Genomic DNA, 72,089 nt, shown 5'->3' with positions numbered 1-72,089 from the left:
ACCTCATTCTTTTATGGAACAAACTCTTGAGGGGCTGGCTGATTTCAACTTCCAGCAACAACTTTCCTTTCCTCCTGACCTCTGAACAACTAGCCAGTTATGGTGTATCCTCCTCCAGATTCCTCATATTTGAGTTCTCAGTCCACATGTCTCCTCTTCCAACCCTGGGGGTATGTGTCAGGTTCTCAAAATGGTACTGTGGAAGTCAGTCTTACTAGCATTTAGGTGGGGTGGCAGACAGCCCCCCAGCCCTCCTCATTAGGGATGGGAATGGAAAACACAGCACTTTTCAAAGAGCAGAAATTCTCTTCATGAAATCCTCTTTCAACCTTCACTCTTGGGGGCCTTTTATATCCTCTTTGTGACTGAGAAAGTTTTAGTTTATAGAAACCATTCTTGATTTTCCTTTGAAAATTGGCACCTTGATCTGGTACCTCAATTTGACATTTCATATCTATTAAAACTAGGAGCCTCAGAAGAGATTTCCAATTTAACATCCTGTTACATAGCTAGAAAATAGTTACACAAAAGTAAAGAGCCTGCTTCTTTAGAAAACTGTCTACTGCCTGAGGGCAGAGACAATGTCTGATTCGTCTTATATCTCTCATAGAATCTAAAATCGAGCATGCTCTCTAACATGCAATACATAGCTATTGCTCCCTGGAATGGACACCTTGGTCTTGTATTTTGCTATAGCTACTAGCATTCAAGACCAATGAGGGCTCTATTTTCACACACCCTATTAATTAACCCAAACTCATAACTATTGATTATGTAACAGAGACTGCTCTGTGTTCATCAAATCCTATTTCCTTTTCCTCTTGCAGCCAGCAGGGCTACATTTCCAGCCTCCCTTGCAGTACGGGGGTGCTGTGTGATTGAGCTCCAGCCAACGGGATGAGGGCAGAAGTGACATACACCTCTTCCAGGTCTGGCCCCAGAAGTGGACTCCCCGGCAGTCCTCCATGATTTTCTCCCATTAGTGGGCTGAATGCAGAGAAGGGAGGGGCCCTAGAAATAGCAAAGCCACGCATTGTAAGTAGCTTGGTCCCCTGAATGAGAGCTTAGAGCAGAGCCTCATGCTATACAGTAGTCCCCCCTTATCCATGGGGGATACTTCTAAGAACTGAAACTGCTCATAGGACCCAACCCCATATATCTATGTTTTTTCCTATACATACATATCTATGAAAAGGTTAATTTATAAATTAGGCACAGTAAGAGATTAACAGCACTAGCTAGGAATAAAATAGAACTACCATAAGAATATACTATTCTGTAAAAAAGGTTATGTGAATGTGGCCTCTGTCTCCAAATATCTTCTTGCACTGTACTCACACTTCTTGTGAAATCAGTTCTTCTTGTGAAGGGATGGAGCAGATGGTGTGAGGTTTCATTATGCTACTCAGAACGATGTGCAATTTAAAGTTTATGAATTGCTTATTTCTGGAATTTTTCATTTAATATTTTCAGACCGCGGTTGACTGTGGGTCACTGAAAGCACAGAAAGTAAAACCACGGATAAGGGGGGACAACTGTTCACATCCTCACCTCATTGGACCACATTGTGAATACTAACCACATCTTTATAGTAAGAAACCACTGAGACGTGGAGGTTGTTTTTACGGTAATGCCCGCTGACACAGAGGGCTAGATTCTAATAATACATTTCTAAAGGCAATCTAGGGAGATTCTCCTAGGAACTTTCTTCTTAACTCCCTTGATAGAATGCCAAAAGTGTATTTCCTTAGGTTCCAGGTAACACGATCTATTCCTTTCTGTGACAGTTTACATGTTGTCACCTAAAATATGTCTCAATGCTTTTCTTAGCTTAAGTGATTTCATTTTTAGTTAAAAGAAATATAGAGCAATTCCTTCCTTCTTCCATCATTTTCTTACGCCTGTAGACTTAGAATTTATTTTTAATTAAAAAATTGTTATTGGGCATGAAGGTGTAGAGTGGGCATAATTATAGAATGCTAACTTAGGACTTGGCTTCTTTTCCAAAGAGCTGCAGTTCAGGATGTGGTAGACCGTATTTTTGGAGTAGGATAAAGACAAGTTCATTCAACCATGCAAATTAAATTATAAGACTTGGCATCATTATTTCCATGAAAATGTGTTCTCTATACTGTACAGGTTTGTTCTGACATTCTTCCAGATTTTTCCCGTAACAGTTCCATTTGGCCTTTAAATAACACAGGATCAGTAAATGTCTCTGGTAAAAGAGATATGCATGAAACTCCAAGGTTGAATTTGAATCTCTTTGCTTCAGTGTTCCAAAGTTAAAAATACCTCTGAAGAAACACTAAGTAATCAGAGGACTGGGGAGCTATTATTGATGAGAGTAAAATCCTGGGTCTATAGAGCTTAAAACAGTCTCCAAACTCACCTTGGATCTCAGTATGTTTATCCTATTTTTAATAAAATATAAGGAAGGCAATTCTGTATCTTCTGCTGTCATCTGTTTCAATATTCAATTACACTGAACTATAATAATTCTTTATGTTTTAACTAAGCCATTCCCATAGTAATCTAAAGATATGTATTCTTACACCAACGCGAGGAAGAGCTGTTATCACTGTCTCACTAGTTGTGACAATCTTTAACTTTTTATCTTTTAGGTATACAAAGGGAAATAGGGGCTTGTACCCTAGATTAAAGAACTTCAGTTTAAAGACTTATGCCTACCATTTGCTACATTGACTTATAATGGCCTTTGGAATCTTGAGGTAACCACAAAATAGCTAGAGATTTTATAGAGAAGTTGCTGGAAAAGTTGATGATGGTGATGAATCATATGCTATTGAAAACATATTCCAATTACAGTAAACTTTATTATTGAGAATTTTCTATATGCAATTACTAGGTACATAAAAAGGTAATTCTAGTAGGTATTGTTCTGATTTTTATGAGCAGCTAGATGATTTATCTGTTTGGGGTGGTTCCTGGATACTTATTTTTTTTATGATTCTCAGTTCCTAAAGTATAATATAGGAACTCCATGGTATTCTGCCAGCTCTGTGTTCCAGACATACATTTGCTAGAAGTTCATCTTACATAGGGAGTTGGATACCACCACCATTAACTGCTGTGATATAGATTATGCAAATTAAGGGTTTATAGAGTCATGCAAGATGCTGGACGACATGAGACCTGATAATTGCTTTAAAATGGTATGTGATCTGATTCTAGGAAAATAATGACACATAACCTTCCCAATGTATGCCAATTATATGTTTTTACACAGGAAATGAGTGCTGCTTAATAAGATAAGTTATATCTTATCTTTGAAGCTAGTAACACTTCAAATAACCCAATAGCCCCAATCTAGAAAGTTTTCACTAAAAGGTTGAGTTATAACTTATACACAATCTCTCTACTACACCATTTTCACAATGCAATACCCTTCCATCACTGTTGCCACCACCAAGGTCCTCACCAGATGTGTTCCTTGGACTTTGGACGTCCCAGCCTCAGAAACTGTAAGCAATAAAATTTCATTTTCTTATAAATTACCCATTCTGTGTATTTTGTCATAAGCAACAGAGACGGAGAAATACAGCAGGTAAAGTCAGAAAAAAATTCAAGCAATTTTATCAGTCAAATGGGGTAAAGACTAAAGTGAAATAAGTACTATTTTCGTCTGAGATCATGAGGTGGGGATTGTGAGGCAGTATGCTGAAATCTAAAACATCCTAAAATGACTAAAGAAACATATAATGCTCTTTGGTTTCCTCTAAGAAACCTGGCAAAAACCAAGGAAATTCTTGGAAATCTACCAGGTTAGGCTTTAGGAACTATTAGAAGGTAAATCTCTGAACTAATTGTGTATCAACTAGTTTGATGAAACCATGGAGGCTGTGTTTCCTATACTCGTAAAAAATAAAACAGAACAACAACAAAACCAAAAACTTATACAGTGAGGGAGGAAGGGAAGTGAACAGAAACATTTTTGTGTGAGAGATGAGAGACAGCAGGAGTGAATGGTCAACAAGTTTCCAGAATAGTCTGCAGAGGCTAGGCATACAGGTCTTATTAGAAAGGAGGAAGGACACAGGGGGAATCCAAAGTAATATGCGACAGGGTATATGCCAGAGACACATGAGGTCTGTGATCATGAATGTGGACCTTAATTATGAGAGGTGCACAAGGCCTGAGATTATGAATCTTGATCACAGCAACAATTAGCCAAGAGAATGCCACAAAAAGGGAAAGAAAAAAGAGCTCCATGAGAAACTGGGGACTGGATGACCAATCTGCACAAGAGGAGAGGAATTTCAAATCAAGTTTCCGGGATGCATAAAAGGAAGTTGTAAAGTAAATGACATAGATAAGTAGTTATGGAAGGATACAGATATGCATTACAAGAGATAGTATAGTCACATGGCAGAGAGATGGATGTTTAAAATCGAGATCAACAACGGGAGTGAAGGAGCCCTATAGATTATGAAATACAGTAGTTTTAGAATTAAAAATTAATGATTATGTACTTTAAAGACATTTGAAGTATTTTTATTAAATATGTATTCATACTCACTCATGCCATTTAGAAGTATGAAGTCTATTATACCAATGGCCAAATAAGACCTACAAATGTCCTTTCAAACATTAATGCTACTATCTTAAGGAATGAGCATAACCCCTCTCCTGACCCCAGCAACTTACAGATTTTAATGACCTTATTTATCTGCTGTCCTTGACTAAATGTAATCAGTAACAGGTAACGACTGTGAAATCTTCATGCTGAGTCTCCTCTAACCCACTTGTTCCTCTATTACACTGCAGCAAGGCACATCATTGAAAGCATAAATTAAAAAAACAAAAATCTTGGGGCAGAACCATCTGCATCAGCATGTTCTGGTCCTAGGAGGAGCTTAGCGCCTTTCTCACCAGCTTGATGTGGCGCACTTCCAGCACTGACTTCATTCCACATGACCTCAGGCAGAACAGGATTGCTACCGTGCACAAAGAGGGGGAAGATTGCTTTGTGTGGAGAAAGGTATTCAGATGAAACTTTGGCTAAAGTAGGGTTAATCTGGATTCTCTTGGAAAGAGGTATGTGGCCTTTAATGGCCAGGGTCAGTGAGGGCCTTGACTATGATAGCTTTATGTAATAACACTAAAAGTGTAGTATAATTTAGCTAAGAATTATTAATGCCAGTTTATGAAGGTAGAAAATGAAACTATTAGTTACTGTGTATCTCTTTGGCGCTGGCTTCTCCTGGTTCATGCTTGCTAAACTCTGAGCTTGGAGCTCATCTTAATGGTGGTGGAAGGCTGTGCTCCATTTCTCCTAGGACTTCATGCTCATTAGTCACAGACGCCAATGAAAAGCTTTGTTAGAGAACTAGAGGAATGTGCCTCGGCACATGTAGAGGCCCCAAAGCCCTTTCACGTCTAACATGGGTGAATGAGTCTCTATCACATGCCAAACCGCACATCAATAGGTCGTGTGCATCAGCAGAAGACATCAACAAAAGCTGCACAAAAATGTTGAAGTCAGCACTTTCTGGAGCCAGCCCTTTTCATTCCTACTGATAAGGATTTAAACATTTTCATTAGCCTTGCTGACCCCAGTCATTTAAAATGACAATCACATTACAATTATTTTTAAAGCAAGTTACATAATCTAGGATGCAGCCTATGCTTGATAATTTTCCAGAAATGATTACTGACCCTTGGATACCCCTCTTGCAACCATGAGAGGTCAAGTGGAGATTAATGTTCTGGCACACCACTTTGGATCTAGAGTAACAACTGTTTTGGGAGGGATCATTGCCATTGTAAACCATTGACGAGGGATGGAAACGGTAATTCTTAATTAAGAAAATAAAAAGCCTCAGCGTCTGTGCTCTTATACAGCTAACAACTGACTCCACCTCAATCCAAACACAGAAAAAAATTCAGCAAGGAGATGGATTTATTTTTGTAATAATTTGTTTTAGGTATGTCTATCGAAAATAATACGGTGAAGCTTCAGAAATAACTTTGGATATCGGGTATTGAAAGAATATTCGTTATATATTTTTTAATGAATCCTTTGTTTTTATTTCAACTGTGTCTTATTGCTGAATTATTGTTGCTTCCTAAGAGAATTTTAGGGCAAAAATATCTCAAAATTATAGCACGTTCAATGGAAGTAATAAAAGCTTCCAATAGTGTATATTGTGAAATATGCCATGTTTAGACAACATTCAATAATTAGTTCCCTTTTTTAATTAACTAATTACTAAGTTTGCTATTTACTAGGTTTACTCATTGACATGTCATAAAACTATATGGATAATCAAATCAGAGAAATATTAACAGCAGGAAAAAAGTGGAATAGAGTCCCCTTTGCATCAATGAACTTGGTGGGGCACTATGGTGAACGGTAGAAAGAACTGGAGTGTACATTCAGAAGACTGGGCAACTTTGATATCTAGGATGTACACAGGTTGTAAGATTTGTTGGAGAAATGTCTCAAGACAGTAGAAAAATCATTAGTGTGGGAAAGGGCCTTGGGGTTTTCATTATAACCTCGCAAAAATATGCCCCCCTATTCTCTCAATAAGGGAAAGCAAAAGGCATTTGTACTATTCCAGAAAATATTATTTGTTTCTCTACAGTATGCTTCCTGAACACTTTCTCAAGGAAGGATATAGCCCTTCTCCAACCACTACCCCATCTTTTCTCCACACACCAGGCTGTAGCTGAGTTTATTATAGAAGTTCCAAGGAATATAATTCCTCAGAGGTTATGTAGTAAAACAGGGTTACATATAGTCACATTAGTTTAATAATTTTCAAGCTGATTTTTAGAAAGTCTACCTTTCTATAGAACCTAGCAAGAAAACTTTGCCTGTGGAATATGATTTGTGAAATTCTTAGATTTTTTTTTATGTCAAAAAAGTCAAAGTAGAACTTCTGATTCTACATTTTTTTCTCAAGAAAACCTGAAAACTGTCCCACTACAAACACTTGGAAATAATAGATAAAAAAGATACTCTTTCCAATGCATTAGTGAACTTGTGAAAAGAGAGACCAAAACCAAGAATGGACAAGAGAGAGCGAGCCAGCCGTAAGATACAGAGATCTAAAAAAGCAGTGTGGTAAGGACACAAACAGATACTGATCTGCATTAAGGAGATTTATGGGCATGAGTAATCAAGAAGCTTATGTTTAAATTCCTATGTAGGAGCAGGGAATGGGTAAAAGTGTCCCAGAAAATGGACACAATAATGATGCCTATCTGTATCTATCAAATAGATGCCCAATAAAGGGAAAAGATGGTAGCTATTCAGAATTCATAACCAGGCCTATGTAGGTGGTCCAGGAATAACTGAATCAAGGAATTAGCTTAAGGATTTACCTAGAACACTAATCAAACACAAATGCAAAATGTCTCCGAAGGGCTGGCTATATCCACTCTGGCTACGTATTTTTATATAGTATTCCTCACTGAAGATGAACTCATAATCCACAGTTACAAATCACATGAAGAAACAATCTACCACAAGAAAAATAACATTACCAGACACAATAAATAGGAGAATCTAAATCCTAAGAACGTTAGATAAATGAACAAAATAACAGATTATTCAACATGTTTTAAATGACTAACAAAAAGAGAATACAAACTGTATGAAAACTACATTATTAAAATAATAGGTAGAAAGACCTTCTAGAAATGAAAACCATAACAATTGAATGAAAACTCAATGCACAGGTGAAACAGCTGTTTAGACGTAGTTGAAGACAACCAATGGTCCGAAAGACAGATTTAAGGAAACAACTCAGAAGGCAGAACAGTGAGATAAAGGTACAAATATACAGTTAAGAGACAGAAGAATAAAATGAACAAAAAAATTCAACATGTCTAATATGAATTTCAGAAAGAGAATTATAAAGTGGCAATATTCAAAGATACTTGCCTGTACATTTCCAGAGTTGATTAAACATATGATTCCTCTGAATTAAGAAGAAACAAAGATAAATAAAAGACAAATCCACAGTGAGCTACATTGTAACAAAACTGCAGAACAACAAAGACAAAAGAGATCTTAAAAGCAACCAGGAAGAAGAGACAAATTATCTACCAAAGGATAGCAATCACACAACAGTGCACTCCTCAACAGCAAAAATAAGTAACAAAAATGAGTGGAATATCTTAAAAGGGATGACAGAAAATAACTGCCAATCAAGAATAATATACTCAACTAAATTATTGTTTGACTATTGAGGGTATTTGCCATTCATTGACAGAGATATCCTAGAACACCAAGAACTTTCTTCAGGGGGGGAAAAAACCCTAATAGACAAAATTCTTGCAAGACTCATTTTAAAAAAGAGAGAGAAAGGGAAATCAGAAACAACTATTCATATTCATATGGAAAAACAGCAACATAATTTCAGAGAAGGTAGAAATTGTTTTTAAAAAAGAGTATCAGGAACAACTTTATGTCAATGCATTTGAAAACTTAGCCAAAATGATCAAGTCACTATGAATGTAACTTACAATTGCTCAAGAAGGAATAGAAAACCTGAATTGACCAATAATAATGAGTGAAAGTGAATCACTGAAGCCTATTTACACACAAACCCACCAGACTTCGGATTCTTTCAGACAAGTTACGCCAACTTTGAAAGTAAAAGTAATCCTAACCTTGTAAAAACTGTTCCATAGGACAGAATAAACTGATAATTGTTCCTAACTCATTTTATGAGGTAAGATAAACTTAATATAAAATAAGCAAGAAAAATTACAGGTAAGTTTTATTTATGAATATAAAAATTTTAAGCAAAATTCTAGCAAACCCAATTTAGAATGAATATTTTAAAAAATTGTGATCAAGCAGGGTTTATCCCAGAATAGAAGGATGATTTAACTTCAGAAAATTTATTAATATAGTTAACTAATCAACACATTAAAAGATAAAAACTATAAATTCACCTCAATAAATGCAGAAAGTATTTGATAAAATTCAAAACACTTTCTTGATAAAAACTTTAGGCAAACAAGGAATAAAAGGAAGCTTTCTGATAAGAGATAACACACACTAAAAACCCAAGAAGATACCATATTTATGGTGAAAAGTCAGAGGTATTTTGTATAAAATCTAGAACAAGACAGCATGCCTATTATAAATGCTTACATTCAACACTGGACAAGAGGTACTACTCATGATAGCAACAAGTGAAAAAGACATAATAAAAATATATGCATATTACAAAAGAATGAATAGAACAGTCATTATTTGCATATGTAATAATTGTTTATTTAGAAAATATAAAATGATAACAAGGTTTTAGAACTAATAAGGAGTTTAACATGGTTAGAAACAAGACAGACTAGTTAGTAAATTGTATGGGGGCAATTGCTTATTCATACAAAAAGAGATACAATTGGGTCAATACATCACACCATACACAAATATAAATTTTATATAGATTAAAGATCTAATTGGGAAAAAGTAAATGTAAAACATGTTAAGAAAGATGTAGAAAAATAACTTTATTAAATAATGTGGGAAAATATTATTAAGATTCCTTAAAGTACAAACCATAATGCAAAATTGACAGATTTAATTATATTAAGACTTAAACTTTTAGATGATAAAAGATGCCACAAATAAAGTAAAAAGATAAGTCACTGACTGAGGGTTGATATTTGCAAATCATATACCTCCCTCTTCAAAATCACCTTCCAGAATTTTTTTTTTTAAAAAGTGCCTACAAATCAACAGTAAAAGACAATAAAAGGAGGAAAAAATGCATAAAACAATACAATTCTTAATGGAAGGCATTGGAATGCTCAGTAACATTATAAAAATATACTTAGCTTCCCCAATAATCGGAAAGTCCTTACACCCAAGAAATTAGAAAAAAAAAAAAAAAGTCTGATAATACCAAGTATTGGAAAAGATATTGGGAAACAGAAATGCTAAATCAGTGGATCTTAATCCTACTTGTACATTACAATCACCTGCGGTGCTTTAACACAAATACCATCCTCTGGTTCCATCCCCAGATTTTGATTTACTTGTTCTGGAGGGGACTCAGGCATTGATAATTTGTAAAAGCTCCCAAGGTGATTCTCATCTGCAGCTAGAGTTTGGAACTACTGCTCAACAATGTTGGTAGTTGAGTAAACCAGTATGGTTGGTAGAGCAACTTAGCACCACTTACCTAGTAAAGGGAAGATGACCCAACAATTCAACTTCTAGGTGACTCCCCTGGAGAAAGTCTAGCACATGTGTAGAAAGATATGTACAAGGGTCACTGCAGTGTGGCTGTAATAGCAAAACTACAGGCACAACCCAAATTTTCCTCTGTAGGAAAATGGATAAATCAGCCTTAGATTAGGCAACAGGATACTATCCTGCATTTACAATAAATGGACTAGATATCTATGTATCAACATAGATACATTTATATCAACATGGATACATTTCCAAAACAATGTTGAATTGAAAAAAGTTAGAAAAGAATATGATAATGCTTTATATATTTTAAAATTTGAACACAGAACAATAGTATGAGGGTACTTCAAAAAGATTGTGGAAAGATTTGCATTCTCTTTCAATTCTATTTTTCCATGAACTTTTTGGAGTACCCTAGTATAACCACATATAGATATATCCATGTTTGTATCACACACACGTACGTGCACATGCAAGCATACACACAGAGTAAATATACCAAAATATACATGGGAATGACAACAGCAATTTCAGGATAATGACTATCTTGGGAAGGAGGGGGAAAAAAGGGTAGGGCTTTAGCTGTATTTGTAATGTGCTTCAACGTATTTTACAAATTATCTGAACTAAAGATGCTGAAATAACATATATATTCTTGGTGGTAGGTTTGCAGATAACTATTATATTATTTTTTGTATGCTTAAGATGTTTTACATGAAAATATTTAAAAGGCAAAAGAGCAATGCCATTGGTATGATCATGGGAACATATCTTTATTATTTTTTAATCACTGTAAAAAAGCAATAATATTTTAAAACATAAGAACTAAAAAGTAAACAAAAAAGACATTGGATTTGGGGACTAGCGACTAGAATTCTCATCCTAGTTCTGCAGCTAGTTAGTGATGTTGTGTAAATCATTGTACTACACTGGTCTCAGTTTCCTTGTACATTAGGTAAAGGAATTGGAGAAGATGGTCCAAAATCCATTCTAGTTTCAAATTTTTATGCATTTGTAGTTGTGAGAGGATAGTATTTCTGAGTTCAATTTTTCTCCCTCCTTAGAAATCATCTTGAAATTATATCTTCACTCACCCAGAGTATAAAATATATCCCTGAAATACTTTAAAAATTGAACACAAAGCAATAATAATACCCCTATAGATATATGCATGCCTGTATCTAACACAGACACAGACACACAGACACAGACACACACACACACACACACACACACACACACACACACACCACACAACACACAACACACACCTCTTAGTCATTCCTAAGAGATATTCAGTAAATAATCATTGAATCGATGATGTAATAAAGGTGGCAAATTAGCCTAAAAATGTTTTCAATAACCCAGATTAGGAACACTAAAAAACAAAGAAAAGTGTTACTAAATGCTCAAATCAAATTGACTGACTATTTTTTATTAATTTGTTCATTGATTATTTCATATGCCTTTTTGCCTAAAAGATTGTGTACAAACCAGCTAATCACTACTTGTCATATATTAAAATTATTTATAACGGTAGATGTAAATTTTACTTAAAATATGTTTTATGACAGCAAAAAATCTAATGTCCCCCCACCCCAACTCCTTTTTCGTAATTTGAAAAACTTTATTCCATCTTCGAAGTGTCCTATTTGCTCCCAATAAAAACCTGTCTCAACACAAACAACTAAAACACATTTGTGCACTAATGTGCTGTTTTCTCTCAAGAATTTTGACACTTTTAGCCAACAGGTTTAATTATCCCCATAACTGTAGAAACTAAAGCATAGAAAACCATGACGCGGGGTGAAGTCTCCCTTCGCACAGGTTAAAGCAAGCGGAGTGAACTGAAATCCATCTCCAATACATGTAACAAAAATTCACTGCCAAAGTCCCAATTTCTCATCCCACTCCATTCCCACTCCAGCCTGCTACTTATTGTAGCCTACCTATTTTCTGCCAGAAGTCCTGTCCATGAATTAAAGTAATTCAGAAAAGAGCCTGGACAATCCATAACCTTGATAGTTAGACAGTTGAACGAAAGAAACATCAGACAACAAACATGAAAAGAATACAGGATGGTAGTTGATGGGAACATTCTTGGCTCTTTTCTGTTCCTTATCCACTGAAATATGTGAATGAGGTTGCCCACATTACTTGCATTACAGGTGACGGAAGAAAGATTTAATGTGCTAAGTGTCACAGAATATTTAGTATCACACCAGGGAAAGAGTGGCAGTCAATACTTGTCAGGTGTCATCATAGTCTCCATCATCATCGTCTCCTAGTACCACAGGACATGACACTTTAGATTTGTCCAGAACACAGTTTTATAGAAGAGCTACTCAAAGCAAACAAAGGAAGGTTGCAGAGATGACCTGACATCTTTTGAAATTCAGCAATATAGTTTCCAGTGGGGGAAAAAGAAGTCATAAGGCTCACCCACTCTCCTTAGCAGGTAGATAGGGGGCCACTTAAGAAGGCAAAATCGACTAAGCATTTTCTTAACTGGTGAAGGAGTGTGACAAGTAGGAAGACTCACATTGTTCATGGCTCTCCTTAGTAAGGGTCAAGCACTGGGATCACCATAGCTGATGAGTAGCCAACATCCCTAGGGGGCTGCTGGGGGCAGCACCATGCCCCATAGGATGAAGCCCAAATCTTTCAGCACATCTAGATCAGAAAGCAAGTAATTCCTCTAAAAGCAACAACCATCCCGGATGTCAAAGACCAGACTCTTACTTCATTTCTCACAGCTCCCAGATCACCCTCCTTCCTCCCACAAGGGTGGGTTTGTGGCCATGCAAGATTATACCATTGCTGCTCATGCTTTCAAAAGTGGGACACAGACTCCCGTCATTCACAACAGGACTTTACTCTCAGACTACATCTAGCTAGTACACAATATATAGGGGAAATTTTAAAGGACACCTGTAGATCTGAAATAATACTCTCCCCTAAGTGAAGATAACAGATGGCCTGGTGGATAATGATCTTTAATTGAAGGGCTAAATAGTAACAAAGTCGGTTCTGGAAGCACTTGGCTATGGCAATGGATGATGAATAGGAATCATGTTTCTTAGAGGACAAGACAGACAGAGTGTCTGAAGACCAAGGGAGGTTGGAGGGAAGAACGCTACACCCTGCTTTCATGCAAGTGGGTTTCACCCATTATCTTTCTTCTGAATACACCCTTTAAGACCAGCTGGTCTGTAGCAAGCCATGGCACAGATGATGGCCTTGGTGTTGAAGTGGGGTATCTGGGATGTGGAAGAAGCAAACATCACTCCTGTGTTCATTTTTGCCCTAACATAAACCAGGCAGCACTTGGAGGCAGCCATCTCTTCCCCTAAATGACTGCTGGGAAAGGTAGCAGGAACTCTCCAATAGCAAACACTAAAGATGTTGCTACCGCATAAGGACAGTGGGTTTAGGAGTCTGGAGGGGAACAGGGCATTTTGGCCCCTTCTGGATTGCCTCTCTGATTGCCTGGGCACAGTTAGTCCACATCCAGCTACATCAGCCTCATAGCTCTAGATTTCTGGAGTCCTGATAAGGCTCCAACGCACACAGAGCTGCAGCTCAATTTCATAGTGCAACCAAAGGTAACAGAGGCTAAAATATGTTAATGTTCCGTGCCCTTTTGCTACAGAACTGTCTTCTTTCCTTTCCTTTTCTTTTTTTCTTTTTTTTTCACATTTGCAATATGATTTCATGGCATTTTCAAAAGCGGTTCACAGGAGTCACAGTTTTAGCTAGTTTTACTCTCTAGATTTACAGTTCCTTCAGCAAATCTACCTAAATATTCCAGAGAAGTTGACAAAGGTTAATTTGTTGCTAGGGCAACAATGCTCTTTTCAAAAGAGATTTTTATTTGTTTATCTTCCACTTTAAAATATAGTTTATATTACTGGAGGAAATGAGGCAAAAGATATTCACTTGAAATGTTAATGAAATTAAATGATTCTCAACAAAAAAACTTGAACATTGCTATAAATATTACCAGCTACCTGCTAAACAGTGTTAAGAGCAGAAAACTCATATCTCATCTTGTCATTAATTTATGGATCGGCAAATCTTGTTACTTATATTTATAATCCAACTGATAACTTCACTGAGATTACGATATGCAAAATAAATGCTCATTAGAGGATTAAGAAGGAAGAAAGAAAAACAAAGTACTTACTTGCAGCGATATTTAAAAAGTAATCCTGAATTTCAAATTAGGCTTTTTTGTTTCAAAGGAAAGAGTGATCAAGCTATAATCCTTTCGTCCTCAGGATATATTCCATTACTCCATGGGACAAATCTTTAAGAAATTTTCCTTTTATATTTATTTTATCAAATATCCAAGCTGTACTGGGAAGTAGTAAAAAACAAGACTGTTCTTTAAAAAAAAAAAAAAGGAAAGAAAGCAAATCCAGAATGTAAGCAACAAAGGAAAAATAAACCCTCTCCAAACTAGAATCGAATCCAGAAGTGTAACTGTCTTTGCTATCTCTGTTTGAAGGCGTCCTCTTCTATTCCTGGTGACATTTCTCAGCACTCAGCCCAATTCTGTTTTACAGCAGCGTGAGGATATTTGAAGAGAAATGAACTCATTCTCTGAAGTTCCTTGTAGTAAAGGAAAACAGATGGAGGATTTCCTGCCGAGGACTCCCTACCGAGGCACAAATTCGAGGGGGTGTGGAATTTACTTGTTAAGGCTCTCCGTTTTCTAGGCTCAGCAGAATCTGCTCAGCGCTGAGTCCACATGTGCTGCCTCTGTGCTAAAGAGAACTACGGCCTTCTGCAATAATTCCACCACCGCTGATGACTTGTAGGAAGCAGGTCAACAATATTTTAGTGCCCTTGATGTTATCATCCCTGTTTCAATCATTTCTTACCTCCAGGACCAGATAAATGTACATAGGAGATTTTGCTTGAATAAAGTCTTTTCCCCCCATTTCTTCCTTCTGGTTTCTTCACGTTCACCTCCTAGATTTCTCACATAAGCAGTTTCCAGGTACATGCATTTTGGGAGCAGATTTCTAAAGATTAAGTTAAAGTGCTATCAATGTTTTCTCCTCCCACACCTTCTGCATATGAAAGTATACTTTTTACTTCCTTTTTTTTTTTTTTTTTTAGGCAGCTGGCTGGTATGGGGATCTGAACCCTTAACCTCGGTGTTACAAGGCTGCACTCTAATTGACTGAACTAACCAGCCAGCCCTGAAAGTACACTTTATTAAAGGACAGCACGTTTCAAAATACATTATGAATATTCCTGAGCCTGGGAGGCTCAGGAACATTAAATTGCACGTATGAGGAAAACAGTCCTCTACATAAGCCACTCACAGCTACAGAGCCCTGCCCAGGTCAATACTCTTCAGTTTGAAAAACAAAAACAGACACAACGAACAGCCTGAAATTTACCTTTAAAAGCACTACTTGGGGCTGTTTCCTTCCCCATCATCAATCATGAAGATGCTACTGCCCATCAGAGGAGGTTTTCCTCTATTGATGGGATTCCATTAACAAAGCCTTAACCATGTATTAATTTCAATTATCCTAACAGTTCACTCTAACTCCATATCCTTCTTTCATATTATAAACTCGTATTAAACATCACTCTAGAAGTAAGTACCATGTGCTCTTCCTTCCCATGTTTTTGTGTTGGTGCAAGAATTTATTTTTGTGGGGCAAAGGTCTCCATAAATCCAATTCTTCTGAGTGACAGAATGAATGATTAAAAAAGGCAAAGATGTGTATTAGGAAGAGCATGTCTAAGTTGCACATGGAGCTATGGCCTATCCAGGGTGTGAGGACAAAGAAAACTTTTATGGGCTTTATAAAAAAAATTTCAAAATTATCTAGAAGGGTCTTCTAGAAGAATGTGGATCCAGAAGAGGTCCACAAATTACAGCCTGTGGGCCAAATTAGCACCACTGCCTATATTTGTAAATAAAGTTTTATTGGTACAGTCAGAACTATTTGTTGCCATTTTGTCTATAGCTGCTCTCATGCTAAAGAGCAGAGTTGAACAGTTATAACAGACTGTGTGGTCCACAAAGCCCAAAATATTGACTATCTGGCCCTTTACAGAAAAAGCTTGCAGACTCCTTTTCTATGTGACAGAGGTCACCAGCTAACTACTGAGTCCCTTGGCCTTTTCTTTCTGAGCTGTGTAATCAGAGGTGTATCTTCACAGCCATATTGAAGGACAATGCTGATCACTCAAATGTCCTGCCACTACTCCTGGGGGTAAATGTGGCAAGAGGGCTTCCTGAGGGTCTTGGGTGGGGGCAGAACCCCAAACTCCCAGGGGACAAGAAGGATCTGACCGTGTAGAGGTGTTGTAGGATGACCCAGTCAGAGAAGGAATCCAGATATCGTCCAAGAGGGAAGCCAGAGAAGCAGGGCTGAGCATGAGGATTGAGAAGCACAAAAAAGCCATAAATGGAGGAAAAAATAACTAATATGATTACCAGTTAGAATACGGGGTGTGAAATGGTCTGACGCAAGCTGGTAGGACTAGGACCTTGAACAAAAATAAGGATGGTGGGCACCTTCTTTCTGGTGGCCCAGTAGAAAGGTGGTTGCGTCATCCTGATTTGTCCCCTGGACTGTTCCAGTTCTAAAACTAAAGGCCCTGCATCTGGGAACCTCTTTAGTCTCCCCCAAATCAGGATGGCTGGTGGGGCCACGCAGGAAGTGTGGAAGTCAGGCTGGAAGGAAAAGCCTGGAGTACAACAGCTTTCCCAGTGCTCAGCGCCTTCTGTCCTTAGAGAGCTTAGACAAGAAGCAGGGAGCCACTCTGGTGCCACTGGGGGTCCTGGGGGACAAGGGAGAAAGACAGGGACCTGCTCTCAAGGAGCGAGTGATCTTGCTGTGAGATGCACACCGTGGGAACAGGAAGAGAACAGCCTCAGCACGACCCGTAAACAAGTGTGAGGTCATCTGTACACTGGACAGTTTCTGGCCTGGCCTTTTCACCCCAATGCCAGCCTGCATTTTTTCCAGAATAGCTGAGCTGCGTGACTTGATCTTTCTGCTTTAATGTCCCCAAATGCTGTACCCATATAATGCTCAGTTTCTAAGTTTAATTCCTTTTACCTAAAGAATGAATGCTGACCCCACCTTCTGGGCCCCATGAATGTAGCTACTTTTTCATTCACCAGTTGGTCAGCAAATCAGCTCATCAACAATTATTTCTTGAACTCCTACTATGTGCCAGACACTGTGCTGAGCCTGGGGTAAGGGATTGAGTCAGGTAGGCAGGGTCTCTGCTTCACGGACAGGGAAGAAAAACACACAAACACATAAACAGGATAATTTCAGATTGTGATAAGTGCTTGGGGGGAAATAAATGAAGTGATATAATGTAGAATAACTGGGCTGAGGTGGGGATTCTATCTCAGGTAGGGTGGTCAGAGAGAACCTTCCTGAGAACGTGACATTTTAGCCAAATTCTAGAAGCTGAGAAGGAGTGTGTTATGCCAGAGAGCTAACGTTTAAAGACAGAGGAAGGAAGGAACTGGCAGTTCCCAAAAAGCAGAAAAGACATTTTGGTGTGACAAAGCAGCCAAGCAAGAGAGGTTTAGAAATAGGCAGAGGCCAGATGGTGTGTGGTCTTGTCAGGGACGATGGTGAGGTTCGGATTTTTTCCAAGAGCAAGGCAAAACTATGGAAAGGATCCAAGCAGGGGAATGCATGTGATCTGAAAAGGCTTTCTCTAGCCCTGCGGTTGAGAGTGGATTGCGGGGAGGTAAGATTGGAAATGAGACAGTTGCGAGTTGGGTGTTGGTGGGGACTAAAACAGTGTTCAAGGAGACAATGGTTTTGAGATGTATTTTGGAGAAACAGCAACTCTGCCCCCAGAAATGGTAACCTGAAATGATCTCAATTAATTGTTCACTTTTTAATTTTTCATTTCTACCCATTTGAAGGAAATCCTGAAAGCAGGGAACTTGTCTTCCTTGGTCACCACCATATCCCGAGCACCCAGCACACGCCTGGTGCAGGGAAGGGACCCATGTGACTCTGCAGCTGTATGTTAGGTGCCGTGGATGGAAAGCTGTGCTGCAGGGGGCTGGTCTCTCAGTGAGAAGAGAACACAGTGCTCTGCAAAAGTTATCTTTGCTTTTGGAATTTGAACACTTGGGCAGATACAGCAGAGTGGCTCATTCAGCATCTTTTCTAGCTCCTTCTAGAATGCTTCTTTCATGGGAGAGCCTGGGCAGCTAAAAAGGCTCCTATGGCTCTGAAGCCAACAGTGGAGACCAGTTTCATGTGCTGTGTCCTGAGCAGTCACACAGGGCCCCATGCCTAAAAGGGCCCCCCACATGGTTTTGCTGCTGTCTTGAGTCTCAATAATTTTGAACGTGGGTCTGTATTTGCATTTTTCCCTGGGCCACACAAATTACATAGCTGGTCCTGCTGATGGTTTCGGTACCTGCTTCCTCCACCCTGCAGGGAGGTAGGTGATGTGTTCCTAACAGTCAGCAGGCATGGCATTGCCATCCCGTGGCGAGATCCAGGAGTCAACAGTTGGGACAGAGGCTTCCTGGTCCCAGTCCTCCTGGTCATGACAGGGGGTGTAGTCCCTCTGCAGGCCAGCTTTGCTCAGAAGTGTTGTTCAGGAGCCATTTTTGGAATCCTATCCTTGATCCTGATCTTTTACCCTTTCTGGGGGTAAAAGATTTTGTGAGTAAAGGTCCCATTCTGTTCAAAATAGAGTAGATGCTGTGATCGTCAATAATACTCATCCCTAATTAGGGACACTCTTGCAGGAACAAGCTTGCTTCCTTAAAAAGCTTTTCTATCTTGTCATCAGAGTTTGTGCTGTGGAGGTTTTAGAATTTAGTGGCACTTTTGAGATTTTGGATATGCACCTTAATTAGGGGGAACAACTGAGCTGTTGCTTGCTAGGGATGAACTTGGGCATGTTAGTTACACCTTTAAATTGTGAAGATGCATTTTTTTCTTTACTGATGTACTGTTGATTTCCCACTGGTGGACCTAGAAGCATTTGTTTGTCTACAGTCTCACCTGGATGCCCATGTGACAGGTGGAACTGATCAATCTGCCTGCCCAGGTATATTGGTTACCCCTGGCTATTGTAACAAGTTACCACAAACTGGGGGGCTTAAAACAATAGGAATTTATTGTCTCACAATTATGGAGGCCATAATTCTGAAATCAAGGTGTGGCAGGGTTCGTTCCTTCTGGAGGTTCCAATCTGAGAATCTGTGCCTGTCTCCTATCTTCTGGTGGTTACCAGCAGACCTTGGCATTTCTTGGCATTTGTCACTCCAATCTTTGCCTCCTCTGTCTTCATACAATGTTTGCCTGTGTCTTTGTGTGTCCTCTCCTCTTCTTATAAGGATACCAGTCATTGGATTTAGGGCCCACCCTAATTCAGTATGACCTCATCTTAACCTGATTACTGCAAAGAACCAATTTCCAAATAAGGTCACATTCTGAAGTTCTGGATGGACACAAATTTGGGGGATTCACTATTCAACCCATTATACCGGGATATAAATTTAAGCCTATGTAACAAAATAAAGCCATCTGGTCTACACAGAAGTCAAACATCTTGGCCTCTAACAGTTGAATCAACCAGCTACAGACATGAGAAGTTAGAGAGACTTAGAGGTAACCATACTGTTGGAAGAAAGTGAAGCCAGTGGTATTTTGTTTTACCTTCAAACATAACCTACCATTCACAATACCTCTATATATATAGTGACATTTTACCTCTTCAAATGCATTCATTCCCAGAAAATCTTAGTTACGAGGGAAAATGTCCATAATTAACTCAAACTAAACCATCTAAAAATACAAACCCCCTCCTCCAAAAGTTTTTCTCCATGAATATACCCCTCTGGTTTTGTTCTACTTACGGAAATTTCCATAGTAACATCAGCAAAGGACAAGTGTTCATACAGGGGAGAAAGAGGTCAGGCAAAGTCATTGAAACTAATGCGGCTTCACTTATCCACAAGGAGGACCTTTTACGTTTCACAAGTCCAAAAACAATTTAGGCTATTTTAGGTACTTTTTTTCTAGTTCAATGAGATCTAATTCCTTAAAGCTGAAGAAGCCAGTATTTTTTCCCCCAAAATGAATACCTGAAATGACATTATAAAATATAGCCTTCGCATGCAGATGTCTTTTTTTATGGGCACAGAAGAGAATATTGCATTATTCAACTAGACAAAAAGCCATTCCATCAGAATTCTGTTATCGTTTTTCACTGTGCATTATCTTGCCATGAGAGAATTACATTTATTAGGCAGTACTGAAGCTATTTATTCACTTTTTATTCCATTAATTAAAATATAACACAATCAGTTGGATTATCCATAGCCAATCTTTGGAAGATTAATACAGGATATTATTCTTTTGCTCATATTTGGCTTCTGCATGGTAATGAGACAGCAATAAAGTTTATGGTTCCCAGAACGTGTAAGAATTGTATTTTGCATCAAATAGGTAACATCAAAAATAACCACTGGTATAAACAAACCACGCAATGTGATCATTCTTGGCATACATTAATGTGTTGCTGTAAATATTAATACAATGCCCATTGTAGCTAAAATATGAATATTTAGATTATAAGAGTTCACAAAGAAAAAAATCCTAAAAATATCTCATGTCTGAAAAAATAATTTGAAAATAGATTTTGGTGGTTAGCTATCATATTACCTCATTTTTAATATGCACTTTGAGGAAACTAAAACCTGCTTTGCTCTAACCTAAGTGTTTGTCTCCATATAACTTAAAGCCCAAATTCACAATGCAGAAACATTACTGGTACTTAAAACCTACACCGTTTTGTCATTTGGCAACATTTAACATTTATTAATGAATTATTGCTCATAACACTTCTCAACAGAGGTTTATACCCTATTTGCGTTAGGTGGAGAAATTAAGACAAAAACATTTTGAGATTTTTTTTTCAGGCCCACAGAAGGAGTCAGAACCCCAGGAAGGCAAGAAAACAGGTATTGGTCAGGACTTTGCATAAATATGCCTCAATTTACATATATTTATTTCTCTAGCCACATAATTGAAAACATTTTTTTCCCCATTAAAGAGATGCCAAATACCTTAAGTTTGTGTGTTTCTATTGTTTGTTTGTTTGTTTGTTTCCTTTTGGTGGCTGGGCGGTACAGGGATCTGAAACCTTGACCTTGGTGTGATCAGCATCGCCAGCTGGACAAGGGTTCAGATCCCTGTACCACCCAGCCACCAAAACAAAACCTTAATCACAGCAATCATTAATAGTGCACACAGACTCCTTCAAAAAATCAATCTCCATATTTTTACTATTTTTTGGCTCCCCAAGGGCACTGAAAAAAATCACAGAATGTACTACTTAACAGTCCTCATATGGATAAGGGACATATCTGAACATCTGCGCTGATACTTCACTTTCCTAAGATTGACACAATCTAAAAATAGACAACTAGTCTATTTGTTAGAGATTAAGTGATTTACCAACACTGAAAAGGTGAACTAGGAGCCACAATTCTCTTATACAAACTCAAGTGAGTAAGACTGTCCCAAAGTCCGATTCTCAGCCATTCTGCACTTGGGTATGTAAAAATCGTGAATTAAAAAAAAAAAAAAAGCAAACAAACTGAATTATCAGCAACAATCAAATGGAACTTATATTTCTGTTTTCATCAATTCCAAATCGGTCTCAAACCAAACCCTTTTCAGTATTACTATCCTGGATCACTTTGACAGCTACTCAGTTCTTATATTTTTTCTACCCCCAAATATTTACTTATTATTTCTGGTTCTTTTTGTATTTATTCCTGTATTAATCTTTCCTTTCATTATTCTTCCTTTGACTTTCAAATCCTTTTTCCTCTTTTTCAACATTCCTCATTTCCCCCTAAATGTCCAGCTGGATTTTTGTTGATTTCAGATCCCCCTTCATTTACTTTCCAGCCCACCCTCCCATTCCCATCTCTCCACATTTCCCCTGGTTTTCTCCTGCACAGTCAATGCACATAGAGAATTACCGACAGAAGGCGGCAGCCACGCAAAGACTGTAAAGCTGTGGCTTGATGTAAATATTGCTCAGTAATACATCCAGCAAACTTAAGTATGTCAATAAAAAAAAAAAAAAAAAAAGAGGGACCGCAATTCAACTGAAAGTTAATAAACCCAACCAGCTATATAAAGCAAGGTAGTTATCACAATGGAAAGAAAGGACAACTGGGAAGACAAAAGAGTTAGTGTCTTTCCATCTGCAACACTAAATCATTGAAGCACATATCGAGGCATTTTTGGTTCATCTTGTTGTTAGTCGTGGTGTTGATTACATCTATCTGACCATCAGTAAAAGGCGCAACAAGGAAAGTAAAATTCAAGCCATAGCCAGTTTTGAGAGCATGTTGGTCAGGTCTGATGATTATTTAGCATCAGGTGTTGCCTAGATTTCCATTCACTTTCTAACGGAGGGGACATGTTTAAATCATGGCAAGTTCAAATCAACTCATCAAGTCCACTTCGGTGACATGTTTATAACAGCTTCCTGCAGGTTCAGTTATATCACATCAATGACACATTCCTTGTCCATTCATTTTATCACTCTATAAAAAAGTGATTGAGTTGGTAAAACATAGTTTCTGCTCCTCATTTTCCTAAACTTTAGTTGGCTTAAGGGTTTCTTTCCCTTTAATATTTATTCAACTATCTTACAAGGGATTTAAGCTAGATTTTTCTGGGCAGTAAATTCTAAGATGTATTTTGCCAACATCTTTTAAGCTGAAAGTTCTGCATTTTTCTTCTGGCTTTTATTTACAATCCAATCTACTATGTCTTTTTAATCTTAAGAACCCCCAGTCTTTGAATTCTAGTTAACAACATGAACATCAGGCCACCTTATCTGTTTTTGTCATCAAAATACTTTTGGCTGTGAGGTAATCCTAGCATTTCTGTCCCTGCCTCAATCAAAGTTAGTGTTTTTCTGAAGATCTGTGATTTCCTTCTGCTATAAATAATCCCTATAGTGACACAGTTGCTCATACCTAGTGGATAAAATAAAATAGCTTGCCTTAGGATGAGAGGTCAAATCTGACACGTTCAGGCTTCTAGAACCTTCCTGGTTGCTTCTTCCCTCTCCCCTGCCTTGACCTACGGTGCCAAGTGCTTATGGGCCTCCTTCCAGACAAACCCCCAGACCTGCCTTTGCTTGGGCAATCCCATGCCACCACCTAATATGTCGCGGCGTAACATGATCAAACCTTTAAGTTTTCATTCATCTTTTTCTCCTTCACTTTATAGTTGCACAACTAACTGAAAGCAACTTATAGATGTAACCCAGCCAGCATCTTGCTGGTACTCTTTCCCTTTGTAACACTAAGCAACACTCTTCATCCCTTGTGCGAGAGCATAAGGGACTTTTAAAAGGAAAAATGTTCTGATGCGTTGTCAACAATTGTTAGGAGATTTGATATGGCAGGACATTCACTTCCAAGACGTACTATTCAAGAATTGGTGATGAAAGAGCTGGTGGGTCCTTGCAAGGGCATTTCTTTCTATAGTCTACATTTAGGCAGAAAACATATGAAAACTGATAAGAGCAGGTTGAGATGTATCCTGTTGTTCATCTGGCATGGGGTACTTGATAACAGAAAAGTGACACAAGCTGGCATACTCAATGACACCTATTTCCTGGCATACCATTCAACCGTAGGTAACTGAGATTCCCCACTTCCATCATTGAAGCATAAACACACAAGGGTTTTATTCTTTTGTGTAAAAGAAATCAGCCCGTAGTCAGTTAGGACTTGAATGGAAGATTCACATAATCAGGATCCAAGTCTCTCTTTATCTTTACAATCTAGTAACTGAGAGCTGGCTTCCAGCCTCCAAGTCACCGCATGGTCCGAAGTAATTGCTGGAGTGCCATCCATTTAATTTGCATTCCAGGCAGGAGGAAGGAGAAAGAGAAGAAGATGTTCTTACCCCTCTTTTAAAAGACGTTTCCTTGAATCCTGTACAACTGACCAATTATATCTCATTGGTTAGTCTATAGTTACTGGAAAATGCAGTAACTGCATTTTCTACAGATGACATTGTGCCTAGCCAAGAATTGGGGTTCCGTTACCAAGAACACAAAATGTGGTGGTAGACAACTAATTGCCTCTAGAAGTGGTACATAGGGCATGCCACATAAACTGCCACCACCTGATGGGTGGCAGGGTATTGTTAGAATGGTTACACAAAGCTGCATCCCATCACCATATTCCCTGTGCCTAGAATAGATCTCCAACTCCCCAATAACTCCTACTCTTCCTTCAGGCCTCAGCCCCTCCTCACTTTCCTGGGAAAGCCTTTCCTCCTGGGATCAAGACCCTCCTTCCACACTGTATAGCCCAGGACCCTCTCCTTCCCCACAGCTCTGCCCTGAGAAAGTTTTCCACATGCCTCACAGACTGATGGCTGCAGTGGCTTCCATTCTGGGTGGAAAGTCCCATGAAAGCAGGGACCTGGTCTTTTCATTTGTTTGCTCACCATTACATACTATAACGGTGCCTGGGATGTAGTAGACATTCAATAAAATTTGCTGAGAAATGAATCAAACTATTCTGCACAGGGACAGTATAGTTCTGCTCAGAGGGAGACACGCAGAACTACAACCCCCGCAGGCATGGAGATCAGTGAGCCTGGAATAAAAAGAATCTCAGTTCTAGATGAGAACAGACACCATTGGTCTCTTGGGTAGAAGGATCTAGAAGCTCATCTATGTCTGGCCCAGCTCACTGCTCTTACAGGTTCCATCCTCACCTATGGGATGGGAGGAAAGAGGGGGCATTAAAAGCTGTCACCTTTGGTACATGAACGTCCCCCAGGGTATCTGGCTCCACCTGCCCTTCCCTCTCCTGAACCCAGTCCAGCTGGATGACCCCATGGCTGACCCTCTATATTTTTGACATCTACCAGACTAGTGCTTTTTGGGACTTCTTGCTTTGCATTACCCAGGCGTCTCCTGAGTCTGTTTTTCTGGGACTCTGTTTTGGGCTTTCTCTTACTCCCAACCTTTTTGCCTCTATGAACACCTAGAATTTCAATCTGGACCCAAACCCAGGACTTCACAGGTGTATTCTAGTTAGTTGGCCATGTACACCTATGCTTACATAACTACGAATTAAAATATGCACAATTATCAATCTGTGGTGGGAAGTTTAGTCATTTTTAACACTTTCTTTGTTGTCTTCACAAAATTCCAAGTAGAAAATTGTTCTGAGAACTTAAACAGGCACAGATGTGTCTGAGGGAACCTCCCAATTATTCTTATAATGAGATTCTACAGTGGGCAAGACCAGATAGACTGCAACCTAAACAAAATATTGCTTTGCAAATTTTTAAAAATCAAACTTGACCATTTTTCTGTCTGGGTAGAGATAAAATTTTAAAAATAGGCTTTATTTTTTAGAACAGTTGTAGGCTTACAGAAATATTAAGCAGAAAGTACAGACAGTTCTCACGTGTCCCTCCTCCGCCTCCATGCACGCACAATCCCTCCCACCATCAACGCCTGCATCACAGGGGTACATTTGTCACAATCAGTGACACGTCATTGTCACCCAAAGTCCATAGTTCACCTGGGGGCTCTCTGTTGGTGTTGTGCATTTTATGGGTTTTGACAAATGTGTAACATTACATGTACCCACCATTGTAGCATCATACAGAATAGTTTCACTGTCCTAACACTCCTCTGCGCTCTGCTATTCATCCCTCCTTCTTCCCTGCTCCTGGTAACTGCATTTTACCATCTCCATAGTTTTCAAGAATGTCACAAATACACACACACACATATGTGTCATATATCAGGAATCATACAGAATGTAACTTTTTCAAATTGGCTTCTTTCACTTAGTAGTATGCATTTAAGATTCTTCAATGTCTTTTCAGGGGTTAATAGCTCATTTCTCTTTAGCAGTGAATAATATTCCTTTACTTGGATGTACCACAGATAATTTATCCATTCACCAACTGAGAAACAACATGGTTGCTTCCAGGTTTTGGCAATTATAAACAAAGCTGCTATTAACATCTGCGTGCAGGTTTTTATGAGACCATACATTTTCAGCTCCTTGGGGAAAATAGCAAGAAGCGTGATTGCTGGATCATATAGCAAGAGGTTGCTTAGTTTTGCAAGAAACACCAAACTGTCTTCCAAAGTGGCTCTGCCATTTTGCATTCCCACCAGCAGTGAATGAGAGATCCTGCTGCTTCACATCCTTGCTAGCACTTGCTGTTGTCAGGGTTCTGATTTTGGCCATTCCAATAGGTGTATAGCAATATCTCATCACTGTTTCAATTTACAGTTCTCTAATGATACATGATGTGGATCAGCTTTGCATATGCTTACTTGCCATCTGTGTATCTTCTTTCAGGGAGGTGTCTGTTAAGGTCTTTGGCCCATTTTTTAATTGGGTTGCTTGTTTTCTTTCTGTTGAATTTTAATAGTTCTTTGTATATTTTGGATAATAGTTCTTTATCAGAGGTGTCCTTTGCAAATATTTTCTCCCAGTCTGCAGTTTGTCTTCTCATTCTCCTCACATTGTCTTTTGCAGAGCAGACATTTTTAATGAATCCAGTGTATCAATTACTTCTCTCATGGATTGTGGCTTTCATGCTGTGTCTATTTTTTTCCTTTCCTTTTTTCTCTTTTTATTCCTCTTTGAAACAGTCGAGCTGAGAATGAGCCCCACGTGGTTGGTGTACATGAAGACGCACTGCCTACTTAAGTAGAAGAGCTGACCAGTGATGCCCTGCACCACTACACTGGACTGTCCCAGGCTGTGGGGTAGCTTCTTGGTGGACTTTGCAGTGAGAAGCTGGGAAGGTAGAGGTGCTTGTGCACATGGCACTTTCTGCCCGAGACTGGGAACTTTTCACTAGGCAGAAAGGTAAGGGAACAAGTCCACCATCTGTAGCCTAGGAAACAGGACTTTAGCACAAGCTTTGTGCTGAATCTAATGTCATCACCATACCCAATGTCATTTAGGTTTTCTTCTATGTTATCTTCTAGGAGTTTTATAGTTTTGCATTTTACATTTATGTCTATGATCCATTTTGAGTTAATTTTTGTGAAGGGTGTAAGGTCTGTTCTAGATTCTTTTTTTATTTTTTGCATGTGTTGTCCAGTTGTTCCAGCACTGTTTTATAAAAGGACTATCTTCTCCATTGTATTGCCTTTGCTCCTTTATCAAAGATCAGTTGAGTATGTTTATTTTGGTTTATTGGGGGGCAAACCTCTATTCTTTGAACTGAACTATTTGTCTGTTCTTTTACCAATATCACACTGTCTTGATTACTGTAGCTTTAAAGTGAGTCTTGAAGTCACATAGTGTCTGTCCTCTGACTTTGTAATTCTCCTTCCATATTGTGTTGGCTATTTTGGATCTTTTGCTTTTCTGTACAAACTTTAAAATCAGTTTGCTGATATCCACAAAATAACTCACTGGGATTTTGATTAGGATTGCATTAAATCTGCAGATCAAGTTGGGAAGAACCTGACATCTTGAGTATTGAGTCCTCTTATCCATAAACGTGGAATAGCTCTTCATTTATTTCTTTGGTTTCTTTCATCAGAATTTTGTAGTTTTCCTGTTGTAGATCTTCTCCTATTTTGTTAGTTTATATCTAAGTATTCCAGTTTTTGTGGTGCTAATGCAAGTGGTATTGTAATTGCTAATTTCAAATTCCTATTGTTTGCTGCTGGTATATAGGAAAGCAACTGACTTTTGTATATTAACCTTATATCCTGCAACTTTGATATAATTGCTTCTTAGTTCCAGGACTTTTTTTGTAGGTTCTTTCAGATTTTCTAGAGACAACCATGTCATCTGTGAATAAAGACAGTTTTATTTCTTCCTTCCCAATCTCTATAACTTTTGATAATTTTTTACTGTGATATAATTCACATACCATAAATCTGACCTTTTAAAAATGTACAATTTAGTAGTTTTTAGAAGATTTGAAAAATTGTGCAACCATCACCACTACCTAACTCCAGACCATTTTCATTATCCTCTAAAAAAAATCCCATACCCCTCAGTTATCACTTCTTATTCCCTACTCCCTGGATGTGTTCCATTTTATACCAAGACTACAACATCTGAGATAAATAAACTACTGTTACAAAATTTAAAAGTACAAAAGGAAAAAGCAAACACAAAACACAATTAAAAGCATGATATGTCTGATTTCCAAGTGAAAATGCTGGGCTAACCATTATAAAATTATCATTTTTATAGGAAAAATTACCTAATTTTGGCAATTTCATATGGTTTCAATCTAACATTTGCATCAGTATGTTTGAATCACTGAATTTCTTCAGAAAATCTTGATGAGTAACTTATGATCAGCTCCCAAGTATAGTAAAAATAATGTGCAAACAAAATATGAATAAATGAAAATTGCAAACATTTAAAAAATCACATTCAAGTCATCAAATTAAGCATCCAGCAGTACTGACATATCTCCATAAGAATGGATGTCCTGGATGGTTTCTAAGCATGCACAGGAAAGGGATCCAAATACTTGAAAACTAATTTTTAAAAACCTTTCCCACAGAATTTAAACTTGTTGGAAAATTTTATGAATAATTTATAAGCATATTATTAAACCCCACTAATAACCATTAGAGAAAAAAAACATGGGACTCTTGCCAATACTGTGTACATACTGCTAATGATCTTTTCAGATGTCTTATCAGCTGGGTTTCTGCAATAATATATACTATTAACACAGGAGTGCTATTTTCCCCCAGCTGTGACTATATTTTGACCTTGACTGTTATTGTGATTTGACTGGACAAATTGCAACTTCTTGTTTTAGTTCTTTTTAGCAATAGTAACATGGAACATATTTTTTTGTGTGTGAGAAAAAGAAAAGACACAAAAAACTTAAAGAATGTTTGTTAGCAGGGTTAAAATTTTCGACAAAGGGCCACAAAGTCTCTGATACCAAACATTCACCCTAGCTCCTTAGGTCCTTATTCTTTCTATGTGTTTTCTTAAAGCATCAAATAGGGCTATACAATTAATTTTTTTCCTTTCTTAACCCACTGTATGAGGAAAATGTCCAATCCCTCCCCCCCACAATTTCTCTAAAACTGACATTACAAAGAAGAAAATAGAAAAGCAAAATATCTGGGATAATTTAGCTCTAAATAATAATTACACTAATACTAGAAATAGATCCATTATTATGAGAATTGATATTTGTGCAAAAAAGATTGGAAAGGGAAAAGTTCATGATATTTCTTGCTTTTAAGGAAACTTTCAAAACTGGGCCAGGACACAAACCAAATGACAGCCTTGCTAAAAGCAATATTCGCGAGGCGTAGACTCGGCAGAAACCACACACCCTGTGGGGTAGCCAATGCGTGACCCAGCAGGTAGGCTTCTCCGCAGGCACCCGGCTCCATCCCCAGCCCTGCCTAGTGTGCTCGGAGAAGGGAGACGTCTGGCAGGGGAGGCAGGAACTTCACGGGGACCACACTGCTGCCAAGCGAACCAGCAGCCCGGCGCAATGTGAACGGAGCACAGAAACATCCAGCAAGGGAAATAGAAGCTCCGTAGAGTCCATACACCCTGTGGGGGGGCCGCTGCCGTGCGATATAGCAGCAGGTAGGCTTCAATGCCGCGACCCGGCTCCATCCCAAGCCTGGCCTAGCGCGCACAGAGCAGGGAGACATCCTGTAGGGGAAGGGGAAGCTCTGCAGAGACCACGCGCTCTGCGGTGCCTTGGTGCATCCCAGCAGCCCAGGCCAGAGTGCACAGAACAGGGAGAAGTCTGGCACAGGAAGTGGAAGCTCAGCAGAGACCACACACCCCGTGGTACTGCCCAGTGATCCAGCAGCTCAGCAGAGTCCAAGCTGACTAGAGAGGTGGCTCCCTGGAGAGGCCCAAGACCCGAGGCAACCACACACACAAGGCACTAGTGGCCAACTGAGCAGTCACGGAGGTAGCCATACCAAATTGGCAACCACAGCAACACTTTAGTTAGTCAATAGTGTCAAACCTGTGGACTGTGAAACCCTCTGCCACAATGAATAAAAACATCAAAAAAATGATACCAGAAATACAAAAAATCAAGAAAGTACACCACCAAAAGTTAATAAATCTCAAACTCTAGATCCTATAGAACAAGAAGCCCTTGAAATGACTGACAAGGAATTTCGAGTGGTAATTCTAAGGAACTGAATGAAATACAAGAAAACTCAGCTAGACATCATGATGAAATGAGGAAAAGTATACAGGACCTGAAAGAGGAAATGTATAAGGAAATCAATGTCCTGAAAAAAAATGTAGAAGAACTTGCCGAACTGAAGAAGTTATTCAGCGAAATAAAAAACACAATGGAGAGTTTAACCAACAGGCTTGAGGAAGTTGAAGAGAGAACCTCTGAACTTGAAGATGGGCTGTTTGAAATAACACAAGCAGACAAAAAAAAAAAAAAAAAAGAAAGATAAAAGAAAAGAAAAGAAAAAAGAATCAAAGACATTGAAGAAAATCTGAGAGAGATATCAGACAACCTTAAGCGCTCAAATATCTGAGTCATGGGTATTCCAGAAGGGGAGGAAAAAGGAGATTGCATTGAAAACATTTCAACAAAATAGTGGCAGAAAACTTCCCAGGTATAGGAAAAATCACAGATCTTCAGATCCAGGCAGCTCAATGATCTCCAAATGTATTCAACCCAAAAAGGTCTTCTCCAAGACATGTTATAGTCAAATTGGCAAAACTCAAAGACAAAGAGAGAATCTTAAAAGCTGCAAGAGAGAACCGTCAAATCACCTATAAGGGAGCCCCAATCAGGTTAACATCAGACTTTTCATCACAAACCCTAAAAGCCAGAAAGGAATGGGATGATATATTCAAAATACTAAAAGACAGGGATTGCCAGCCAAGAATACTCTACCCTGCAAGGCTATCCTTCCAAAATGAAGGGCAAATTGTATATTTCTCAGACAAACAAAAACTACGGGAGTTCACCACCACACGACCACACTTACAAGAAATTCTCAAGGGAGTACTGGGTTTGGTTCCTGAAAAATAACTAACACTGCCATAAAAACCCAAGAAAAATCAAAACCCACTAGTATAATAAAAACGGCATTCATGAAGAGAAAACAAACAAACAAAAAGGCTATCTACAACATAAGGAACCAACAAACACAAAAACCAAACAGTAAATCAGAGAGCAAGGAACAAAAGACACCTAAGACAACAAAACAACCAATAAAATGCTAGGAATAAATCAACACCTTTCAATAACAACTCTTAATGTAAAAGGCTTAAATTCCCCAATCAAAAGACACAGACTGGCTGACTTGATTAAAAAGGAGGCCCCAACTATATGCTGCCTACAAGAGACCCACCTCACCCATAAAGACTCACATAGACTAAGAGGGAAAGGATGGAAAAAGATTTACCATGCAAACAGAAAAGAAAAACGAGCTGGAGTAGCTATTCTTATATCTGACAAAGTAGACTTTAAACTAAAAACCATAAAAAGAGACAACGAGGAACACTACATAATGATAAAAGGACTGATGCATCAAGAAGGCATAACAATCATAAATAAATATGTACGCACCCAATGTTGGAGCAGCCAGATTTATAAAACAAACTCTATTAGAACTAAAGAAGGAAATAGACACTAATACCATAATAGCAGGGGACCTGAACACCCCACTGTCAATATCAGACAGATCATCTAGGCAAAGAATCAGCAGAGAAACACAAGATCTAAACAATACTCTAGACCAATTGGACTTGGCAGATATCTACAGAACATTCCATCCAACAACCTCATAATATTCATTCTTCTCATCAGCACATGGATCATTCTCCAGAATAGATCACATATTAGGTCACAAATCAAGTCTCAATAAATTCAAAAAAATTGGAATTATCCCATGTATTTTCTCAGACCACAATGGATTAAAACTAGAAATTAATAACAAACGAAACTCTGGAAACTATACAAACACATGGAAATTAAACAGCATTCTACTTAATGACATATGGGTCCAAGAAGAAATCAAGCAGGAAATCAAAAAATTTATTAAAACTAATGAAAACAATGATACATCATACCAAAACCTGTGGGATACTGTAAACGCAGTATTAAGGGGGAAATTTATTGCATTAAATGCTCACCTCAGAAGAATGGAAAGATGGCAAGTGAACAACCTAACACTTCACCTTAAAGAACTAGAAAAACAAGAACAGTCCAAGCCTAAAGTTAGCAGACGGAAAGAAATCTTTAAGATCAGAGCAGAACTTAATGAAATTGAAAGCCAAAAAACAATACAAAGGATCAATGAATCAAAAAGTTCTTTTTTGAAAAGATAAATAAAATTGACAAACCATTAGCATGGCTAACAAAAAAAAAAGAAGAGAGAAGATTCAAATAACAAAAATTAGAAATGAAAAAGGTGATATTACAACTGATTCATCTGAAATACAAGGAATCATTCGTGACTACTGTAAACAACTATATGCCAACAAATTTGAAAATCTGGAGGAAATGGATAAATTTCTGGACACACACAAGCTCCCAAAACTGAACCATGAAGATGTAGAAAATTTGAACAGACCAATAACAATAAAGGAGATTGAAGCCGTTATCAGAAGGCTCCCAACAAAGAAAAGCCCAGGACCAGATGGATTCACAGCAGAATTTTACCAAACATTCAAAGAGGAATTGACACCGATTCTTCACAAACTATTCCAAAAGATTGAAAGAGACGCAAATCTCCCAACCTCATTCTATGAAGCACACATCATCCTGATACCAAAACCAGGTAAGGATATAACCAAAAAGAAAAATACAGGCTGATATCCTTGATGAATATACATGCAAAAATCCTCACTAAAATACTAGCAAATAGAATACAGCAACACATACGTAAAATTATTCACCACGATCAAGTGGGATTCATCCCAGGGATGCAAGGTTGGTTCAACATACGCAAATCAATAAATGTGATACACCATATTAATAAAGTCAAACACAAGGACCATATGATCATCTCTATAGATGCTGAAAAAGCATTTGATAAAATTCAGCACTCATTCATGACAAAGACCCTCTATAAGTTAGGTATAGAGGGAAAGTATCTCAACATAATTAAAGCCATGTATGACAAACCCACTGCTAATATCATCCTGAATGGGGAAAAGCTGAAAGCTTTTCCTTTAAGAACAGGAACTAGACAAGGATGCCCACTCTCACCACTCCTATTCAACATAGTGTTGGAAGTACTAGCCAGAGCAATCAGAGAAGAGAAGGAAATAAAGGGCATCCAGATTGGAAAAGATGAAGTCAAACTGTCCCTGTTTGCAGATGACATGATCCTATATACTGAACAGCCTAAAACCTCTACAAAAAAACTCTTGGAGTTGATAAATGATTTCAGTACAGTAGCAGGATACAAAATCAACACACAAAAATCAGTAGCATTTCTTTTCTCCAATAGTGAACATGCAGAACAAGAAATCAAGAAAGCCTGCCCATTTACAATAGCCACCAAAAAAATAAAATACTTAGGAATTGAGTTAACCAAGGATGTGAAAAATCTCTATAATGAGAACTACAAACCACTGCTGAGAGAAATTAGAGAGGATACAAGAAGATGGAAAGATATCCCATGCTCTTGGATTGGAAGAATCAACATAGTGAAAATGTCCATACTACCCAAAGTGATATACAAATTCAATGCAATCCCTATCAAAATCCCAATGACATTTTTCTCAGAAATGGAAAGAACTATACAGACATTTATATGGAATAATAAAAGACCACACATAGCCAAAGCAATGCTGAGCAAAAAAAATAAAGCTGGAGGCATAACACTACCTGACTTTAAGCTATACTTCAAAGCTATAATAACCAAAACAGTATGGCACTGGCATAAAAACAGACACACTGATCAATGGAATAGAATAGAGAATCCAGAAATCAACCCACACACTTACTGCCATCTGATCTTTGACAAAGGCACCAAGCCTATTGACTGAGGAAGGGACTGCCTCTTCAGCAAATGGTGCTGGGATAACTGGATATCCTTATGCTGGAGAATGAAACTAGACCCATACCTCTCACCGTATACTGAAATCAACTCAAAATGGATTAAGGATTTAAATATACACCCTGAAACAATAAAACTTCTTAAAGAAAACATAGGAGAAACACTTCAGGAAATAAGACTGGACACAGACTTCATGAATACGACCCCAAAAGCATGGGCAACCAAAGGAAAAATAAACAAATGGGATTATATCAAACTAAAAAGCTTCTGCACAGCAAAAGAAACAATTAACAGAGTTAAAAGACAACCAACAGAGTGGGAGAAAATATTTGCAAAATATACATCTGACAAAGGATTAATATCCAGTACATACAAGGAACTCAAACAACTTTACAAGAAACAAACAAGCAACCCAATTAAAAAATGGGCAAAAGAGCTAAGTAGGCATTTCTCTAAGGAAGATATACAAATGGCAACAGACATATGAAAAAATGCTCAACATCACTCAGCATCCGGGAAATGCAAATCAAAAGTATACTGAGATACCATCTAACCCCAGTTAGGATGGCTAAAACCCAAAAGACTCTGAACGATAAATGCTGGCGAGGTTGCGGAGAAAAAGGAACTCTCATACATTGTTGGTGGGACTGCAAAATGGTGCAGCCTCTACGGAAAATGGTATGGAGGTTCCTCAAACAATTGCAGATAGATCTACCATATGACCCAGCTATCCCACTGCTGGGAATATACTCAGAGGAATGGAAATCATCAAGTCGAAGGTATACCTGTTCCCCAATGTTCATCGCAGCACTCTTTACAATAGCCAGGAGTTGGAACCAGCCCAAATGTCCATCATCAGATGAGTGGATACGGAAAATGTGGTACATCTACACAATGGAATACTACTCAGCTATAAAAAAGAATGAAATACTGCCATTTGCAACAACATGGATGGACCTCGATAGAATTATATTAAGTGAAACGAGTCAGGCACAGAAAGAGAAATACCACATGTTCTCACTTATTGGTGGGAGCTAAAAATAAATAAATAAAATCACACACACACACACACACACACACAAAAAAAAAAACGGGTGGGGGGGAAGAAGATATAACAACTACAATTCCTTGAAGTTGATACAACAAGCAAACAGAAAGGACATTGTTGGGTGGGAGGGAGGGGAGGGAGTTTCCGGTGATGGGCCACAATAATCAAGCACATTGTATATCGACAAAATAAAAATTAAAAAAAAAAAAGCAATATTCGCTTTCAGTATTAAGTGCTTGCCTTACATAAGACACTGAGTGATAATGCATCTTATATATAGTGAAATTGAGGATCAATAGATAGACTTGAGAAAGTGTATGATGATTTGGCAGTGTTTACTTATGTTGATTTTTTTGTCATTCTTTTGTGATATTTTTCATGCCCAAAGTATTGAATGTATTGGGGGAGGTTGATGTCCACATTTCAACTGCACTATTGCTGTCTCCTCGACTTAGCACTAACCAGACACCGAGCATCCTCTCTGGGACTTGCTAGAACACACGCCCAATGGGCTGCCATCTGCAAGGAGACCTTTTCTTCTCAGCCAGTGAAACAGATGTGCAAACTGCCATTGTTCAGAAGTTATTGGCCAAGTACAGTAACGACCCGAGCTTGATACCAATACAACTATCATAAAAGCAGTCTCAGACCCCTGTTCCCTGGTGGGGTGATGAAATAACCCCTAAAAGATTTAAAGACACAAAGACCTTGCAGGTTGATTGTCATAGTGAGGACAGGAGAGGGAGAGGCGGAGGAGGACAAGAAAGAAAAAGCTGTCCTAACGCTGCAGAGAGCATTGGCGGTTGCAGTTACCTCTCATCAGGTAGGATAACAGCAGCAAGCAAAACTCAGGGAAATCAAACCAAGTCTCCCTTTTAAGGCAGGCAAAGCTAGGCAGTGTTTGAGGTGGGAGTAATCACCCCAGTGGCAGAACCCGTGAACTATCCACCTCTGCAGAGTATAACAAGACAGTCTTCCCTTCTTCCTCCTGCGGGCTGGGAAATGGGTTTGACCAAACAAGGGGTGGATTCCTGTGTAGGATGAGAGAGGGAGCCCTAGAGCTTTTCCTGCTGTTGTTTGTTTACTGTGGTTGAAGGGACAGGACTAAAGTTGATGCAGCCTGGTCTTAAACCTCTTCTAAGACAGACAAATGGTAAATTCAAGCCCTCGGGCTGGGGAGTTCTTTCTTTGTGTCTCTTTCTTATACACACACACACACACACACACACACACACACACACACACACACGCACACACGCACACACGCACACGCACACATGCACACGCACACGCATGAAAATTACAAGCTCCCCTCTATGAGACAGTCAGAGGGTCTGAGGTCTGAACAAAGACCCTACGGAGCCCACCTTAACCACAGTCCCCATCACCCCCCAGAGCTCACAGAAATCCCCCTAGTTCCAGAGCTGCCAGAAGGTGGCCGGCATGGATCGCGCTCCAGAGAGTGCTTTGGGCCTCAGCTTTTGGCCTCGGGTCTCTGTGCACACAGCTGAACGGACCCTTCTCCACTCACAGACCAGAAGCAGTCCATCCAGAGCCTCAGGTGGCTTTTCACACCAAATGTTCCTGCTTTCTTCACTATTTGGTATTTTGCAAATGTCCATTTCCTATTTCAGATTCTTCTTTCTCTTTGCTTTGTAGTCTACAACCACTCTTAATTGTTCCTCTAAGTTAAAGTTAGGCAAAATAGTCACATCCCCTCCCCACTCAGGCAGTGACAGGTTCTCAAATCTCTCTACCAGTCCCACACCTCCTAGAACCTTCTCACTTTCTCTGTTTCCATAGGACAGCATGTGTCTTACTGATAGCTGCTCGCCTCCCCTTGCCTCAGAAAACCAAAGTTTACCAGGTCCATAACCTACACACTCACATTGCACTGCAGTATTGTCTGAGGGTTAACTGGCCTTTTTTCTAGGTCACCTCTGCCAAAGACGGGTGGCAGCTCAAGGGAATTAATGCAGATGGGAAAATATGTCCCTGCAATACAGATCTGCTGCCTACAGTTCCAGGCAGTCTCCCTAGAAGAAACATGGTCTGGCCAGTTAGCTCAATTGGTTAGAGTACAGCCTCATAACACTAAAGTCAAGGGTTCAGGTCCCTGTACTGGCTAGCCACCAAAAGAAAAAAAAAAAAAATGTGGTCTGGCCTCAGCAAAACTCTGCTGGAAAAAAGGAGACCACCCGCAGAGAAAATTTTCTACATAAATAACAATTTCATACACGTTTTCCTTGCAGATGGTCCTGATTTGGAAAAGGTATGCAGACAGTCTTTGAAATAAATATGACTTCTGTTTTTGTTTTTTTTTTTTGCCACTTGGAATTCTTCTTTATTAGTCTCACTGTCACCATGACAATTTATTGACCTGAAATCATTAGCTTCTTCAGAAACCCAATTCTTTTTTCTTAATTCATACTATTTAAGAAATTACCAGACCCTAATTTATGAATCTACCTTTTCCCTTCTCCCTTCCAAATACAATTAGTCATCAAACCTTATTATTTTTTTCTCCCTGTTCCTATTGTCACCATTCTAATCCAGGCCCTTACTACTCCATGTCTGGTCTATTACATTATAATTTCTGTGTTTTTGGTTTCCCCAATCTCTCCTATACCCGACTGCCAAGCTGATGCCATTAACACACGTCCTCCTCGTCTTTCCATGCTCTGATGAGTCCAATGGCTCATAATTACCTACATACAGTGTATTGTACTATGTATTATTCAACTTATTAACTTAATTTTTATTTCTGCCCATCAGACATTTATTGAGTGCTTGTGGTATGGTGCGCGTCATCCCTGGCTCTAGAAGGACAGCAGTGAATGAGCCAGACCCGTTTCCATTTGGCCTTTTAGAGGAGGGGGTTGATATTAAAGATTAATGCTCAGAAAGAGAGACTATGAACGTGTGTAATGGGGGAAGAAAATCTGGCCTCCGGGGTCATGAGAGGTTTCCCCAGAAGTGACATTTCAGCTGAGGCTTGAAGGGTGAATAATGATGAATTAGTGATGCACAGGTCACTATGGTACAACATAGGCAAAGGGCCTGAGGTGGGAAAGAGCCTGATGGTGTGTGGAAGGAAAGAAGGCTGGTGTGGCTGGATGCAGGGGAGATGGGGTACCATGGGGGATACGGTGGGGAGATCACCAGGGGCCAAACCATGCAGAGCCTGGTAGGATGGACTGAGGAATTTGGGCTTTATTATAAAAGCAATGGGAAACCACAGCAGGTTTGAAGCTGAGGAATGCAACAATTTATTAAATTTCAAAAAGATCACCCCCAGCTGCAGACTGGGGAAGTCTTGAAGGAGAGACAGCCAGTGACCAAACAGAAGTGTAGACAAGAGATGTTGGTGGCTGGGACCAGTGTAGTGCCTTTGACATCAGAAGAAGAGAAAATATACAGATTGAAGAGAGGAGACTTAGTGATCAGCAGTTGGGAAGAGTGGCAGAGGGCAGTGACAGGGATGTTAAGGATAATGTCCAAGTTTTTAGCACAAACAACCAAGGACAGTGGACGTCTTCAGTGAGGTGGGAGCCCAGGAGAAGATGCAAGTATGGGGGTGGGGAGGACCTAGATGCTAAGTTTAGTTTTGGACATTTTAGTTCAAAGTGGATAGCTCTAGGAGGCAGTGGCCTACGTCTGGAGCTCAGAAGGGAGGTGCCAGTGTGAGACATACATGTGAGATTCCTTGGGATATGTGATAATGGAGACCATGGGGCTGGAGGAGGCTGTCTGGGGAGAACTGGTAGAGCGAGAAGAGATGGTGGCCCGGGCCTGAGTCTCGCAGAACAACAACATGGAAAGGTCGAGTAGAGAAGAAAGAGTTTACAAGGGAGTCTGAGAAAGCAAAGCCAGGGAAGTAGGAGGAAAGCGGTGTGTGGTTCATGGAAAGCCAAGGGAAGAACATATGTCAGGTGGGGCGGGGTAGGACGAGGGGTGTCATGGTGGTGAACGCAGTGAGCTTTGGACTGTTCAGTCCCATGGAGGTCGGGATGTCAGTATTATTTTAAAAAATTGTTTGTTTATATTCCATTTTGGGGTCCCCCATATTCTGGTTGATTTTTTATAAAAATTATATACGGTAAAATTCATTCTGTGCTGTCGAGTTCTGTGGGTTCTGACAAATACGAAGAGTCCTGTATCCACCACCACAGTCATGATACGGAGCAGTTCCAACATCCCCGATGTCCTCATGCTCCCCTTTGCAGGTCAGTTTTTCTCCTCCACTCCTGGAAACCAGTGATTTGTTTTCCATCCCTAGGGTTTTGTCTTTTCCATAATGTCATAAATGGAATCATGCAGTATGTAACCTTTGGGGCTAGGCTTCTTTTACTTAGCAAAATTTATTTAGGAGCTATTCATGTTATTGTCTGAGTCAGTAGATGTTTACTTTTTATTGTCGAGTAGTATTCCATCATGTTCTATTGCGTAGATATCCCCTAATGTGTTTATCTACTCCTAGGTTGAAGGACATGTTGGGTATTTTCAGTTTTTGTTGATTACGAATAGAGCTGATAGAAACAATTGTATATAGGTTTTGTCAGAACACTAGTTCATTTCTCTTGGGAGTGGGATTGCTGGGTTACATGGCAAGGCTATGTTCAACTTCACAATCCTTAGTATTGTGATGCTTATAGTAGTTTGGTGAGGTGGTAGCATCAAGACAGGAGTGGAAAGGGTTAAGAAGTAAGGGAAGAGGGTAGAGGTGGCCATGAAGTTTAGGGAGGGGGGCAGGGTTTGTCAAAGATAAGAGACTTGAGTAGGTTTAATGAGGATGGGAAGCAGACAGCAGACAGGGAGAGGCTGAAGATAAGGGAAAGGATGTGGGGGAGAAGGGAGATAGGAGGTTTCCGAGAAGGTGGGAGGGACGGGCTTTTGGTAGGAGGAAGGTAGCTCTTCCATGTGAATGAGACAGCAGGGTCACTGTGAGCCTTTCAAAGCCCTAGTCTGACCTTAACATGATCTCTCAGAAGACAAGTTCAAACTTGTTCTTTCAAACTACGCGCCTGCATAAAGCCTTGATTTGTCTCACGATGGCACCATGCTCATGCTGTTCTTTAAGAGCCAATTGGTGTATTTGGGAGGGTCAGCCGATAATCTTGGTTTGCCCGCCACTGAGGAAGCGTTTGCTAAAGAAAAGAAGCAAAGCTTCAAGTTCAGCAGATTGTTAATATTTATCCCCAGAGGTATGTTTTGCCTCATTTTCTACAAAAATACTCTTCTGCTGTTTGAATTTTGATTTTAGTGCCATCACAACCACCCAGATCACCAGGACCTGGGTATATTCAAGACTCAGGGGTCAGTAACACAGTCCTGAAGATTCCCTGAACTTTATACAGTTTGGCATTTTTGTTAACTTTCTTGATAACCTAAACATGTTTCTTTGCTAGAGATCTTGACATCGACCCCTGATGATCAGAATCAGTGGTGACTTTTCCTCTGACCCATTAATGAGTAAAACAGGATATAGTTTCTCCTCATATATTTTGACTCTTAAGAAAATAGTAGCAGCAATAATGACACAAGAAGAAAAACAGTATTTGTATTAAGTGAAATGATGAGGATGCAGATTGCTGGGCATATTGTTCAGCAAGTTGCGGGTTTAAGACCTTCGGGGAAATGTCTGAAAGGAAGCGAGCCAATCATCCGGATTTCATAAAACCTTATTCTGATAGGTAGCAGAGCAATTTGTGAGCCAGGACTGATATAACACAGTCATTTGTTGGATATCAGATTTAATACCTTAAAAACTCATAGGAACCAATAAATGTTTTGTGGAATAGCTCTATACAAAAGAACTTAGTGTGGTAATCTCATCTTAATGTACCTGAAAATGCTAGACACATAATTTTATTTTATTTTTTTACTTTTTTGGCAGCTGGCCAGTGAGGAATTTCTTATTTTTGGAAAAGGCTTTGAGACAGTTGTAATTCTAATATAATCAGGGAAGAGTTCTGCAGATGGTGACTTCAGCTGTGAATCCAGAAATAATCGGCACAAGTGACTAGTATTTTAATGACTTTTGGCTATTGTTTTGATTTTCCCAGCCGCAGTGCTATCTATTGCAGGGCTGCCATATTATACACAAAACTGTTGTACTTTTGAGAAATTCCTTCTAGAATACTTGATATCAGTGCTAAGAATGCTAGGAACTAGCTCTGTGGTTATAAAGTTGTTGCTTGGTTTGACTCCTCAGACTTCTGCAGAGCTGTCACTATATGCTGGGGACTGGGGATCCACTGTGGATTAGAGATAGTTCTTTCTCATTAAAATGCTCATGACCTTCCCCACAAATGCTCCTTATGAGAAACAGAGACTGTAGCCCACTGTGATTTGTGTCACTGGCAGCACAGGAAAGGGAAGATTAGCTGTGTTTGAGAAGTCTAGAGAAGATATGTTTAAGAAAGCATCTACGTGTTACTGAATCCTGGCAAATGAGCGGGATCTCTCTGATTTAGGAGGCAGAGGTGATCAAGCAAAGGCAGAGTGGTCAAGATGCCTTGAAACTCAGACACGTGGAGAACATGGGTTTGGAAATGACTCCTTGAGCCAGGTGGAGGAGAGCCATGCACCTGCTTCCCAAAGCCATAAGCCTTTTCTCCAGGGAAAAATCGTTCTCTATTCAAGCCTCAGAGTTTATCCTACCCAACATCATTGCAGGGCTGCTGAGAGATATGGAGTGGGAATGGACCAGTGAGCCCAGAGAAAGGGCCACTTTGCTTGGGCTACCTCATCAACACTGGATGGTCTGTTTACTTGGTTTGGGAAATGGATAGATGTCCTGCTTCCTTTAAAATCATCACAGGAAACCCTAGGAGCCTGACAGAGCTCTGATCTGATATACAGTGAAAGTCACTCTCAACATAATCTTCTCACTCCTCTGTGGGCAGGAAGCAGTCACACTTCCTAACTCCTTGCAATAAACGTGTAAATGTGAAGAGGGCTGAGGTCTGACACCATGAGCAAGAAGACTGCCAGGCCAGAATAAACCCCACATCACATACCAGTACTATGCTTTCCTTTGTGACCTAAGTTGTACAAATGGCCTTTGCAAATGGCATTAAATGGATGATCAGGATTAGGGACTCTGTCCCTGCACATAGAATAAAGTGAGGCTAACTAATGGGTATAAGGGTTGAATCTGTGGCCGTTGCCATTTATTCACTTACTAATTAATTCAAACGTTTATTATGTTTGCCCAGCACTGTGTGAGCAGAGAAAACCTAGGAAAAAAGAAAAGAGAATCACAATAAAACTTTGTGTACAAGGGTACTTCAAAAAGCTCATGGCAAGATTAGCATTATCATTTAATTCTACTTTTCCATGAACTTTTTTAGGTACTCACATATCTGTACCTCTCTAGGTAAGAATTTGAGAAAGTATGCAAAATTTAATATTGAAATAAACTTGCAGTAAACCAATGAAAAGCATAAATATAATTGTAGAAGAATGCTCAAATGATGTAAGACAGAAGTTTTCAACAAATCTCACTTTAGATGTATCTTGAGAAGTACCCAAAGACAATACACTAGAAACAGACCCTTCTTAAAGATGTGTCAGAGTAGTTTCTGAAAAAATTGCTAGTAGGCTAGGATTTAACCTGATCCTAGTTAGTATAAATCTTTCAAATAAGACTACATTGCTTAAAATTTTTCTGTGATTGCTACTGCTAATTAAATTGGACTGACTTTCTCTTCCATCCTAAGTCATAGTTGGCATTAAAGCTGTTCCTGAAGAGCAGCTTTCATTTAAGGATTAATAGATTTGCTGTATTTGGATACCATAAATATCACGAGTCTCCAAATGAGATGAAGGCCTCTATCCAAAGCTATACCAGATAAAGGGGGCGTGAGGGCAATTGAGGACCCTGTTATCCTAGGGCTGTTACAGTGCCCTGCACTGGCTGGAAATCTGGGCATCAACGAGGCAAATGAGCATTGCAGTTTCCACTGAACAAATGGAGGAAACAGGCATGAGGTGGTTGAACTAGTGGTCAAGGTCACCTTGAGAGACCCTCATGGGCAACTGGGAGCAACGATCAGACTGTGTCTGTTTTAATATCTGTAACTATCTCCTTCCCCTTCCTGGTGATAAAAAAACCAAACAAACAAAAACGACAAACAAACAAAAAAACTTTCTATTTTATTGCTACTTTTTATGTTTTTGAGCTTGAGATGGTGTTTTTCAGTCATTCTCTCACTTCTTTCCTTCATTAATGTTTGGCATATCTATTACCAACACACACACACACACACACACACACACACACACACACACACACACACACACACACACTTCCCATTAAACAGCCAAGTTATGACATTTATGGAACATTAGCCAGAAAATATGAAACTAAAGCTTTATTCCAAGTTCTCTGAGACCACATCCTTGATAAAATTCAGTATTCTTACAAGAACAACAACAAAATCTATCTGGAAATACTCCTTATTTAAAATCCTGTACACACAGAAACTTTGAGAGCGGATATAACAGTTAATTAGGCTAACAAACGTTCACATGTCTGTTGACATTAAAATATTCTGGCTAATGTTAATCTGATAATGAATGAGTGTCTGTACTCTCAAAACATGAGGGAGGCTACGCTAGTCTGAAGTACTGTCAGAGCAAAAGGAATGCTTAATTTGCTGAACCACTGAAGGCAGAGCTGGCCCTAGAAAAAGACACCCTTTCTTAAAGTTCTTCTTCAGAGTCACTTCTATCTTGTTTTTAGTAATCTCCTCTCAAAGCCTTACTCTACGGACAAACAACACCAGGCACCATACCACATAGAACCTCACCTGCCCAGTGGTGCTGCTTCTGTGTGTGTTTCTGTGTGGGGGGTGGGGTGGGGGGGGAGGAGGGATGGTCAAGGGACTTGTCTTAAAGTGACACAGCAAACACATTTTTATTTATTTATTTTTTTGCTATTTCAGTTTTCTTTTCTTTCTTTTTTTAAAAAATTTTACTTTGTCGATATACATTGTGGCTGATTACTGCTCCCCATCACCAAAACCTCCCTCCCTCCTCCCTCCCCCCTCCCCCCGCCAATGTCCCCTCTGTTTGCTTGTCGTATCAACTTCAAGTAATTGTGGTTGTTATATCTTCTTCCCTACCACCCCGGTTTTTTTTTTTTTTGTGTGTGTGTGTGTGTGTGTGTGAATTTATATATTAATTTTTAGCTCCCACCAATAAGTGAGAACATGTGGTATTTCTCTTTCTGTGCCTGACTTGTTTCACTTAATATAATTCTCTCAAGGTCCATCCATGTTGTGGCAAATGGCAGTATTTCATTCGTTTTTATAGCTGAGTAGTATTCCATTGTGTAGATGTACCACACTTTCCATATCCACTCATCTGATGATGGGCATTTGGGCTGGTTCCAACTCTTGGCTATTGTAAAGAGTGCTGCGATGAACATTGGGGAACAGGTATACCTTCGACTTGATGATTTCCATTCCTCTGGGTATATTCCCAACAGTGGGATAGCTGGGTCATATGGTAGATCTATCTGCAATTGTTTGAGGAACCTCCATACCATTTTCCATAGAGGCTGCACCATTTTGCAGTCCCACCAACAATGTATGAGAGTTCCTTTTTCTCTGCACCCTCGCCAGCATTTATCGTTCAGAGTCTTTTGGGTTTTAGCCATCCTAACTGGGGTTAGATGGTATCTCAGTATAGTTTTGATTTGCATTTCCCGGATGCTGAGTGATGTTGAGCATTTTTTCATATGTCTGTTGGCCATTTGTATATCTTCCTTAGAGAAATGCCTACTTAGCTCTTTTGCCCATTTTTTAATTGGGTTGCTTGTTTTTTTCTTGTAAAGTTGTTTGAGTTCCTTGTATATTCTGGATATTAATCCTTTGTCAGATGTATATTTTGCAAATATTTTCTCCCACTCTGTTGGTTGTCTTTTAACTCTGTTAATTGTTTCTTTTGCTGTGCAGAAGCTTTTTAGTTTGATATAATCCCATTTGTTTATTTTTCCTTTGGTTGCCCGTGCTTTTGGGGTCGTATTCATGAAGTCTGTGTCCAGTCCTATTTCCTGAAGTGTTTCTCCTATGTTTTCTTTAAGAAGTTTTATTGTTTCAGGGTGTATATTTAAATCCTTAATCCATTTTGAGTTGATTTTAGTATATGGTGAGAGGTATGGGTCTAGTTTCATTCTCCTGCATATGGATATCCAGTTATCCCAGCACCATTTGCTGAAGAGGCAGTCCCTTCCCCAGTGAATAGGCTTGGTGCCTTTGTCAAAGATCAGAGGGAAGTAAGTGTATGGGTTGATTTCTGGATTCTCTATTCTATTCCATTGATCAGTGTGTCTGTTTTTATGCCAGTGCCATACTGTTTTGGTTATTATAGCTTTGTAGAATAGCTTAAAGTCAGGTAGTGTTATGCCTCCAGCTTTATTTTTTTTGCTCAGCATTGCTTTGGCTATGCGTGGTCTTTTATTATTCCATATAAATGTCTGGATAGTTCTTTCCATTTCTGAGAAAAATGTCATTGGGATTTTGATAGGGATTGCACTGAATTTGTATATCACTTTGGGCAGTATGGACATTTTCACTATGTTGATTCTTCCAATCCAAGAGCATGGGATATCTTTCCATCTTCTTGTATCCTCTCTAATTTCTCTCAGCAGTGGTTTGTAGTTCTCATTATAGAGATTTTTCACCTCCTTGGTTAACTCAATTACTAAGTATTTTATTTTTTGGTGACTATTGTAAATGGGCAGGCTTTCTTGATTTCTCTTTCTGCATGTTCACTATTGGAGAAAAGAAATGCTACTGATTTTTGTGTGTTGATTTTGTATCCTGCTACTGTACTGAAATCATTTATCAATTCCAAGAGTTTTTTTGTAGAGGTTTTAGGCTGTTTGATATATAGGATCATGTCATCTGCAAACAGGGACAGTTTGACTTCATCTTTTCCAATCTGGATGCCCTTTATTTCTTTCTCTTCTCTGACTGCTCTGGCTAGTACTTTCAACGCTATGTTGAATAGGAGTGGTGAGAGTGGGCATCCTTGTCTAGTTCCTGTTCTTAAAGGAAAAGCTTTCAGCTTTTCCTCATACAGGAGGATATTGGCAGTGGGTTTGTCATATATGGCTTTAATTATGTTGAGATACTTTCCCTCTATACCTAACTTATAGAGCGTCTTTGTCATGAATGAGTGCTGAACTTTATCAAATGCTTTTTCAGCATCTATAGAGATGATCATATGGTCCTTGTGTTCGCCTTTTTAATATGGTGTATCACATTTATTGATTTGCATATGTTGAACCAAACTTGCATCCCTGGGATGAATCCCACTTGATCGTGGTGAATAATTTGATGTATGTGTTGCTGTATTCTGTTTGCTAGTATTTTAGTGAGGATTTTTGCATCTATATTCATCAAGGATATCAGCCTGTAGTTTTCTTTTTTGGTTATATCTTTACCTGGTTTTGGTATCAGGATGATGTTGCCTCATAGAATGAGTTTGGGATATTTGCGTCTGTTTCAATCTTTTGGAATAGTTTGTAAAGAATCGGTGTCAATTCCTCTTTGAATGTTTGGTAAAATTCTGCTGTGAATCCATCTGGTCCTGGGCATTTCTTTGTTGGGAGCCTTCTGATAACAGCTTCAATCTCCTTTATTGTTATTGGTCTGTTCATATTTTCTACTTCTTCATGGCTCAGTTTTGGGAGCTTGTGTGTGTCCAGAAATTTATCCATTTCCTCCAGATTTTCAAATTTGTTGGCGTATAGTTGTTTATAGTAGTCTCGAATGATTCCTTGTATTTCACATGAATCAGTTGTAGTATCGTCTTTTTCATTTCTAAGTTTTGTTATTTGAATCCTCTCTCTTCTTTTTTTTGTTAGCCATGCTAATGGTTTGTCAATTTTATTTATCTTTTCAAAAAACCAACTTTTTGATTCATTGATCTTTTGTATTGTTTTTTGGCTTTCAATTTCATTCAGTTCTGCTCTGATCTTAATGATTTCTTTCCGTCTGCTAACTTTAGGCTTGGATTGTTCTTGTTTTTCTAGTTCTTTAAAGTGAAGTGTTAGGTTGTTCACTTGCCATCTTTCCATTCTTCTGAGGTGAGCATTTAATGCAATAAATTTCCCCCTTAATACTGCTTTTGCAGTATCCCACAGGTTTTGATATGATGTATCATTGTTTTCATTAGTTTCAATAAATTTTTTGATTTCCTGCTTGATTTCTTCTTGGACCCATATGTCATTAAGTAGAATGCTGTTTAATTTCCATATGTTTGTATAGTTTCCAGAGTTTTGTTTGTTATTAATTTCTAGTTTTAATCCATTGTGGTCTGAGAAAATACATGGGATAATTCCAATTTTTTTGAATTTATTTAGACTTGATTTATGACCTAATATGTGATCTATCCTGGAGAATGATCTATGTGCTGATGAGACAAATGAATATCCTGAGGTGGTTGGATGGAATGTTCTGTAGATATCTGCCAATTCCAATTGGTCTAGAGTCTTGTTTAGATCTTGTGTTTCTCTACTGATTCTTTGCCTCGATGATCTGTCTAATATTGACAGTGGGGTGTTCAGGTCCCCTGCTATTATGGTATTAGTGTCTATTTCCTTCTTTAGGTCTAATAGAGTTTGTTTTATAAATCTGGCTGCTCCTACATTGGGTGCGTACATATTTATGATTGTTATGTCTTCTTGATGCATCAGTCCTTTTATCACTACGTAGTGTCCCTCATTGTTTCTTTTTATGGTTTTTAGTTTAAAGTCTATTTTGTCTGATATAAGAGTAGCTACTCCAGCTCTTCTTTCTTTTCTGTTTGTGTGGTAAATCTTTTTCCATCCTTTCTCTCTTAGTCTATGTGAATCTTTATGGGTGAGGTGGGTTTCTTGTAGGCAGCATATAGTTGGGTCCTCCTTTTTGATCCAGTCAGCCAGTCTGTGTCTTTTGATTGGGTAATTTAAGCCTTTTACATTAAGAGTTGTTATTGAAAGGTGTTGATTTATTCCTAGCATTTTATTGGTTGTTTGGTTGTCTTAGGTGTCTTTTGTTCCTTGCTTTCTGATTTGCTGTTTGGTTTCTGTGTTTGTTGGTTCCTTAGGTTGTAGATAGTGTTTTTGTTTGCTTGTTTTCTCTTCATGAATGCCATTTTTATTATACTAGTGGGTTTTGCTTTTTCTTGAGTTTTTATGGCAGTGGTAGCTATTTTTCAGGAAAAAACCCAGTACTCCCTTGAGGATTTCTTGTAATGGTGGTCGTGTGGTAGTGAACTCCTGCAGTTTTTGTTTGTCTGAGAAATATACTATTTGCCCTTCATTTCGGAAGCATAGCCTTGCAGGGTAGAGTATTCTTGGCTGGCAATCTTTGTCTTTTAGTACTTTGAATATATCATCCCATTCCTTTCTAGCTTTTAGGGTTTGTGATGAAAAGTCTGATGTTAGTCTGATTGGGGCTCCCTTATAGGTGATTTGACGCTTCTCTCTTGCAGCTTTTAAGATTTTCTCTTTGTCTCTGAGTTTTGCCAATTTGACTATAACATGTCTTGGAGAAGGCCTTTTTGGGTTGAATATGTTTGGAGATCGTTGAGCTTCCTGGATCTGAAGATCTGTGATTTTTCCTATACCTGGGAAATTTTCTGCCACTATTTTGTTGAATATGTTTTCAATGCAATCTCCGTTTTCCTCCCCTTCTTGAATATCCATGACTGGGATATTTGAGTGCTTAATGTTGTCTGATATCTCTCTCAGATTTTCTTCAATGTCTTTGGTTCTTTTTCTTTTTGTTTTTGTCTGCTTGTGTTATTTCAAACAGCCCATCTTCAAGTTCAGAGGTTCTCTCTTCAACTTCGACAAGCCTGCTGGTTAAACTCTCCATTGTGTCTTTTATTTCGCTGAATAACTTCTTCAGTTCAGCAAGTTCTGCTACATTTTTTTTCAGGACATTGATTTCCTTGTACATTTCCTCTTTCAGGTCCTGTGTACTTTTCCTCATTTCATCATGATGTCTAGCTGAGTTTTCTTGTATCTCATTCTCAGTTTCCTTAGAATTATCACTCGAAATTCCTTGTCAGTCATTTCAAGGGCTTCATGTTCTACAGCGTCTAGAGTTTAAGATTTATTAACTTTTGGTGGTGTACTTTCTTGATTTTTTGTATTTCTGGTATCATTTTTTTGATGTTTATTCATTGTGGCAGGGGGTTTCACAGTCCACTGGTTTGAGACTATTGACTAACTAAGATGTTGCTGTGGTTGCCAATTTGGTATGGCTACCTCTGTGACTGCTCAGCTGGCCTCTAGTGCCTTGTGTGTGTGGTTGCCTCTGGTCTTGGGCCTCTCCGGGGAGCCACCTCTCTGGTCAGCTTGGACTCTGCTGGGCTGCTGGATCACGGGGTGGTACCACAGGGTGTGTGGTCTCTGCTGAGCTTCCATTTCCCGTGCTGGACTTCTCCCTGTTCTGTGTGCTCTGGCCTGGGCTGTTGGATCCTGCAGTGGCGACCCCACAGTGTGTGTGGTTTCTGCTGGGTCTCCGCCTCCCTAGCCGGATGTCTCCCTGCTCTGTGCGCACTGGGCTGGGCTGGGACGTGTCTTCTGCAACCCTCATCTATCAGCTGGGCCTTCAAGACCGTGCTCGGCACCGCCTTGCCCAGGAAGTCTACCAGGTTTCTGCTAGGCGCAGACGACCGGTCGCTCTGGGTGCCTTTGTAGCACTGTGTAGATCTTTCTCGGGACTTATCCCCTTCCTCCTGGTATCGCAGTTATTTGTGTACTTGTCTTATCTCCCACAGCAGAGCGTGAGCTCCTATGGGGAGGAGCCCACAGCACAGGGTTCACCTTTGAATCCCCCTGGCGTGGACCGAATCCGGTGCCCACCCACAGTCAGCTCTCTGGCAGGTTCAAGCGAACTTGGGAACTCTCCAACCACACTATTCCTAACCAGAAATCGGTTAGGCATTTTTCTGAACTTGTGGCTGCAGAGATGGTATCTGCCTCCCAGTAACAGGAAGTTTACCGGGGGCCGGAGCCCAGGGTGCGGTGGAGTGACAGTCAGCCCAGCCCGTACTTCCTTGCCCTCCTGATGCTGGCCGGGGACACCTCACGCCACCAGCCCCACCAGAGAGCCATGGAGGGATTGGGAGGGGAGGCCGGCCCGCAGGCCCCGGGAAGCCCTGTGCTGGGGCAGGCAAGTGGGAAGGCTCAGTGAGGAGCCGAGCCAGGCAAGGAGGACAGGCTTGGCCTAGCCGGGCCGGAACTGCCAACACCTGAGAAAATGGAGGCAGCCCCGGGGGTGGTGAGTGGCTCGGTGCGGCAGGAGGAAGCCAGGCGGGCGTCTGCCGCCCTAGCAGGGCTGGGCTGGGGGTCACTCACAGGGCTGTGCCGGGTCGGGCGCCTCCCTCTCTGCCTCTGCTTTGTCGCCATCCCCGTTCTCGGCCGCTGCCGCCTCGGGTTGCTCAGTCAGTCCCGCAGCACGGCTCATGTACTCCCAGGAATCTTCTTTTATGCCGGCCTGAAACCTCGAATCCTGGATAGGGCAGCTGGCCGCCTTCAGCATGGCCCCAGCCTCCGGGATCCTGGCTGCATCAGCAGCAGCCCCGGTCCTGTGTTCCCTGTTTGTAGACTCGCTTTTGCAGCTAAGAAACAGTTCTTTTTCTGCTCCATACTTCAAAGCTGTTGCCTGTAAATGAGGCAGCCTCTCCTGCTGAGGGTAAAGTGGCGGTCAGCCCCCACGACCGGCCACCAGCAGTGGTCCTCCCTTAAGAGACGGCAAGAGGAAGGTCCACAAGTTTCCTGGCTGCCTAAGGCCCAGTGGCCGCCTTTTCCACCTCAGCTACTCTGCGCCAACTGCTACAGCCACCGCCATCTTGGATTGTAGCAAACACATTTTTAAATGGAGATTGTATGACTCTATATTTATCTGTGGCATGGGTTGGGGAGGCTGATGGAGATGGCTGGTCGTGGGTGCTAAATATTTTTCAGGCTGCTCCTTGGCACTGCTGGGAATCACTGTTTTCTCTGATCTGATCCAGACTTTTACAGATGTGAGTGATGGTGAACAGAGCAGCAGGGGAACACAGTGCCCACAGTGAGGAGAGTTGTTGGTGGCAAAGGGCTGCACGTCTCACCCTTTCCAAAAGGATTCCCAGCTTGCACTGAAGACCCGAAGCCAAGCCAACACAAGTGATCTTGACTGGGCTTCTTGTGTCCTAAAGGATTCTCAGTTTACTCATTCCCTCTGATCAGATTGCCCCGTGTGAATTAAGTGGAATGACTCAGGATTGGCAAGGGGGCAAGGGGATCTAATATTTCAGTGATGTTCCCCCCCCCCTCAAATGTTATCAGTTCATAACATTCCAAAGTCTGGAAATCACTGAATTATCTGTCATGCACATTTTGCTTAAGAGCAAACTCTGCCATTTATACCTTTGTGATATGCTTTGTCAGAGGAGATAGTCATAAAAACAATTCCACTCATTTTGGAGAGAGGCTTGTACTGGGTGAATCTGAATCAGCTGCAGCAGAGGAAGGTGGTGAGACTCTAACTGCTCCATCTCTTGCTCAACCACTTTTTGCTCCTTACCTAGTCTGACTTCTCTGTGACACTCGACATCTGTGAGAATTTCTTCCTCTGGAAATGTTCCCTGAGCTGATCTCCATGGCACCACAGCAGGCTGGTTCTCCTCCTGCTCTGAGTGGCTTTCCTTGGTTTCCTAGGTGGGGTCCATTTCCTTTGCCTGTCTCTACAAAACAATATTCTTTAGGTCTTTGTTCTCAATCCTCTTCTCTTGTTCCTTAAACACTCTTCGTTCTTACTCATTCTCATGGCTGTCATTACAATCTATGGTCATGTCTCCTAAGGTTACGTCCCTCACCCAGATTAAATGAGGTAATACATGGAAAGCACTTAGCGTCAGGCCCATAGGAAGGGTTCATTCTCTCATTCAACACTATTTCTTGAGTGCTGATGTATACCAGGCACCATTCTGGCTGCTGGGCATATATACATATGCAAAACAGTCAAAAATCCATACCCTTGTGGAGCTTACATTCTAATAGGTGGAACACCATAAACAAATATGTAAAAGTAAGTAAAATACGTAGTAGGTTAGATAATGCTATGTCTCACGGAAAAAATATAATGAAAGATGGTAGGTCAGGAGTGCTTGGGTAGGAGACATTTGCTACTTAAAATTGAGTGGCCAGGAGAGTCTTATTGCAAAGATGACATTTTGAGCAAAGACTGAGGAGACGGGGAGTGAACTGTGCAGGTACCTGGAGAAACAGTGTTCCAGACAGGAGGACAGCCAGTGCAAAAAGACCTCGACAACTCTCTCTCGTGTTATATTAGCTCTTAGGTCCAGCCTCTCGTCTCCTTCAGATGTTCCACTGACACCTGAAATGTGACAGGCCCTCAAATCAACTCATCATCTGCCTGCTTGTCCTGCCATTCCCTTGGGATCCATCCCTGCCTTGGTCAACATTGGATGAGGCAGAAATCCAGGAGGCAGCCTCAATTCATCCTTCCTCCTCTCCCTTTACTTGCCAACTGCAAGTTCTCAATGTAATAATTTTAAATTTACATTTGGCTTTAAATTTTACTTGATCGTCTCACTTATTAAGCCACCATAATTTAATTAACATTCAATGGGAAAGATATTTAGAGATTTGTGAAAAAGTATTCTGAAAAGTAAAGCACTATTTCTCTATTGCAAAGAAGTGCTAGATAAGAACGTGGAGACCAATTATCTCCCGGGATATATAAGGGCCCACAGATGACTCTAAACCTTAAGTCACAATGCTAGTTAGCAATTATTGATTACTTCCTCTTGTTTTATTTATTTGTGTTTTTCATAATACCAAGGCCTAGAGAGATGAAGTAATTTGCTGGAGGTCATACAAATGGTGAATAGTAGGGTTTAGATTTGAACTCAGGCAGGGTGACGCCCTAGCACTCTCCCCTGCAATTTCCCCGGGCCATCGTGCCCACTTTGATCACGAGGCCATGCTTGGAATGAGGCACCAAGAGAGTCGGTCTGTGCATCAAAGGTGGTAACAGCCGAGCAGTACCAGAGGCAGGCTGGGCTCCTTAGCTCCTCTTCTTTCCTGTCCTTCCTCTCTAGGAAAACTTGATTTTGGTATCTCACACGTGCTTTAATTTCATATAAGATGAGAAATTGTAAAAAAAAAAAAAAAAGCAAACATATCAAACAAATAACACACACAAGAAAAAATATTGAAACTGAAAAAGAATTGGCACGAAGGCTCCACTGGTGCCCCCGGCAAGAACGATGAATTCCTGGGGGGTGAAGTTACTTGCGGCCCATGCATTGTCCCTGACCAGAGGCTGAATTCCAAGTGAGGAAAAAGCACCATGACCTTCAACAACAGAAAGCTTCTTTTCATCTGCTTTTACAAACTCTGGCAATGTTAACGCCACATTTACTCGCATCGTAACTAGCTAAGAGATCTGCCAAGGTCATGTCTCTAGCAGCCTTGACCACACGAAGTCAAAGATGCACTTCTGGGACTTCTGGTTGGGCAAGGCTGCAGCTTCCATGGGAAGGGACACTCAAGAATGTAGGCAGTTTTCCGTGCATTCTAACAACATGCTTTAGTGTTCATGCGCTGTCCTACTAGACTGTGCAGAACAATTTAGGGGATCAGGTTAAAAGCAAAGCAGGAAGCTGAAAGTGGCCAACATAACAGGAAGGGACGAGAAGGGAAGGAGGCTCCATCAAGCGATGAATGACGGCGTGAATCAGGCTGTCTCTGCTCCTCAGCAGGCACGTCCCACAGCCAGCCCAAGTGCAGTGTCTAGTTCTTTCATCTCAGCTTTTATCCATTTTTGCACAGAAAACAATCAAAAACTCTCCCTTTGTAGTCCAATGCAGCTCACATCCAGTGTCCCGATGAGACATTCCTGCAGGCTTGAAATTACAGTAGCCATGTAAGATATCTCTATTCACAACACTGGTCTTGGCTCCCCAGCTCATTTTCCTTAGATTTTATAAACAGAAGATAAATGATCAGGAGAAATGATTCGGGATACCAAACCTCCCATTGGAGGCTTATCTGATTCTACCCTTGTCTCTTTGTAAATTGGAACCATGGTGTAAAGAACATAGCATTATCAAACATGTGGAAGAAATGTTTTTCAGTTCATCCACAACAGATCATTCTACTAGATGCTTAAATAAATCAGCTTCATTTTCAGCTGCAATATAAAACCCTAGGGAAGATGTGTAGAGCTTTAGAACAATTTTTCATGACACTAACTCATACCATTCATTCCCTGAATCATTGTCATATTGACTCAAAAATACAACAATTTCTGTAATTCAGGCCCTACTTGTTTAAAAATAATTCTAAGTGTTAACATTAAGTTAATCATTGTGTTTTCAATGGGAAATAAAAGCACTTGCCAAACTATTAATACTATAAGACTATAAGTAGAATGCTTAAATCATCTGACTGAAGGAACAAGCCATTCTTTAAAGACCATTTACATACCAAAAGTGCACGGAGTATTCCCCCTTTATCCACAGGGGATAGGTCCCAAGGCCCCCCGCCCAGTGGATGCCTGAAACCGTATATAGTACCAAACCCTCTATATATTATGTTTTTCCCATACATGCCTACCTATGATATAAAGCTTAATTTATAAATTAGGCACAATAAGAGGTGAACAACAATAACTAATAATAAAAAAGAACAATTATACTGTAAAAAATGTTATGTGAATGTCATCTCTCTCTCTCGCTCTATCTCTCAAAATATCTTATCGTAATGTACTCACCTATTTTCGGACCACAGTTGACTGCAGGTAACTGAAACCTCGGAAAGCAAAACCATGGATAAGAGGGAACTACAATAATATAAAACTGATATGCTGTTTAGAAATAATTTTTATTTATACATTAAGTCAAATATACTTGCTTAGTCTAATTTAAATCTCTCTGCAAAGTTGGAAGAATTTAACATGTTGCTTTCTTTTAGAGTCTTAAAATTAAGATGGGCTTTTCCTCCTAATTATGGTTCATTAGTGAGGTTTTATTGTAATAAGAAATCACAGGGGAAGCTTCCAGTTTCATGGGTGATTGATGCCGATTTTAATCAGGATTGCTGACCTAATGCTTGAGAAAGGATTGGCTGCTTCTGGAAGGATCCATTAGGAAAACAGATGTGCCACTAAACAATACTAGTCATGCCAAGGACAGAATGTTCCTTTTTCCTCCTCCATCCTCTTAAATAAAACCAAGGACACACATTGACCCAGGAGGACTGTATAAATAACCAAACAGCTTACAGCATCATCAGGCCCTGAAAGGTCCTGCTCATTTCCCCGCCTTTACCAACAGAATAGACCTGCTTTCACCTCTAACTCTGCTGAGATTGCACCAAATCTGACACGCCTACAGGAAACCTTAAATAAAAATGAGAAAGGAAAAGGCAGCCTTGGAAATCAAGGTGTTTTAATTAGGGGTCCTTTGGTTGTAAGTAACAGAAACCCACCCACACTGAAACAAAAAGGAGGCTATAAGGGTGTGGGAGTGTTGCATGTAAGACGTGGGTAGGCAGCACAGAAGGGCCTCCGAAGAGTCTGGACTAGGCCTTCGCATCCATCTCAGTTTCTCTCATCTGTCTCTCTCTGCATGTCTTTTTATTTTTCTCTCCCTATAAACCATCTTTCTCTGATTATCTGTGCACTGGGCCAAAGTTGGATGTGCCCAGATGTTCTGGTTTAAGTACCAAGAGCAACTCTGTAGCATCTCTCAGATCCAATTCCAAATGTTCAGAAGAGACTGTCATATCAGCATGTCAGTCGAGCTGTGCCTGGCATTGGGGATGCAGATATTGCTGTGGGGCCACATCTGTGAGTGATGGGGATGCAGATGTGTGCTGTGACATCATACCAAAGGTTATCTACAGCCATCATCAGGGGTGGCCCTCTTCTTTGCAAATGACCCATTTTCTGAGTACAAAAAAATGTTGTATCATGGAATGGGTAATTTCCTATCCACAATCAACCATAGAGCTTTTACAGGAAGCATGTTACAGTATTTCAAAGGAATATGAAATAATCAGATACCTTACTTGTAGTTAAATTGGCTTATCTTCCTTTTTATGACAATATAATACCATTAAGGGGTGTACGGTATTATCCCATTTACTTTCTAAGGGAAATGGATGTTGTTATTATAGTTATTCTGCTCATACAGAGAGAATAAGAGGAGGCCACTAGATAAACAGTGTGCCAAAGGAGCTTAGCGGTGCAGACAGAAAGTGCCCAAACCTAACTCTGGTGCTCAGAGCTGCTTTAGGGCCTACGATAGCATCATATATATGTCCCTCATGGGAGTACAGTTGACCACTGCTCTCTCACTGTCCCCAAAACTGCACCCCTACTCCAACCCTCACAGATGGAGAGAATATCACAGAATATCTCCTCTTTATTTCAGTGTTTGTTTTCTTTACTTGTGTGTCTTTCCCTATAATCCCTGCACATTATGGACACTTGATAAATCCCTTTGTGGGTCAATCTAGGAATGGAGAGGTAACGTGGCTTAACTCAAGTCTCCAGTATCTTCCATATGCAAGAGGAACCCAAACAGCCACGGCACTGTCCACTATCTCATGGAATAAGAAAGCTGTGGAAGGAAACTTAGAAGTCAATCAATCTGCTACTGTGCCCCTTCCATGTTATAAGAGAAGTTGTAGATTCTGAGAGGCAAATAGTTGAAGGAAACAGCAAGATTAGAACTCACGTTCTTGCTCACACATTGGCATGGCTGTTGAACGTACAGCATGAGAATAACTCCCACCAGACAGAAAAAGAGTGCATATAAAGCTAATGGATTTGGCATCTGCTGGGGAGAAATCCTAGAAAGTCACCATCTAAGTTAAAGCTGTGTAGTAGGAACGAGTGCCCTCTGATCGCACATCCCTTCTCTGGGTGCCTGACTTCTCAGGGTCCCCAAGGCCCTGTTTTGTCTGGGCTTATCCTTTGTCTTGGCCAGTCCCCCAAAGCCCCAGGCTCAGTTCAAATTCTTGGGCCAAATTCTTTCCTGAATAATGTTTCTTCTCTTAACTCCTAATCTATGTTACATCTGAATCTCCCTTAAATAATAATTTTACTCTTAGTTTTTAAATAGTACTTTTAGTTTATTAGGTCTGAGCGTATAACAGCATCCTTTTAAAATGTCTGAACTCGCAAGAATTTAAGTCTCTCTACTTCTTTTTCTAGTATTCTCTTAGCATAAGAATGAGCACAGACTTTAATTTTACTGGTTAGGACAGGACAAAGCAAGGACTTTGAAGACAATGGACCCTGAATTTGGGTTGCAACCCTGCCATTTCTGAGACCTTGAAATAAGACACCTTTTCTAAGCTTCAGTTTCTTCATCGCAAATGGGGTTGTTGTGTGGATTGAAATAGAGAACTGCAGACACGGAAGAGGATGTGAGTCTAGAATCAGCAGGAGGCAGGAGCAGAGAGGCTTCCTGCTCCTTAAGAGAGTGAAAGGCAGGAATCACCTACCACCATCATGAGGTTCTTGGACTGTAAGATCCAGAAACACCAGGACGAGCAGGCTGAGCTCCAGGGAGTGGCCCAGACAAGCAGTCCCAAGCATAAGTCCGTCTTCTTCACACCGCAACACAAAGATACATGTTTATGTCCCAAATAAGCTGCATTGCCGCCAGGGAATGGGGCAGCCCCAATGTCTCTTTCCACTCTGTTTAATATCAGCAGCAGACACTGGGTGTTGAGTGTTATACACCGTAGAATTGCTTGGTGTCAATCTTAGATTAGACAGCGGGGACACAGCCCCATGGCCTGGTATAACTCATGGGTTGGCCATGCTAACTGGGAAGGGACTGAAGGGGGCACGAGCTGGCTACTAACTTTGGCCACAGGGCTCAATGAAACAAATATACACACGAGGTCCCACGCACTGTCAGTCATGCCCTCAGAGACCCTGCTTCCCTCAAGCGATTTCTCATGGAAAATGTCTCCAGTTGCCTGGAGTGACAGAAAAATTTTCAGGCTTCTTTTTGAGATCAGACTATCTTCTGTAATGACCTCTCAGAATTGAAAGAAAAAATGAGGGTTAGTTAATAAGCACAATAACAAGAATGGATGAAGTGCTTTAGATTTGGGGACAAAGCCAACGTTTCCAGGTCACTAGGGAAGCCGTGGAAGAGATAGTATTGCACGCATAAAATAATTAGACTGAGGACCTACATTGTTCAATAAACAAAGATATCACCGACTGACAGGAATCACCACTGCAGCAGTGACGAAAAGAAACAAAAGATAAATTAGGAAAAGATAAAAAGATAAACTAGAAAAGATAAACTCAAAATAAGTGGTGAAAATATTGATGACATGTTTTTTATGAGAGGCAAAAACCCTAAAAGACCTGCAGTGGTAGCAATTGAAGTGGGGCAAAGAGAGTTGCTGCCCTGTGTCCCTGTGGTTCCCCAGTCCCCTGAGTCCTCCACAGTGGCTCCATCCTGTCCCCTCTCTGTAGCTTGTGACATCGTCGTATTATCTCCCGCTTTAGAAACTGCCCTTAAAGAGCCAGCCCAGCGGCAACCACTGAACCGCCACAGGAAGTGCCCTGGTCTCTCCTGACCTGGGGTGGTGGGGGGCTGATGACCTGGCCACACCCCACTGACGCATGCAACAAGCCCAGTGATGACCACCAAGCTGCCACAGGAAGCGCTCAGGGCTCTCCCAAGCAGGGGAGTTGGGGGGCCTTGGGCCTTGGCTATGACCCCCTGACATATGCAACCAGTCCAGCGACGACCACCAAGCTGCAGCAAGGAGGGCCCTGGGTTCCTGAGCTGGGACAGTAGGGGGCGAGGGCTCTTCCACACCCCCCTCACATCTGCACCCAGCCCAGCAATGACCAAGCTACCTCTGGAAGACCCCTGGTCTCCCCTATGGGAACAAAGGAGGTGCCCCTGGCCCCAATCCCACCCCTGTTCCTTCCTCCTTCTTCCATCCCATTTCCTTCCCCCTACCCCTGCCCCCTCCTAACTGCTTCACAATAACATCTTAGAATGTAAAAAATAATATTAATAAAATTTCATTTTCTTTAAAAAAATAAAATAAAATACAAATTTTTTTTTAAAAAAAGAGTTATAAAATTCATTCACGTGAGGTATAGAAAACCGACAATACTTTGGAATGATCTGTTTTCCAGGATGGCCTGTGTTCTTAGAGGGAGGACTGCTTTAATTCAGGGAGTAAGGTGTCTACTTTGGACCTGCAGGCTGTGCTGAGCACACGAGGGAGGGGTGTGCGAGTGTGCACGTGTGTGTGCGCATGTGTGTGTGCATGCGCGTGCACTTGTGTGTGTGTAGGGGCAGAAAGACTTTCTCAGCTTCCTTGAACCCGTGGCAAGGATAGACAGCTCTGACAGAGCAAGGGGGAGGCCGTGCAGTGCTGTAGTGACAGGGAGTGAAAGGAATGAAATAAAAATTCCAGATAATATGAGCAGAAAGGAACAAAGTCAAAGGAAGACGCTGGACCTCAAGGAAGTGTTGTATGATCTGGTTCTCTCCTTGCTGTCTCCTTTTCTGTTTGGTTTCTTTGAGATTTTTTATGTGACAAAAACTGAGTTTGTTACTGACACATTCTTATGGAGAACTGTAAAGAAAGGAAAGAATCAGAGTGAAATAGGGCAATAGAGGTAAATGTAGACAGAAAATGAAGATGTCTGCAATACTAAAAGCATTTTTTTTTTTTGTCTTTTTCGTGACCGGCACTCAGCCAGTGAGTGCACTGGCCAGTCCTATATGGGATCCGAACCCGCGGCGGGAGCGTCGCTGCGCTCCCAAGCGCTGCACTCTCCTGAGTGCGCCATGGGGCTGGCCCAAAGCATTTTTTTAAAAAAGAAAAACACCTTCTTATAGGGACAGTCCAATTATTTCCAGTTATACTGGAATTTTGCTGCATTTCATTCTACGACAGTACAGTTACCCTCATCTGAGAGTTGAAGCAGCAGCAAACCCACCTCATTGTGCCCCCCACCTGGTGCGGGAACTTCGCTTCACCTCAAGCCCCCTTTGGCCTTGTGATGGGAAAGTCACTGCTTGAGGCTGTCTGTTTGTTTGATGTGACACTCTCGTTATCATTTGGTCTCTTTTATATTAAGCTCAAAGCTCCCTCTGTTGACCTCCCCCTCGTGGATCCAGCTCTGCTCTGGAAGTCCAGAGGAGGCTGAGGCTTTACACAACACACTCAGATTGGAACAGCATTCATCTCTCAGGCCCCCGGTGCTTCTAACAAATTCCCATATCACAAGGTTGCTTTAGTTGATCACTGCCTCTTCCAAAATGTAGTGACCACAATCAGATTATCTCAGATCTTCAGACTCTAGTCCTTGACATGTTTTCTGGGCAACTTTTTCCATATCCAAAGCTCAGATAAGCTGATAACTCCCAAATTTATATAAGCAGCCTAGCACCTTTACATTTCATATATATATACACATACAGCTGGTTTCTAGACATCTACTTGGGTGTTCCTCAGATACTTCAATCTCAATATGCCCCTGACTATTTCTAGAAACTTCTTCTGCATAGCTGCTAGGCACCTCCTAGTTTATGGCGCTGTGAATGGCTCCCCACCCTCATGGGTGCCCCTGGTAATCATGGAAGTCATGATTGCTTCTCTTCTCTCACCTCTCTCAACTTACTGTTGCCCAAAGATGCTAACCATGCATCCTTCATATTTCTTTTCTTCAGCCCCATAGCTCGCTCCTTAATTCAGGCCTTAGCTGAAAGTTTATGAAGTGAGCGGGCTTGACTTTGCTTGCCCGACAGCTGCTGAGACATATGAAGAAGTGAGCCTTTTTTATGACAGGATTCTGACCCTCTTTGTTAGGAACCTCTTTTGTTTCTCTTCTCTGCCTGTATTGTTAATTTCCATCCCCAGTCCTTTAAATTGTTTCCAGAGTTACCTTGATAGTGTAAATTTGATCCTGTCACTCCCCTTTCTCAACATTCTTCAAAGGTTTGCTAGATTATCAGTGTTCTAAGCCTAGCTTAGACTTCTGTGGTGGTGGCTACCCCATAACAACCTTGTCATTTAACCTTGAAGGACCTAATGATCCTTGAAGCTACTTGACCACATTTGCAGGACAACACATAGTGGCCATCTATGGATCTTACAAAGGTAACACATCATTTAAACATCTAGATAATAGCCTGAAAATGATCATGTTTATTATGATTTATGTTTGCTCATACACTTACGAAAGAACAATGTCTATTTCTTCTTCCCTGATTGACCAATCTTAAATTTAGGATGTCTGTACTAAATCAGCGCTTCTCAAGATATCTCTCCTCTGTAACTCAGTTTTTATTTTTAAAATAGAATTCACATTTTCCCTTTTTGTTTTTCAGTAATATTCACAAAAAATAATCCTGAGGAAGTATTTCTTAATCAAAGATTCTGTATGCTGAGTTAAGAGATGGTGAAATAATAAGAAAAATAATATTCTATTATTTTTTCATTTTCCAAATATATTTTTCTCATCTCTCTTCTCTCTCTCTCTGTATTATACTTCCCCGTTCCATCATTGACACTATATTTTTCTTCTACTTTTTGACAATGATGAGCAATAATGTCTTTTCAGGGTCATTACTGCAGTCACAGTTCATGTTTATTGTCATCTGGTAACTGATGGCATTTCGTTAAGCATTCAGCACTGTGCAAATATCCTCTTCTTCTTGTGTAAGTCCATGCTGGATGGACTTAATCTTTCACTCACCATTTGGCATTATAAGACGGCAGAAATGTGACGTCCCCCAAAAAATATGTGCTTTAAAATCAGAAATCATTAAGTGTGGTATCTATTTAATTAAATACTAAGTTATAAAGAAAGATTTCAAAATACTAACCCTCTTCTTTTTTCTTTTCTTCTAATTTCAGTGAGCAATTAAGGCTCCGATATGAAGAAATATTGAGATTACCTGAGTGCAGGAGGAAAAAGGAAAGCAAATGTTAGCGTGTCTGATGCTAAGTGCATAAACTTCAGCTGGATAAAGTTTTAAATGTATAAATGAACTAGGAAGCATAAAGGTACTTCTGAAACCATGTTTTTCCTCAGTGAATTTTTTACTAATAAACAAAACTTGCAATAGTTTGTTCACTTCTGCTGCACTCATAGAGAATTACATAATTATCTGCACAGGTTTTAGAATATTTAGCCCCTTAGATGAATAATTCGAAAATAATTAAGCTATATGTGATCTTCAGTGCTTGGGTACTGCCTATTAAGAAGGGTTCTAACTCCCTTGATAATTCCAGTGTTCCCTTTAATTGGTCTCATTTGGTATGCTAACAGATACAGTGATTTATTTAGTAGACATACTATCTACCTTTGTGAATATTCAAGAAATGATGCTTATAGAAATGTCCTTGAAAATATTAAGGCTACAGTGTCATCTAAGCAAGTTGAGTACTCACTGAATCCCTTAGAGCCAAGCTTCCAATGATACATACACATGCTCTGAATATAAAACAATGATCACCTAGAATTCTATTTTCTGCTGTCCATTTGCATATTTTTTCTAAACAGTTTCCCCCCTTTTTCAACCTTTCTTTCAACTGATAATATGCAAATGAAAGTGAGTTGAAAACACTTCCAGCAAAAAATTGAACAAATTAGCACTGATATTTCTCTCCTTCTCCCCCAAATGGGAAAAAGTTTACAGGTATTTAAACTCGACCTTCAGGGTTTTCACTGCTGGGTTTTTGGTTGGTCAAGAAGCAATATGGCTACAGAACACACTCCTCTCAAATATTTTTGGCTCAAGTATAGTAGAACTGGTAACTTATCTACATATTAATATTTTACCCAAAGAATTGTCTACTGCGTATATATTTCATTAAAAGCGATGAACTTTTATATACCGATTTATTAACTATTTGATCACAACCTTCCATGTAGATATAAAAATTAAATAATTACCTATTATTATTATAAGTCTGGGTGTGGGTTTTTTGTTGTTTTATTCATTTTTTTCAATGTATCTTGCTTGGGAGTTGTTGGACTTCCTGGCTTCAGATATTAATATCTTTTTATCATTTCTGGAATATTCTCTTATCCTATCTTTCAAATAATGCTTCCTAGTCTGTTTTTTCTCCTTCTGTATATCCAATTAGACTTATGTTTGACCTTCTCACTCTATTGTTTATATCTTTAACCTCTTTTTCATATTTCCCACCACCTTGTCTCTCATTGCTGCATTATCAGGAATTTTAAAAGCCTATCTTGGAGTGACATCAGCAAGATGGTGGAATAGGAGATTTCAGATTCTCCTTCCCATGGACACATTGATTCAACAGCAATAAACAAATCAATCCCATTTGTGAAAAATTCAGAAACTATTTAAGAGGCTCCTGCATCCTGCACAAGCATGGAACCAGCCAAACTGAAACTGGTTGGAAAAATGGAGACACCCTCTCACTATAATTCCTACCCCTAGCACAGTGCCATGTGATTGGGAGGAAACTTCTAGGTCCTGGCTTCCCCCCGAGGAGGTAAGAATTTGAACCATACATCCAATGTTTCAAGTTTCCAGGTGCATCTGTCTTCTATCTTGCCAGGGTGCTGATAGGACCTGTCATCCACTAGATTCCTGGGGGCTACAGAGAACAAAGGTGGCAGTTCGAACTAGTGTGGGTGCTCACTGCAGCTCCTCTCTCTTGCTGGGTATAGAGTAAGTGGGCAAAACTAAAACAAACTCCCAGCTTCTCTCTGGAAAGGAGTTACACTGTACATCAAACATTACAACTTTTCTGGTGTAACCTATAAGACTGGCTTTTGTCTTTCATGTATTGCAACACTGATGGGGCCCGCAAATACCCAACACCTGTGTGATCCAGAGGACAAAGGCAGTGGTTTGAACTAGTGCATTGGTACTTGCCATAGCTCCTCCCCCCAGCTCAGTGCAGACTGAGTAGGCAAAAACAAACAAGCAAACAAACAAAATCCCCCCAAAAAACCCAGCTGCCAGTTTCTCTCTGTGGAGGGAAAGAGTTGGACTATGTATCAAATATTCCAACTTTTCTTAAGGTTGCCAGAGGGACTGGCTTCTCTCTCACATGTCTCAGAATGCGACCTGGAATATTCTACATGCCTGGGGGTCACTGAGAACAAAGAAGGTGGTTTAAACTTGTATGCAAGAACTTCCATAGCTTCTCCCCTTAGCCCAGCACAGAGTAATCAGACCAAAAAATTACAGCTCCCACCTTCTCCCTGGGGAGGGAAAAGGTTAGACCATACAGACAACATTCCAGTACCCCTGGTTGCTACCTGAGAGACTGGCTTCTATGTGACCTGTATTGGAGCATTGATGAGCCCCAGCATACTCTGGATGCTTGGGGGCCACTGAGAACAAGATGGCAGCTTGGAGTAGCACAAAGGTTGAAGAGGCCCACATAAGCTCTGGCCAGGTTGAAGGTGAAGGTCTTCTCCTGTTTGAATCTTTTCTGTAAAAATTGAGAAAGGTGGTGTTTTTTTCCAATGTGTAGATACCAACACATAGTCAAGGAAAATGAAGAAACAGAGAAACACAATCCATACAAAGGAAAAAGATAAAACTCCAGAAACCAACTCTAGTGAAATGGAGATTTATAATTTACCTGACAGAGAATTCAAAATAATAGTCATAAAAGTGCTGAATGAGCTCAGTAGAACAGTACATGAATAAAGTGAGAATTTCAACAAAGAAAACTTAAGAACTAAACAGAAATCTTGGAGATGAAGAATACAATAATTGAACTCAAAAATTCAACAGGGGTATTCAACAGTAGAGCAGAAGAAAGAATCAGTGAACTCAAAGACTAGTCATTAAAAATTATCCAGTCAAGTGGACCGCTATATGCATTATGGGAATTCCAGAAGGAAAAAGGAGAGAAAAACTCAAAAAAACTTATCCAAGAGATAATAGTTGAAAGTTTCTCAAATCTGAAGAAGTGAATGACATCCAAATCCAGGAAGCCCAAAGGACCCCAAATAAAATAAGCCCAAAGGAATGAACACCAAGACTCATTATAATCAAATTGTCAAAAGTCAAAGAAAGAGAGAGAACAAGACAAAAGTGACTTGTTATGTACAAAAAACACCATGAGTTGTCAGCAAATTTTCCAGCAGAAATCTTACAGGCAAGAAGGGATTGGAATGTATTCAAAGTGCTAAAAGGAAAAAAAAAAGTGCCAACCAAGAATATCATGTTCAGCAAAACTATTCTTCAGAAATGTAGGAGATATAAAGACTTTTTAGGACATACAAAAGCTTAGGGAGTTCATCATCACTAGATCTGCCTTACAAGAAATACTAAAGGGAGTTCTTCAACTTGAAATAAAAAGACACTATACAGCAACATGATACCTTAAGATAGTATAGAACTCATTGGTTAAGGTAAATATATTGACAAATATAGAATACTGTATTACTATAACACTGGCAGGAAAATCACTTTTATTTCTAGTATAAAAGTCAAAATAAAAAGTATTAAAAATAACTATAACTAAAAATATATTAATGAATATATGATATAAATAGATGTAAATTGTGATATCAATAACAAAGTGTGGGAAGAGAAGAAATAAAAGTGCAGAGTTTTTGCATGAGACTAAAGTTGTTATCAGCTTAAAATAGACTGTTGCAACTATGAGATATTTTATGTAAGCACCATGGTAACCACACACACACACACACACACCTATAGAAGTTAAACAAAATAAAAACAGAAAGGAATCAAAGCATATTAATAGAGAAATCAACAGAAAACAGAGGACAGCAAGAGAGGAAAAGATGGGCAAAAGAACTACAAGACAGACAGACACCAATTAACAAAATGGCAATAGTAAATCCTTCCCTACGAACAGTTACTTTAAATATAAATGGATTAACTCCCCAATCAAAAACATAGAGTGGCTAAATGAATAAAAAAAACAAGACCCAACAATATGCTATCTACAAAAGACTCACTTTAGGTTTAAGGACACACATAGGCAGAAAAGAAAGGGGTGAGAAAAGATATTTCATTCAAATGGTAACCAAAAGAGAGCAGTGGTAGCTATACTTATAGCAGACAAAATAGACCTTAAGTCAAAAACTGTCACAAGAGACAAAGAAGGAAAATACATAATGATAAAAGGGATAATTCACAAGGAAGATAAAACATTTAAAATATGTATACACTCAACATAGAAGCATCTAAATGTATAAAGCAAACATCGACAAAACTGAAGGGAGAAATAAACAGCAATACAATAATAGTGGGAGACTTCAATACCCTACTTTTAATAATAGATAGAGCCACCAAACAGAAAATCAACAAAGATACAGTGCACTTGAACAATATTACAGATAAAATGGATCTAACACATATACAGAACAACAGCAGAATGCACATTCTTTCCAGCATACATGGAACATTCTCCAGGATAGATTACATGTTAGGTCACGAAACAAGTCTTAACAAATTTAAGAAGATTGAAATCATGCCAAGGATCTTTTCCAATCACAATACAATAAAACAAAACTACAAATCAATAGCAGAAGGAAAACTGGAAAATTTACAAATATATTAAAATTAAACTATACACTTTTGAACAATCTATGGGTCCAATAAGAAATCAGAAGAGAAAGTAGAAAGTATCTTTAGACAAAAATGAGAACACAGCACACCAAAATTTATGAGATGCAGCAAAAGTAGTACTAACAGGAAAGCTTATAGTGATAAATACCTACATTAAAAAATAAGAAAGAAGCCATTGCTGAGTGTATACCCAAAGGAATGGAAATCATCATGTCAAAGGGATACCTGCACTCCCATGCTTATCACAGCCCCATTTACAACAGCTAAGTGTTGGAACCAACCTAAATGTACGTCAACAGATGACTGAATAAGGAAAATGTGGTGTATATATACACAATGGAATATAATATAAATGGTATATATACTACTCAGCAATAAGAAAAGAATGAAATTCTGCCATTTGTAGCAACATGGATGAACTTAGAGAAAATTATGTTAAGTGAAGTAAGCCAGGTATAAAAAAAGAAATAATGCACATCTTCACTCATAAGAGAAAGCTAAAAAACCCCAAATAAATAAAAAAAGAAAGAAAGATACAACAATCATAACAGTTCATTGAACTTTCAAAAGGAGAAGATGGAACTGAGGCCACCAGAGGAGGAAAAGAGGGAGGGGAAGGTGGGGTTAGCAAGAAATTGGTAAAGGTCCACAGAAAATGATTACATTGTATAATGATAAATATAGTAATTACCCTGCTCTGAGCATCACCTAGTGCACACAGATATTGATATCCAATGCTGTACCCCACAGATATGTGCAATCAATTATGATTCAATTAAAAAAAGAAGAAGAAAGATCTCAAATAAACTACCTAAACTTACATCTCAAGGAACTCAAAACAGAAGATGTAACTAAGTCCAGAAAAGTTAGCAGAAGGAAGGAAATAATAAAGATTAAAGCAGAGATAAATGAGAGAATAGCAACACAATAGAAAAAATTAACAAAATTAAGAGTTGATGTTTTAAAACAATAAACAAAATTGGCAAACCTTTAGCTAGACTGACCAATAAAAAAAGAAGACTCAAATAAATAAAATCAGAAATAAAAGAAAAGACTTTATAACTGATGCCATAAGAAAAAAAAAAAGGATCATAAGAGGATATTGTGAACAGTTACATGCCAACAAACTGGATAAGCTAGAAGAAATGGATAAATTCTAGAAACATATACTACCAAGACTGAATCACAAAGAAATAAAAAGTTTGAATCGAGTTATATCTATTAAGAAGATTAAATTAGTATCCAAAAACTCCCCACAAACAAAAGTCCAAGACCAGACAGCCTCACAGGTAGATTCTACCACATTTAAAGAATTAATGCCAACCCTCTCAAACTCTTCAAAAAATTGAAAAAAAAAGGAACACTTCCAGACTCATTTTACAAGGCTGGCATTACCCTTATACCAAGCCAGATAAGAACACTATCAAAAAGAAAATTACAGGCCAATATACCTTACAAACATAGATGTAAAAATGCAACAAAATACTAGCAAATGAAATTCAACAGAATTAAAAAGATCATTACTGCATGGCTGAGTGGGATTTATCCCTAGGATGCAAGGATGGTGTAACATATGAAAATCAATTAATGTGATACACCACATTAACAAAAGCAGAGAAGAAAAATCACATGATCATCTCAATAAATGCAGAAAAACTATCTGATAAAATTCAATACTTCATCAACTCTCGACAAACTAGGAGTAGAGGGAAAATCCCTCAATATAATAAAGGCCCTATATGAGAAGCCTACCACTAACATCATACTCAATGGTGAAGAGCTGAAAACTTTTCTTCTAATATCCAGCACAAGACAAGAATACCTACTCTCGCTGCCTCTGTTTAATATAGTACTGGAAGCCTTAGCCAGAGTGATTAGGCAAGAAAAAGAAATAAAAGGCATTCTTCTTCAGAAAAGAAATAAAATTGCCCCCATTTGCAGATGACATAATCTTACATGTAGAAAATCCTAAAGACTCCACTAAAAAACTGTTGAACTAATAAATAAATTTAATAATGTCACCGAATATAAAATCAGCTACAAAAATCAGTTGTGTTTCTATACACTAACAATTAACTATCTCAGAAGAATATCAGAAAACCAATTTTATTTACAATAGCATCAAAAATAATAAAATACTTGGGAATAAACTTAACTAAGGAGGTGAAAGACTTGTATACTGAAAACTATAAAACACTGACGAAAGAAATTAAAGAAGACACAAATAAATGGAAAGACATCTCAAGTTCATGGATTGCAAGATTTAATGTTGTTAAAATGTGAATACTACCCAAAATGATCTATAGATTTAATGCAACCTCCCTCAAAATCCCAATGGGATTTTTTACAAAGATAGAAAACACAATTCTAAAATTCAGATGGAACCACAAAGGGCCTCAAATAGCCAAAACATCTTGAGAAAGAAGAACAAAACTGGAGGCATCACACTTCCTGGTATTAAAATATATTACAAAACTACATTAATTAAAACAGAATGGTACTGTCATAAAGACAGACATATAGACCAATGAAACAGAATAAAGAGCCCAGAAATTAACCCTGCACAGGTTAAACATACAGCCAACTGATCTTTGACAAGGGTGCCAAGATATGCAATGGGGAAAGAATAGACTCTTCAACAAATGGTGTTGGCAAAATCAGATAACCACTTGCACAAGAATGAAATTAGACCCTTGTCTTAGGCTGTATACAAAAATCAACTCAAAATGTATTAAATATTTAAACATAAGACTTGAAACTGTAAAACTCCTAGAAGAAAACAGGGAAAAAGCTACATGACATTGGTGCAGCAATGATTTCATGAATATGACAACAGAAACACAGATAACAAAAGCAAAAATAGACAAATGGGACTACATCAAACTAAAAAGCTTCTGCACAGCAAAAGAAGCAATCAACAGAGGGGAAAAAACAACTTATGGAATGGAAGAAAATATTTGCAAACATGTATCTGATAAGGGGTTAATTTCCAAAATACATAAGGAACTCCTACAATTCAGTAGAAAAAGACTAATAATCTGATTTAAAAATGGAATGAGAACTTGAATAGACATGTATCAAAAGAAGACATACAAATGACCCGTAGGTATATGAAAAGACGCTCAATGTCACTAATCATTAGGGACATGCAAATTAAAATCAAAGTGAGATATCACCTGCAATATGTGACAACATGGGTGAACTTGAGGACATTGTACTAAGTGAAATAAGCCAGCCATGGAAAGACAAATACCTTATGATTCCACTTATATGAGATATCTTTAGACTGTTTTAAAAGACAGACTCATAGAAGCAGAGAGGAGAATTGTGGTTGCCTGGAGTTGGGGAAGGCAGAAATGGGGAGTTACTAAATAATGGGTATATTTCATTATGCAAGATGAATAAATTCTAGAGATATGTTGTACAATGTTGTACCTATAGTTAACAATACTATATTGTACACTTAAAAATCTGTTAAGAGTGTAGATCTCATGTTATGTTACCACAGAACATGAAAAAAATGTCTACCTTCCAGTTTATCAGTTCTCTCTTCAGGGTATCTAGTCTGCCACTTAACAAATCCATTGAGTTTCTACATTTAGTTATTATATTTTTCATTTCTAAAAGATCTATTCTTAAAAGATGACTCATCAATATTCTAGAATCTGTTCTTTCAATATATGAAATACATTTATTTCATATTCCATATCTGAATACTTCAATATTGGCAGTTTATGTAGATCTGATTCAGTAGAGTTCTTTTCCCTTCCTGATTTCTGCTTATGGTCACTTATTTCCTTATGTATTTAGTGAATTTTTATTGCGAGCTCATATTTTTGGATCTTCATCTGTGGGAATTCTTAGATGCCTGGATATAAAGTACATTCTTTCCGACAGAATTTTCATTTTATGTCTCCAGGAAGTTGGGGACACTGTAAATATGGGACCATTAAATAGCATTATTGGATTTTGGCTCTTTGGCCTTTTGTCTTGCCCTACGATAATATAACTTTAGGCCCCATGACCATGTGAGTGAAGAGCTGAGGTTAGACACTCTCAGAATATTTCTTTCTTTTCTTCTCCACCCAGAGCCAAGGCTGAGTCAATACTTTTCTCTAAGGTCTCCCTCCAAGGTCTTCCTGTAAATGTTGGAATGCCCCAAGGCCCTGGGCCACCTTTTATCCTCAGACATGGGCCATATTCTCTCCTAGGTGTTCTCTTCCTAGTTCATCTGAACCCAAGGCTTAAACAGCACCTATAAACTGGTGATCCCCTTATTTACATCTGTAGCCCCTGCCCTGCCCTGATCCCTGCATCCAAGTATTTAACTTCCTATCTGGCATCTCCTCCCGAATCCTTAATAGCTGCACCACTTAACATCACAAGCAGAACTTTTGACTTTCTCAGTCCCCAAAACCTGCTCCTTTGCTGTTTCTCATCATTCTCCATCACTTTGCTTTATTTAATTTTTGCCATAGAACCCACAGTTCAGCCCTGTGGAACCACAGCCTTTATATACCATGGCCTTCATCTTGGTGACAGCCTAGAACAAGGCCTGACACAGAGCAGGGCCCAATAAATGTTGACTGACGGAATGAAAAAATGAACATGCTTTTCTCTTTTCAAGTCATTTCAAACAGCCTCTCCCTCCCCTCACCTTTTCCCTCATCAATTTTCTTTTATTCCTGCCACACACTTGGTTTACTTGGACATTTCCTAAATGCAACATGGTATTTTATGTTGTTTCTTCTCCTGCCTGGTAAACTCCTACTACTTGGAGGATATAGCCTGCTCTCATGCAATTTTGTACATAAATTTATTCAGAAAATTGTTTAGTTATCTACATAACCTGGATATCTCAGTCACTGTATAATCCTCCTCAAGGGCAAGAACCATGTTCTACTTTTTAAAAAAACTTTCTAGTATTTAGTACAATGCCAGGCACATACAGATGGTCAATGAGTTTTTTGATTTTTGTGTTTTTTGAGTGGGTAAAGGCATTGTCGGAATAGTGTTCTTGGAAAACAAGCTAATCACCAGGGTTAAATATTGAAATACTGGCTCTAGAAAAGCCTATCTAATGTATATCTAACATATATTCAAAATAAAACTTATTTATTAATTTCAAAATAATAAATATATAAAAATGCAATATACCAGCATAATAATATT

The sequence above is a fragment of the Cynocephalus volans genome, chromosome 6, assembly GCF_027409185.1.
Source record: "Cynocephalus volans isolate mCynVol1 chromosome 6, mCynVol1.pri, whole genome shotgun sequence".
Taxonomy (NCBI): domain Eukaryota; kingdom Metazoa; phylum Chordata; class Mammalia; order Dermoptera; family Cynocephalidae; genus Cynocephalus; species Cynocephalus volans.
This window is presented reverse-complemented; position numbering follows the sequence as displayed.